The 71,419-nt window shown below is 42.0% G+C and overlaps 3 protein-coding genes across 8 annotated transcripts in view; 1 reads left to right on the top strand and 2 right to left on the bottom strand.

The window, feature by feature from the left end:
- The first annotated feature begins 10,743 nt into the window (after positions 1–10,743).
- Positions 10,744–31,347, top strand: clcnk (chloride voltage-gated channel K). Its single transcript, XM_085259941.1, is given in 20 exon segments — positions 10,744–10,768; positions 10,771–10,881; positions 12,752–12,883; positions 13,009–13,137; positions 14,672–14,811; positions 14,933–15,010; positions 16,801–16,876; positions 17,399–17,524; positions 19,530–19,614; positions 19,912–20,013; positions 20,228–20,312; positions 21,766–21,918; positions 22,504–22,573; positions 22,724–22,834; positions 23,122–23,338; positions 27,087–27,217; positions 27,618–27,688; positions 28,301–28,381; positions 29,968–30,054; positions 30,293–31,347. Coding segments are annotated over 20 exon segments (2,049 nt in total). The 3' UTR covers positions 30,332–31,347.
- Positions 31,348–33,466: 2,119 nt separating this feature from the next.
- Positions 33,467–52,186, bottom strand: fam131c (family with sequence similarity 131 member C). Of its 5 annotated transcripts, none has more exons than XM_085260689.1 (7): positions 51,866–52,186; positions 50,737–50,986; positions 49,178–49,239; positions 47,475–47,559; positions 36,456–36,701; positions 36,076–36,165; positions 33,467–34,059 (listed from the first exon to the last, which is right to left on the bottom strand). In XM_085260689.1, the coding sequence occupies exons 2-7, from the start codon at positions 50,765–50,767 to the stop codon at positions 33,785–33,787; spliced, it is 789 nt and encodes a 262-aa protein (XP_085116815.1). In that variant the 5' UTR covers positions 50,768–50,986; positions 51,866–52,186; the 3' UTR covers positions 33,467–33,784. The 5 variants fall into 5 exon arrangements, with proteins under 5 accessions (XP_085116815.1, XP_085116819.1, XP_085116816.1 ...); XM_085260693.1 differs by having other exon boundaries at positions 33,467–34,056; XM_085260690.1 differs by having other exon boundaries at positions 50,737–50,978.
- An 11,554-nt stretch (positions 52,187–63,740) lies between these two features.
- epha2b (eph receptor A2 b) overlaps positions 63,741–71,419 on the bottom strand; it is a 22,823-nt gene continuing 15,144 nt past the window's right edge. The window contains exons 8-17 of one of the 2 annotated variants that reach the window (XM_085261251.1): positions 71,251–71,347; positions 70,479–70,534; positions 70,234–70,359; positions 69,341–69,538; positions 69,179–69,240; positions 68,806–69,015; positions 68,550–68,699; positions 68,232–68,425; positions 67,205–67,360; positions 63,741–65,840 (exon numbers count right to left, since the gene is read on the bottom strand). In XM_085261251.1, coding sequence (XP_085117377.1) covers positions 65,732–65,840; positions 67,205–67,360; positions 68,232–68,425; positions 68,550–68,699; positions 68,806–69,015; positions 69,179–69,240; positions 69,341–69,538; positions 70,234–70,359; positions 70,479–70,534; positions 71,251–71,347 — 1,358 coding nt within the window. In that variant the 3' untranslated portion in view covers positions 63,741–65,731. The remainder of the gene's footprint in view (positions 65,841–67,204; positions 67,361–68,231; positions 68,426–68,549; positions 68,700–68,805; positions 69,016–69,178; positions 69,241–69,340; positions 69,539–70,233; positions 70,360–70,478; positions 70,535–71,250; positions 71,348–71,419) is intronic. The other variant, XM_085261253.1, reaches the window with a different exon arrangement.

The raw sequence follows: 71,419 nt of genomic DNA, 5'->3' as shown, positions 1-71,419 counted from the left end.
GTGTTGTTGTTGTTGTTGCTGTGCGGTTGCCGCGCTGAGCAGTTAGCTAGCGGCAGTGTTCTTCTGCAGATGTCAATAAACGGCTGTGCTCCCTGGCTAGCTCACGGGAAGCAAGACCAAACGACACCTCCGTCTCCTCGTTGTCTGAGCTCGCCACATTGGTGTCAGAAGTGGGATGATGGTGGCACCCCATGTTCTGACCCGAGTGACTTTTCCCCCGCCGGTCGTGACCGGCCAGTGCGCCAAAGGAAGGCACCTGGACATTTGCAAACTGAAAGCAAAAAACAAGCGCAAATTCAAACGCGATTTCAATATGTCACATATTGACAGTGGCTCACCGATGCCAATGACATAATTACCCAGCTACATTTCCGAAAGAATGCAAAAGCATTGACATATATTTTTCCTTCCTACAATAGCCCGACGGGCAGGGCAGAGATAGATTTTGGTAGTACGACTGGAAAAATCGCTAGCCCCGGGACGTCGGGCTAGCGATTTTGCAAGCCCTGTGTTACAGGCATGGCCCTTTAAGGATGAAGCCTGATGGGAAATGTATTCGGGATGTGTGTAGCGGGACTGCCTGGTGTGTGTGTGTGAAGAGAGAGAGCGGAGAAGGGGAAAAAGTAACGGTTAGCTACAGAAGAGACGAAAAGAAAATAAATAAAAGGAATATAATAACTCCCTCGACAGCCAGAGTTGTGTCGGCGATGCTCGATGTGAGTAAACTGTTTCAGCCCACTGTACGCGGTGTTCGTGCCTTAGAGAAGAAATAAAGTTCGGTGAAGCAGTTTCCTACCCCTCCTTCGATCTTTTTGCTAGCGGAGTTGACCTGTATAGTAAGCTGTTGCCGACTACGAGTCAGTTACGGGACCTTCAAGTAACTGCCAGAGGTTTCCTTACTACGGTTCGGGGCCGCGGCTCTGGCGCGGTAACACCTGTATCTGATTGAGGAATCACTCATCTTTGGAAAAGAGAGTTTATTACAGAGAAATGGCTCTTTCCAAAATAAAAGCTATACTATACGCTTCTTCTGGGCTATATTCTCAGCAGCATATTGTAGCGGATCAGGGCTGTTCGGGCTTCTGTTTATACAGTTATGTTTTGTTTATGTTGCCATAGTGACGGGTGACGCCCTCTCGCTGCGACGGTGTGTCCTTCCGGGGTCAGAGGGCGCCTTGTGTGTTGTTGTTGTTGTTGCTGTGCGGTTGCCGCGCTGAGCAGTTAGCTAGCGGCAGTGTTCTTCTGCAGATGTCAATAAACGGCTGTGCTCCCTGGCTAGCTCACGGGAAGCAAGACCAAACGACACCTCCGTCTCCTCCTTGTCTGAGCTCGCCACATTGGTGTCAGAAGTGGGATGATGGTGGCACCCCATGTTCTGACCCGAGTGACCCCGGCCGGTGCGCCAAAAGAAGGCACCTGGACATTTGCAGGACTTTGTGTGGGGTAATGGGGTCGTCGGGGACGACTGACCCCTTAGGTGGGGGCTATGTAGCGGGTCAGGGCTGTTCGGGGTTCTGTTTGTACAGTTATGTTTTGTTTATGTTGCCATAGTGACGGGTGACGCCTTCTCGCTGAGAAGGTGTGTCCTTCCGGGGTCAGAGGGCGCTCTGTGTGTTGTTGTTGCTGCGCTGAGCAGTTAGCTAGCGGCAGTGTTCTTCTGCAGATGTCAATAAACGGCTGTGCTCCCTGGCTAGCTCACGGGAAGCAAGACCAAACGATACCTCCGTCTCCTCGTTGTCTGAGCTCGCCACAATATTAAACATATCAGGTCCCCATAAGGAGAATCATGTGCTAACGGCTGTCTAAATGACTCGGGTAAAGGTTGTAGCATGCATGATTGTTGTTTTTGTCTGCTTCCATTTGTCTTTGCACTAGGATGATGTCGGCGTAAATGTGCAGTCATATTCATTGTGTTGCCACTAGTGCTGTCAGCGTTAATCTCGTTGAAATGACGTTAACGCCACAACACGGCAAATCTCCGTTAACGAGCTACCCCTGCGTGGGGCTAGACGGCCAACACGTTAAGAGCTAACTGCGCTAACACACTAGTTCCCACCCATGTAATTGAGCATTGCGTGGCACATCCAACATACTGTTTTACTTTAGTCCATGACTCGCTTACCTTCAGGGTCATACGTCACATGAAAACCAAAATAATTCCAAACGCCAGATCTGAATGAGGGTGCAGGAGGTTCAATTTGCCATGTTGCAAGGAGAGCTTAACTTCTGTCTTGCTAGCTTGCCCTGCGCTCTTCCTTCTGACGATGCTGTCTGTGTTGAACGCTCAGTGGATCTGCGCTGGACAGTGCAGCCTACGCAGATTCACTGAGCGCTCAACACAGACAGCATCATCAGAAGGAAAGTTGATAAAATAAATTACAAATTTTGTATTGTTCCATACATATGCGTACCGAACCGAAAGCACTGTATCGAACGGTTCAATATCGATACGAGTATCGTTGCACCCCTAATATACACATATATCTGGGTCTTTTGTTTTGTTTTGTTTCCTCTGTCACTGACACATGGACACATACAAACACACGTGTTCACACAGTGACTAGAGGAGAGAGACAATGGCGTGTCCAGCGGGGTGGCCTGGGGGGGCACAGGCCACCCCCCAAACCAGACTGGCCACCCCAGGTGCCACCCCAAAGGCAAAACAATAAAATTCAATCAAATATCAAATGTCCGATTATGTTTTCACGGTGACGCTCAGATATCCGAGTGTAAGTGAATGCAGCATCGCTTCTGCTCTATGCGCATCACGTTAGCAAAGGTAGGAGAGCCAAGCGCGAAAGATGGCACTGCAGGAAACAATTTTTCGGTGAAAGAAAATGAGGACAGAATAAATGTCCCGGTAAGTAATATCAAGTTTGTTGAGTTTAGTAAACTTCGGTGAAATTAGAATACCAAGGAAAAAAATAACACTTAAAGAATTATTGCAGCTGTGGAATATTTCAGACAGTATGCTACTGAGGGCAGCTAACATACGAGTTATGAGTTATAAGATATAATCTAAGTCGTAACATTGCTGTATGGAGCTGCAGATTTGGTTGCAGGTTAACATAGCTGGACTGGCCATCGGGCATACTGGGCATATCCCCAGTGACTTATTTTTTATTTTTTTTGTAATGGCATGAACAATGAGAGGTGGTGGATTGGCCAGATGCAGGTCGATGTGTAGAAATAACTCCGTTGTTTGGTGGTGGCTATGACGGGGCTTCCACAGAGGCAACAGGTGGACGAGGGAAGGGGAGGCAGGAGGAGAGACCCGAAGCAGCCGCCAGTCCGAGTGTCAGGTGAACTGAGCTTCAGGTAAGAAGTTATGACCTGCAGTCTATCTGGGTCAGATATAAACCAAGTTTAGGTGGAGTTTATTTTCATGTTGCTGACTTTTTACTGTCAGTTGCAATAACTCATACTGCGTTCTAGCCAGTTTGACGGAGTTTTTATACAGCTGGGTGCACCCACCCAGCTGTATAAAAACTCCGATGATGTTACTGATAGTGAACTTTATTTTATTCATAAGGTTAGTAGAGTTGCCAACGGCTCCTTAAAAAAATGGAATGGTCCCTCAATCAGAGAAAATATTACGTGTTTCGTATTGAGCTGAGAAGAGACGCAGTTTGTCCCGGACTTTAGCTAGAATGGAAAAAAGACACAAAGCTGGATTTATTCTGTCTTTATGCTGCACAGCTGCCTCTTCTTCTCTCATTCTCTCCCCCTCCCTCTCCTGTTGCTACTTCAATCATGAAACTGATCAATGATCAGCTGATCGGCTTTTCTCTCTTGTTTGTTTATCGCCCACTTTGTGCCAGAAAGAGGAAACCAGCGGATATTGCGCTAAACAACAGCAGCACGTTTAAGCTTGATCAGCTGTTGTTAGAATGTATTTAATATTAATTTCTAGTATCAGCTGATGTTTGCTGGAGCCACAGCTGTAAAGCTGCTGGTCATGATGTCTGTTTAGATATGTGGTGAGAGGGAAACATGAAGATGAAACCAGGAGATGTCCTTACTGAATCATCAGAGCTGAACAGGTGATGGAGAAACAGGTTTACCTTTTAGGTGACATGAATGAGTTGAAGTTATCAACTGTTTCTGAGAGATAAATAACACCAGGATCCTTTTTTATGTAGCTGACAGCTGGTAACTGTGCAGGGGCGGGTCTAGCAAAGTTTTGCCAGGGGGCCAGGTAGGGCATTAACCCTCCTGCCATCCTTTAAAAAACTCACACCCATCACCCTAGGGACCATTCTCAGCCACGCCATAAAAAGACCATATATCCATATCTTATTCCACTTTAAATTAGCCAACCTTGTAAAACTACTTCTCCCTGAAATATTCATGTAAAGTTTTAATTATATTTTCGTTGTTTTAACCCTTCAAATCCCAGTGTTATTACATGAGCGCCCTGTGTTATAAGCCCCAAAAACCAAAAAACGAAACTAAATATTTCCACAAAAAACCAGTTGAAGTAATATGTGATTGTCATTATAAGTAGGCCTTTAGATGGACCAAAGATTGGCACCAACATACATTTTGACCTGCCATTATTTTTTTGCATTTTTTTTTGCAATTTAAAAATTAAAACTTCAAGGCCCTGAGTCTTCATTGACATCCAAGAAAAGAAGAAAAAATAAAATCCTATGATGATAATTTGGGGTTGAAAAATAGCATTTATAATGGAAGTCAATGGGCAGAAAATGGTCCCCAGGGTGATGGGTGTGGGGATTTCTGCTGCTCAGCCATTTTAGGCTGATTTAAGGAATTCACACTGGAATATTAACATTGACAGGTAAAAACTATCCTGTGGCAAGTTTGGTTATATTCCACTGAACACAGTGGAAATGGCAGCCATTTAACACATAGCAGTGGCACAAAAAGGTCCCAAGAAGGCAGGAAGGTTAACAGGGAAAGGGGGGCACAAAGAAATACTTTTCTTTCTTATTCTCATTTAAAATACCTAGTTTTTATTAAATAATTATCTAAATCTTACAACCAAAGTTTTTATCTGACGTAAAATGTATAGAAATCATACATATACCAACAAGACTGTACATCACTGTCACAACAGCATTTGTTTTCATTCAAAGGCTTTATGGCTTTAATACCTGGTGGGCCGGTCTGTAGTCAAAATGCCCGATTTTCTGTCCCAGTCCAGCCCTGCAGGTTAATACTGGCAGTGTCACCATGCCAGCTGACTGTATTTTATCATCAGCCAGTGTTGTTCTTTATCAATATTACCAAAGTTTACCATAAGGCAGCATAGAAAGTATTTACTTGCTTTCAGGTTTTATTCAAATGTTAGTCTTTTCATTTGTTTCCCCACTTTTTTCCTGTTTCAAAATCAAACACCAGTTTGTGAGAAGATTATCTTCTTTTTTTAACAGGCAGATAAAGTTTTGCATTGGCATTGGCTAATTTGTCAATTGTTTGTTACAAATGTTCGTATTTTAATTTTCAAAAATGTTTTTGCCCAAAACATATGTGCACTATATGTCAGTAAAAATACTATGCAAATATTGATGTCCTTGAATGCTGAGTAAGCACTGACAAAGCACTGATTGTATCTCTTGTACTTTATCAACGCAGTATCTAAAAACTTTGCACCGTAGTGGTTAAAATCTCATTCTAATAAGAGTTAAAAGTGCATTTGGTTATTAGGTTTATAGGATTATTGAATTATGGTTAAGGGTTGGTAGAATTTTTTTTTTAAACATTATCTGCCAATTAAATCTGCCACCCTTCTCCAAATCTGTGCCCCTACCTGGCCCCCCCAACAAAAATTTTCTAGACACGCCACTGGAGAGAGAGAGTGGACAAGCTAATCACACTGCACTAAATTTACTGCAATGGTTCATTGTTATATACAGAAGGAAATCTCGGCACTTTTTGTTTGAACAGGAAGTTCTTCTTTTGCATTTTTCACTGAATGTTTATTCTGTGAATTTGTAGTTTAGAGGAAGAATATTCTTGCAGCAAAGTTTAATAGAGCTGTATGTTATAGAGGTGCAATTTCAGAATTAGTTTGTGCATGTCTTGTAAGTTCACTTGTTTTGTCAAGTGTTGAGATAAATACAGATTTAAAAAAGAACACATGGTCTTTTATTTACATTGACTCTGACTTGCCTGACTTTACTTGAGGCTTGACTTGTGACTTGAAGATAAAGACTTGAGACTTACTTGAGACTTACAAAACAATGACTCGGTCCCACCTCTAGGTGATTGTAGCGCAAGCTCAAAAAACGACAAGCGGGCTTGATAGGCAGCAGAAGTGAGAAGTAAGGAAGTAGAAATTTTTACTGTACTTAAATAGAATTTTCAGGTATCTCCACTTTACTTAGGAATTTATGTATCTGTCAACTTTTGATTTTAAACAAATACCAGTACTTTTTCCTCCTTACATTTTCAAAACATGTTTATTTTTGGTTTAACACATTCGAGTCAGTCCTGTCCCCCTATTAAACACCAGGGGATGTCGCATGAAAATAGATGAAAGAGGCAAATGGTGTGCCATAGCCAGGGGTTAAAGTGGGCCGGCATTTTTATTTATTCATTTTATTTTGCACAACATCGGAACAGTTGCAGGACGGTTGCACTCCGTCAGCATCTATTTAGCCCTACACAAGATGAGCGAGCATTAAGCGAGTCATATTTTTTAAGTTGTAAGTCGTTTCAAATGCAACATTTCTATTAGCTCAACAAATGTCCACAAACACACAGGCTTTCATGCATTTTGTCGCACAGTGTGTTGCTAGCTAACGGTCCAGCTGCTGTATTTCACAGGGAGAGAAAGAGAGCTAACTACACTCAGAGATGGAAAAAGATAAGAAAGACGGAAGAAAAGGAAGAAGAGTGGTTAGAATTACAGGTAAGAACTGCTCAGTGGTATGTGATAAACTGTAAATGTAAAGCTTACAGGTCAGTCCTCATGTTTTTAAATCAGATTTTGAGTCTGTACATTTGACATTATGCTTTTTCATGTTGTGAAATGTGCTGCAAAACAAACTGAGATAAAATAACTGGTTTACTGTGATGGATTTAAAGTGCGTGTGACTGGTACGCAGTGGCTGTGGTGCTCACGGTCAGAGTTCAGTTACATAAAGGGTAACAGAGTTAAGGTGATGGTGCTTAGATTCATTCACAGATTGAAACCTTCACACCAACTTTATCCTGTGTGGAAAAAAGACAGCATAAACAGAATACTGTCAGTGTAGAGGATGGACATAAAAGACAAGGCATGACCATAAAATACTCAAAGGATAAATTCAATTGGTTTATAATTTTATTACATAGTTGGAAAAAAAAGTTAAACAAGTAAATAAAGAAACAACGTAAAAGAAAAGTAAAAAAACCCAAAAACAAATCAGTAAATAAAGGAAAACGGTAATAAAAAGAAAAAAAAGGGCCCCAACAATCCCCTCTGAGCAAGCACTAGGCGACAGTGGGGAAGAAAAACTGCCTTTAAACGGGGAGAAACTTCCGGCAGAACCAGGCTCAGAAGGGGCAGTCAACTGCCGGGACTGGTTGGGGGGTTAGGGTGGAAAAAGAAAAAAGATGAAGGAGAGAGGGAAGAGGTGTTAGGAGAGAAAGGGAGAAGGGGGAGAGGAGTGGTGAAAATTAAGATGGAACAGAGGTGGAGGACGACGAGGCTACATGAATAAGCAGCAGCGCCTTTTCTTCTTTTTCAGGTACTTTTCCATGAGCTCTTTTTTCTCCAGGATGAGGGTTCTCAACTGATCGTTTGTTTCTTCAATTTCCTTCTCAAGTTTCTGGCATCTTTGCTCCATTTCTTTTAATGCTCATTTCTTCTTGTGATTTCTTGAAGCTTACACTGCAGGTCTTCATTTATTTGCTCTTGTTGCTGCTTTTGCGCAAGCATTTCAGCGTTTTCGCACTTCAAGTTGTCTAATTTCAACAACATCTCATTAATGACCTCTGAGTGTTTTTTCGCCATTTCATTGATCCTACACTGCATCTTTGAACGTAGTTTTCCCAATACTTCTCTTTCCAGTTCAGGTTTTCTGTCTTTCATTGTATTACAAAATTCATTCAGTTTTAGATTTCTTCTCTCAAAGTCCTGGAGAATACGTTTTTCTTCTTCCTGTTGCTCTTTCTCTTGAAGAAGCTCTTTATTTTTGCACTGTTTCATCCAGCCTGACTTTCAGCACTTTGTATTTTTCCTTTATGCCTTCAAGTTGGTCCTAAATTTGTGTGACCTCTTCCTTTTTCTGTCCGAGGATTTGTACAATTTCTTCCATAGCTTCATCAAGCGTTCCTCGGAGCACCTGATTCTTTTGCTCCATGTTTTCGAGATCCCTTTGCATCTCCTCAATAGTAGCATTCTTGTGTTGAAGCTGGGCAGACGTTTCTTTTAATTCAGCACTCTTTTTCTTGTTTTCCTTCATCAGGAACAAAATCTTCTCTCGTGCTTGACCAAACTTTCCTTCCCAGGCCTCATTAATAATTTTTGTGTAAGGCTGGCGTTGCTGTTGTTTTTCCAGCTCTTGATTTCGTGCTTCCAATTGTTTGCACTTCTCTTCCAGTTGAAGCTTCTCTTCTTCAATTTGTTTAATTTTTGCATGTAGGTCGGAGTTCTCCTGTAATGTCCTTCGGGCTGATAAGACACTATCCATGGTTGTTTTTCCTGGAGCGATTGGCCGGCCAGACCTCAAAGGAGAGGCAGCATAATCTTTTTTTCTTTGTGGGCATTTTCGTGGATACATGTTGGCGCCTGTGCACAGTGACTCTGAAAAGGTTTACAAATACTTCCAAATATATCTCTGGTCGAACGTTTGAAGGCTGCGAACAAACTGACTAAAAATTGCTGCTCCTGACCCCTACTTAAGGAAAAAACTTCAAAGGATCAAAGGCATGATGTCCACTCTTTATGAATCACATGGCATTTTGGAACGGGGATGGTTTTTTTTAAACTGTTTTTAAATTTTACTTGAGTGTTTCTTAGTTTTAGACCAGTTGTTTAGTCTGAGGCTTACAGCTGAATTAACAGTAAATTAGTACAGTCGAGTCATGCAGGATGATCACCACTTTTATATATTCAGTATGTGGGTCAGAGTGAGTGTGGATAGACAAAACACAATGATCAGGCATGACATTCTCACTAACTAGTGACACCGTGTCACCTGCGACACACACACACACAGCACGTATGATTTTGCCGGTTTCAGCTGCTGGTTGTTAATGTTGCAGACAGATCCCACTGTAACAGACTGCGGCTGTGCTTGAAGGTCATAACATGTTTTCATTCATTAACCTATCGTATTTCCATGAAAACATAGCTATGTAGGCAGAAGTCATTTGTCGAGATTGCTGTAAGCAAAACATTTTCAACCTCAGTTTATCACAGAGAAGCAGCTCTCCTCAGCCTCACAAAGAAAATAAATGGAGGTCATTTAATTTGTGACTTTACTCTCAAATAAAGCTTTGTCTATATTTGCAAGTGCATTCATTTTCAGCTTCAGGATTCAGAAACTGTAAGGAATAAATTGATTGGTTTATTTACTTATTTGACAGCGAGGAAAACTTCTCAAGTCAGCAGCAGTCATTGTTCACAAGAGTAAAGTAGCGTCTCTCGGTCTGGCTCTCTAGGAACCTCAGCGTGCTGTTCCCATGGAAACAAGTTTTATACTGAGTAATTGTGTGTGTGTGTGTGTGAGAGAGAGACAGAGAGAATGCATACTTTACTTCAGTTTTTTAAAACAAAACGGATGAAAGAATAAATTGGATGTATAACTGATAGCCATTAACTTAGGGCTGATTTAAAGTGTGTGTGTGTGGGTGCGCACACATGTGTATGTGTATTCCAGGACTGAACAATGATTACCTTGACCTTCAACAACCTGTTGAAGCTAAACCTGCATTTCCTGCAAAGTTTGGGACATTAAGAGAATTCACAATGACAGTTTTGTGCAAAATGTTTTTTTCTGGTTCTCGGGGCCTTTAAAGACAATCACTCTTCTAAGCAAGGTCATAGTTTTTTTTTAATTGCAATTCTTGCAGTTGTAAAGTTATTGCAGTAACAAAAGCTCAGATTAAAACTGATTTTCAACTGACCTACCTTCAAGTTTATATTTAAATGAATGCATTTCCATCTAATCTAATCTAATATAATATAATATAATATAATATAATATAATATAATATTCTGTTTTTGTTCTTAAAAGTCGGACCATTAAGTTATTTGAAAAAGAAAAAAAAAGAAAATCATTCATTTTACAATTTTAAGTCCTCTATGACCTTGGAAAATAGACACTGAATATCTAATATATATAACAAATCGCAATTTTTAGTTTAGCCAGTTAAATTTATCAGATTTTAATAGCTAAAGTTATCAGATAATTCATAAATTACACAGTGGAACATGTATTTTAAGCATATTTTGTTTTACCTAAAAGCTGAATATCATGCACGTCCAGACAAATGAAGGGCACATACCCATGTTCCCCCAAAGAGTTAATATTAGCTACCCTTTCAGCCGTGACTGCCCCATCACCTTAATAATAACACATTAACAGAGGTCAGTTGACAACCAGCTACCAGTTTGTACGTACTACACACAGACGTTTGTCTGTAACACATCATACTACTTCAATTGGGGCTTGAAGGTAAGTCTGCTTGTCTTACATGTAAGTATTTTATCTTCATTCAAGCAGCTTATTTGTAATTGCATTAGTCACACTGCAATGCAAACACTTCAAGGCAAAATGAAGAGCCCGGATGAGCCTCGAAGGAGTAAAGCGGATGGCGAGAACAACAACTGGGAGCAAGAAAATCAATCGGACACATCCCATAATAAGAGCCCGCTCCTTTCGGATCCATGGAAACCATGCAGACGGCACCGTGCTGTTGTCAAAGGTCAGAGTGACGTTGGAAAATCGTTATAATCTGATCAATACTGATGCAATCAATCTATCTGAGAGCAGCCATGTGCAATCTTAATCAAGTATGTAGTTTTACGCTGGAGCTCCAGTTTGGTTTGACCTCAATCTGAAAAGTCATACATTGATCAGAATCTTGAACTCAATAACAGAGTTTATTGATAAGATATTATCACATCTTTTAAATATGTATTTTCTGCTCTAAGGACAGGGTGCAACACTGAAACCTAATTACTGATTTGATATCTTATTAATATTCAGTTCTCATACCCAAGTATAATCGTTTGCTGTTATATTTCATACTATACATCTGGTGATTTAACTTTCATATTATATTTTTATACTTCTGTTATTTCAGTTATACTAAACTGTCATTTGATTTCATTGTTACTTGTGTATCCAACCACAGAGCTGCGCACAATCCTTGTTTTTTAGATTCATGCAAGGCTTGGGTCAGGTCACTTAACTTGAAACAACAACTACAGAACCACTCGTGCTAATACTGAAGTAAGTAAAAACATTCTTTACTACAGTAGAAGTACAAATACTAGTGCTAAAATATTCCTGTTACCTTTACACAAATATATGTGGTAGAAACATCCTCCAAAGAGCTACTTTATACTTTGAGTACATTTCAGATCCTGTACTTTTTCACTTTTATTTGAGTAAAGAGGTTAAATCAGTACTTCAGCTTTTTCTGGAGTGTTTTTTAGCACTAGTGTCTGTAGTTCTACTCAAGTACAGCATGTTTGAACATATTAGTGTTTGTTCTGATGGGTGCTTACTTCAATATTAGCTTATGCGATTCTGTAGGTGTTGTTTCAAGTTAAGTTATCTGACTCAAGCCTTGCACAAATGGAAAAAAATAAGGATTGTGCACAGCTCCATAGTTGAATACACAAGTGTGGGGGAAATCTGTCCCCTGTGTTCTGGAAGAGGCACCCTAGAACACGTCAGCAGCTGCCCGAAGGCCCGGGCAATGGTCGGTATCGTTGGCGTTCCTGCGATCCAGGGGCTTTGCAGGATGATCACTGCAAAGTCCTCTGCTGGCTGGGTGTGGCTGGGGCAGCCAAAAAGAATGCCATCCAGGCTGTGAGTGAAGCGGCAGAGAAAGCCACAAGGTGGCTGTGGATTAAGAGGGCTGATCCGTTGGTAGCTACTGGTATGCAAGTCAAGGCCTGATCACCATCGGGTGGCTCACCTGAGCGAGGGTCTGTGATGTTGTGAGACCCAAAACAACTGATTACCCCAGGATACACCACTGAGGGAATGGGTTAAATGCAGAGAGGAATTTCCCCACGTGGATCAATAAAGTATACCTTATTATTATTATTAACCTCTTAAGCCCCAAGCCTACCTGATCTCCTGCCTTTTGCCCCCGTATCAGGGGGCGTTGGAGCTTAAAGCGCTATACAAATACAGGCCATTTACCATTTAAGAGGTTAACTCCAAGTGGACAAACAAAAGTAGAACAGAATAAGATGAAGACAAAAAATATCCTTAGTTTTGGCCTATTTTTAATATGATCATTTATGTTCAATACGTTGGGGTGCTCATACGACTGTGACCCAAGTGTTTATATTTTCAGATTGTTTTGTACAATCTAATTCAAAGGCAACAACTAGAAGGCTGGAATCAAACAATGCAAACTAACCTAAAAGATTCAAACCTGCTCTGGAAACTGCTGAATCGAAACTGAACTGAATCCAATCTGATGAAAAATGTAAAACTTTAATGCTCCACAGCTTTCCAAGTAATTGTGAACTTTACCTTTTAACTTTACCACCTCTGTAACATCTCAGCACAACGCTGTTGCTCTGACATGCTAAACCTTTTTGTTTCCTTAGAGCTGCTGTTGAAGCTGAGGTGTTGTCTGGGAACAGTGTGTGGGATTGAATGGTATGGCTACGCTGCTCTGGGTATTTTGACTGCCATCCTCAGTTTCCTCATGGACCTCAGTGTAGCGAAGCTGCTGCGAGGTGGATACACACACACACACACACACACACACACACACACACACACACACACACACACACACACACACAAGCTAAGTAAGCAAAGCACACAAATAATCAGTGCTTCTCTCTCGTGTCTCTTGCAGCTCACCAGTGGCTTTATACGATGCTGGAAGGAAATGTTTTGCTGCAGTTTCTCTGCTGGACTCTTTACCCAGCATGTATTTGTGCCATTGCATCATCATTCTCCCACAACATCTGTCCTTTCTCCACAGGTCTGTTGAGCAACAAGCAGGAAACATGATTAGTTCAGGTGTTTTTTCACAGGCTGTGCTGCTTTTCTCTGTATTCTGAGAGCATGGCATTGCAACCGTCCAAGTCCACAGGTGAAGAAAGAGGGAATTAGTTTTTATTTTAGGTCTCAAATCTATCTTAGTTAGATTGTGGCTTGGGGGATAGTCACCACACACTACAAACAAAGCTCTAGCAGAAAACACCCCTTCCTTGAAACGTTCTTCAGTATGCAATTTAGTTCTGTGAGAACATTTTTAATCAACAAGCTTACCTAAAACAAAGGTGTCCATGTCAAAACTGAAAGAAAAAAGCAAAACTATTTGTGTCCAAAGATGATGTTTATAACTAAAAAGACTTGATTTTTCTTTACAACTCATATCATCAACGCCTCATAATGCCTCTAGATTCAGACTCGAATGTATTTATATTATTTATGCTATTTATTTATACTTTTAATTCAACTTTAACATAAACATACAAAACAATAACACTAATGATATAGAGGTCTCAAACACTTGTTACAGGGTTAAAAGTCAATAGAAAGTGATTATTATTGTGAACAACAGGAACTACTACAGCACGAAAAACTCTCCATATATTTACATGCAAACCTGATTATTGTTGTAAGACAGACTTGGAAAAATTGTGAGCCCATGCTTTAAAGCACCAGTTTTTTTTAGATGTGACAGCTAAGCAAACACTGAGTCTCTACCAAATGTGGATGTGTGTGAGCTGATGAGTATTGCAGTAGCAAGCTTTTGCCATTCATTCACTTACAAGTGATCATTACCGTGGAAGTTATGTAGTGTTTGGCTACAACACGGCATAAGATTAGAAAGGCTAATTATCCAAGGTGATTTTGTGCGGCCACACCGTAACATGAAAGGACATTCAACCTTTTTATCTTCATTATAGTCTTAGAAAAAAGTTAAATGAGCACAAATGAACGTGAATATTCATTTTTCATCACCCACTTTTTTTCTCTTGAAAACGTCTTTCTGTCTATCTAAAATAAATGGTATTGAAAAACAGTCAAATGAGATATGAAGAAGTCAACTATGATATTAGCAGTCTCAGAAATCTTGTATGAAGTATGAAGGATGTAGGATAAAGCATATCTAAGGGACTATGTGTTCTATCTGTCCACCGTTCGCAGTGCAGCTCTGTACTGTAGCCCAGCGGTCCCTCTGGTCTCTTACTTGCAAACAAAGCAAACAAGGAGACATCTCAGCTGAACCATAAAAAAGGAGAAATTGGTTTGATTTATGCAACCAAAATCCCCCTGTGCAGATATAGCCTTTACAATCAAATACTGAAACACAGTTCATCTTCAGCTTGCCTGTTTTGTGTTGATGGTCTTTTTAAGTCCCAAAGAAATCCTTGCCTTGACGTTCCCCTCTATTTAATCATTCAAAAATCATTCTTGCGTATTCACCTATAATAGTCTTTTTTGCCTTTGTGATTGCTTTTGTACCTCAAACTCAATCTTGTACTCCCAATTGTTTATCTTCTCAGGCTCAGGGATACCAGAGGTGAGAACCATGTTGGCGGGATTTGAAATGCTGCATTATTTGTCTCTCACTAATTTGTTTTCCAAGTTCTTGGGCCTCATCTGTACACTGGCTGCTGGCAGCACTGTTTTCCTGGGCAAAGTGGTAAGATGACTCAGCATGTCTTTTTGTTACTCAGAATGCGCAGCAGTAATGTAATCATTTTGCTAATGGTGTGTTTTCTGATTTGTTGTGACGGTTCTGTATATTTACCTCGAAACATCAGGGTCCATTTGTGCATCTTTCCACCATGGTGGGAGGTTACCTGAGCAATCTCTGCACTCTCATACAACGTGATAAGAAGGTAAAGCACAGAGAAGTAACTAAAAAGGATGCTGTACATTAAAACAGTCTGTGTATGTTAGAAATAAAGCACATTTTAATTCAACTTTTTTGATATTTAAGCCCAGAAACCTTTCAGTTAAAAAAAAAGAGAAAAGCTTTGATAAACCCCTTATATTGCACATCAGGTACCAAACACCAGGCAAACAAAGCCAGAGATGATTTAGTGGCACAGCTGAAGCTCAGGTGTTAGAGTAGGTAATCTACCAATCACAAGGTCATTGGATTAATCCCTGACCCCTCCAGTCCACCAATCCAAGTGTCTTTGCACAAAATACAGAACTTTTACTTGTCTCCAAAGCAGTACGTGAGCTTAGGCCTAAATAAATGTTTGATCGGGTGAATGACACAGTTGAGTGAGACAGAAAGTTGAGTGCTCAGCACAAGTGGAAAGGTGCTATATAAATCCATTTAGTGGCTAAAAGAGATTTAGAAGTTAGTAAAAAACAAAAGGAGTGTGAACACTGGATGTCATCATTTTGCTGTAAATAGGACCCCTAATCTGTTTGGACAAATAATTCTGACTCAGAATCTATTTGTCATCTTCATCTCTTTCTGCTTACCTCATTGCAACACATTTAATCCTTGGGTTAAGATCAAAGCCTAACTGCTGTAACAGATACCTGATAATGAAAGTGCTGAAATAAGTGCTAAGTGAAATAAAAGTAAGTGATGCATAAATATAATACTAGAACTTGTCTACAGTCTTCCTGGACAGTCTAGAAATATTAATCGCACAGCAGCCCATTATTTGTCAGATAATTCCATTAAAAATGCTCAAAAGGACGCAAATGTTTTTGAGAGGTCCAGATCAGTGCTGAGGTGAAGCCTTTCCAAAATGCTCTAGCTCAGCGGTCCCCAACCTTTTTTGTGCCACTGACCGGTTTATGCCCAACAATATTTTCACGGACCGGCCTTTAAGGTGTCGCGGATAAATACAACAAAATAAAACTAGTACCGGTACCGAAAAAAAGAAGATTTATTCATAACACACGTGAAAAGACCCAGGAAAACCGAGTTAACGATAAAAACGATAACAAAATAACGCTGAAAACCGCTAAAAACCCTGAAAACCATACATTTCACACCTGAGCCTCAACTCTCGCGGCCCGGTACCAAACGACTCACGGACCGGTACAGGTCCGAGGCCCGGGGGTTGGGGACCGCTGCTCTAGCTGTAAGTGGGCAGTGTCATCTTCCACCTCTCAGCCAAAGCTGCCATAAGCAAATCATGCAAACTTCAACCCTCATGCAGTTGTCCTAAATGAGAAAATTAGCGATAAAAACTAAAATTGCTTCTTGTTTCAGGTTGCAAGCATTTTTGATTTATACTTTAAATTTGTGCGTTTTAACATGATGGTCTATGGAGGACGACTCATTTTTGGAGCCAGCCACGAGTGGCCGTTTGAGGAACTGCAGCTTTTGACACGTCAGAAAAAATGAATCACATCGAAGGACTGGAATAATTCCAGTAAAGACAGAGTCATCTTTACAGGAAACACAATAAGAGAACATAGGCTCTACATGCTTGTTAAGGCCTGAGTGATGTCTAAATGTTAAGAGCTTTGTGTTTGATTCTTCCACTGTTTGGAGGCCATGTTATTTGAATCATAGCAAGGGACCTCAGATGGGCTCAGACGGGGTGTGAAATGCTTCTCTGGAAAACAATAAATGAAATCCTGCTACGTTCTTTAAAGCATAAAAGTCTGAAAAAAGAGACAGCACACACACTACAGCATGTGTTTCTTGTAGGAAAAAGCAGCTGGACAAATGTTGGTTGTATCTGCCGGGGTCGGGGTAGCCAGCTGCTTCGGAGCTCCCATTGGCGGTGAGAAAGCCAGGTTGAGCTTTTTTTTTTTTACTTTTTATGTATCTGCTCACAGCAAATCTGTTTTTCGCACAGTTACTCAGGTAATGCTCTTTTCTGCCTTTGATTTCCCTTTTGCATGCTTCACAAAGTTGCTGTTCCCTTTTATCCTCCCTCAGCCCTATTTGGTCCCCCATCGTGTTTGTATATGTTCCTCCCTCACCTCTTCCTCCTTTGATCACCTCTCCGCCTAATATTTTGATCTTCTTACCTCCATTTCTCTTTTGCATCCTTGCTGGAGGTTCATTGCCAAAGGTTTGTGCTTGAAGGATAAGCTCAAAATGTCACAATTTACATAAAACAGCAGGGGGTCTGTTAACACCTGAAATATACCCCTATTTCTGTTGGCATAGATGCAGACAACACTATTTATTACAGCCTTCCAAAGATTGTACTGTTTAAAGTAGAAAGGGCTACTGCCGTCGCATGCAAAATGTCATCTGCACCTTATTCCTTTGTGTCTTTGCTCCTCTTCCCCTGCAGGTGTGTTGTTCTCTGTGGAGGTGATGAGCTCTCACTTCGCCCTGAGGCATTACTGCCCATGCTTCTTCTCAGCAGCCTGTGGGGCGTTGACCTTCCGACTTTTAGCAGTGTGGGGTGGAGATGGAGGTGATGGATGCACTAAACACCACTCGCTCCTTTAATAGTCTAGAAGTAGAGGGTTTACTTTAGAGTCACAGAAAAAAAAGCCAAATAAAGCCTAGAAGAAGAAGAAGGAATTCCCTCCAAATATGGAAAATTATTGTGTTGCATTGGCCAAAAAAAGAAAGAAGAACACAGTTCACTCAATCAAAATCGAAATATTCTAAAATGAGAAGCTTAATATGAATGCGCGCCTTGTTTTTCTGTATCAGTGCTTGGGGCAGTGGAGCTGAAACAGATGTCAGAGAAAAATGTTCAGCAGTACGTCGAGTAAGTGGTTCAGAGGGTCCAAATCTATTAATTATCCACAGCCTTCCACCAGACAGCCAGACAGCGTGTTGATTCAAACTGGATCCAAACACCAAATTCCTGCAGGGAAGGGTTAGGGTAATAAACTTGCTTTCCAGCAGCTAACAGCTCAATAATCAGGCCACAGTAACAGCTCCTCACAGCAACAAGGCCAAGATAATATGATGATAATGACTGAAGAGCTGAGATTTTACTGAAGTCAGACTTACAAGGACACTGTGCTATTTCCTTTTTAAAAGCTGGACCACTTAACACCAACAACTGCGTAGGAAAATAATGACATTTTAAACATGTGTCCTAGATTATACTGGGCCACCTACACGCTACACCTACATGAGCGCTCAGCTGTAGAAACACAGGACATGAAGCTCCAACCGCACAGTTTTTATGCTGATGTTAATGTCAGAGAAGATCTGGAAGTCTGCAGTTACTGAGTCAGCAGAGCGTTGGACACTTCTTTTTTTTTTTACACTGTGTGCCTTTAGTACTTGGTGACGCTGGTTTCCACTGTGCAGTAGTATCATTGACAGCTGATCATGTCATGGTCCTGGGTTGCTGTCCCAGTTTTTCTAAGTTAAGGATCTCTTAGTTTTGGTTATTTTAATACTTACTGTTTACAGTTGCTTTATGTTTTCCCTCGGTTTTCCTGGTTTTGTTTATATTAAGTTATTGTTTCAGTTCATCCTGCCCGTCTCAATCTCTGTGTTTGGTGTTGCTCGTCTTGCCACTTCCTGTTTTATTTTCATAGATGTTTGTCCCCTGTGCCTTGCTAAAGGTTCTACTTCCCTTGTCATCCCTGATTTGTCCCCACTGCTTTTCCCACCCGTTTCCCTCTAGGCTCATGTCCTTTTATAGTTATTGTCTCAGTCACCCCTTGACCTTTGCCAGGTCGACCACAAAGTCTATCCACTCCCAGAGTTTTCTGTAAAATCACTCCTAGTGGCTCCTGGTTATTTGCATTGTCTGGCTTTACTTTCTGCTTTTTTAGCATGTTTTCCTTTTACATTGATCAGCATTCACTTCCACTTAAGCATCCAGCATCCACTTTGGAGGAGCGTTGGAATTCAGTGAGCTCTGCAGAACGACTTGTTCTCTTACCAGTGTTTGTAAAAGCAGACTGCGTGGATAGGTGCTTGATTTTTCTGAGCCTGTGGTAACTGGGCTGAAAACACCTGAATTCAAAGAAGAGACTGTGTGGCCTGTTGCTTTGTCTACATGACAGCAGCTCCTTTACTGCCTGCAGTGCACCAATAATCCACCAGTGGGCAGAAGATGTATGTCACTGCAGCTTTTTCAGTTGCCTATTGATCATGTTGACACATGGATCTCTCAGAAACCCATGTGCCAGACTGTCTGACATAAACAGACTCTCCATCTCTCTCATGGTATTTATCATGAAGATGTCTCATGTTGAAGTAAATCCTTAATAAATGAAATATTTTCTTTTTTTAAATTCTGATTTTATTTCTTTCTGTTGTCAGTAATGTTGACAGCTATATAATAACTCGCCGTGTCAAACATCAACTTTGGCAAAGTTATTGGAAGCATTTAAGCTGGCAGACTGTAAAATCCAATACATTTTGAGTTCAGTAATGTGAGGGATTATTAAATTTGAAAGGCTGTGGGGAAGATTGAAGTGATGCAATTTGTTTTATGTCCACAGAGACTCTCCAGGCCTTGTTCAGAACTAATTTCCCCGATGCTTTACCTTTCTACCCGCTGGAAATTCTGCTGTTTGCTTTCTTGGGGTAGGTTTATTTTGACAGTATCTGCATAATCAAACAGGTCCTCTTTTATTCTCTGTCTGACAGATAATCCCTGACTTCTGGCATTCGTATTCATATCAGTCACAATGAAAACCAGCTGTTTTTCCTGCTGTACCAATTAGCATTCCAATTTTTTTAGTCTCATCTCAACCATTTCCTCCTCCTCCTTCTCCTTCCCATGACTTCTCCAAGTGTAATGACTTCCGATAGTCTGTTGCTGCCTGGATTAAAATTAGCCTCTCATCTCTCACTGTGGTTTGTGTCACTGTCTGAAAACAGGCTGCTGTGTGGGGCTGTGAGCTGCTGCTACCTCTTCTGCCACAGGTGGATCCTGCGTTTCACTAAAACAAACCCAGTTTTCGCCAAGATGCTGACGACAGAGTGAGAGCTCTTTGCAACCTGAATTGTGCTGTAAAATCTGGTTGACAACTTATTTGCCTTTTTTTCCAGATAGAAGCAAATATTTGTCGAGTAACACACTTTAAACCCCTGAAAGCATGGACTAGAGTAGATAGGAAAACATTTCAGGTTATTTAGAAGTCAGACAGACAATTTTAAAAGCTAATGGAATGAACCAAATGCCTGTATTTTGCAGGAAGGCTCTGTACTCAGGCATGGTTGTCTTCTTCCTGGCATCACTGACGTTTCCCCATTTTGCTGGTCATTACATGGCTTCTAAGGTGGGCATCAGCAGCATTTAAAGACATAAACACTGCAGTGAGTCACGCTGTTGCTTTCGTCTGAATGTTCCTTCATTATAATGCACTTTATTCTGAGTCACTCCCGTGTATGCTGCGTTGCTCTCATCCTCCTATAAATTGTAACTATTAATCCACAATTATAGTCTGCAACAATTTCACCGCTCACTCCAACACTTGATCTGAGCCTGATCAGATTGTTTAACTCCATTACAAGCTCAAACACTTTGTTTGTGTTTGTCATTACTTTGCTCTTCCTTAGACATTATTACACTCACCACAGAGGCTTATTTCACTTTTATTTCTGTCAGGGTGTCAGCTCACAATATCTAATTCTATCTCAGTAACTCATAACTGAGATTTTTGGCGCAAAGCTTCTTGAATAATTTCCCAGTTCTAACATAAAGAAGAAACTTTCTTGTTTCCTAATTCCATTTAAAAAGCTCTGATTGACTCTGATTGCTGTTTTTTTTTTTCTTCAAATCATAATAATCCCATTAAGCTAGCAAAGACGCTAATTGATGCCGTTGTTGAATATCACCATCACATCAGAATGAATATCAGCATAGAAATGCTCTTAGCAGAGGTAGTGCATCTGAAAATGTCGGTCATGTGCATTGATGAGCCACTGCTTAATTATTCCATGAAAAACTACCAGTTTAGGCAGCAGCCCTGGTTCAGCTCGAACATGAGGCCCTTTGTTTTTCCCCACTCTCTGCCACCTTTGCTGCCTGCTGTCCACTGTGCTATCTAATAAAGGTCAAAAAAATAATGTTAAAAAATATTGGTACACACAGTTTTCATGCAGATTTGTGTGCAAATTTTGGTATCCATCCAATACCAAATACAGGGCCAGAATTCCCGATACGAACACTGATATCGATACTTTTAACTTAATGGCAGCTTATGTAGGGAAGAGCAGCGTGTAATGAGTTATGAGATGAATCATCGTGAATTTGCATTTTCTGATTTTAACAGCCACTAAATCTGTGGCTGTAATTAGAGAAGACAATAAAACTCGTACTTCAGCTTTTCGTGTATTTTGAAACTGAGGTTTTTAAGACCCAGAATGCAAATGTGCCTTTTTATAAAGTGCTTTGGGTCAGCTTTTGCTGTTTAAATGTGCTATAGTTTATAAGTAAAATCGATGTGACAGTCAACACGAAAAAGTTCAGATATTTTTCATAATGCCTGATTGAGTTATATTTTTTATTTCTTAGAAAATAATTTAACACAATTCCTACATGTTGAACTTAAAGGATAGAAACAAAGTATCGATCCGATACCAACACCGGCGTTGCTGTTGATATCTGGATCGATCCGCCCAGCTCCAGTGCAAACGCACTCTTTGTAAATGAGGACCAATGTTAGCATCAGTCTGTTTTTGTTTCATAATGTGAGGTAGTAATACTAATATCACTAATCTTTTAATCAGTACACCATGAAGGAGCTCCTCACTTCTTTCCTGGATAGCAGGCAGTGGACCTCACAATCCCACAACACCTCCGAGCAGCTGCAGCCTTTGTTGGAGTGGAGCTCATCAGGGACTTCTGTCTACTTCTCTTTAGTTTTCTTTCTGCTCATGAAGGTACAGGAATGCAAAGGTCAATGAAATCATCTTTTTATCTGTCTAGGAATCCTAAGAAGGCACCAAACTCGGCTGCGACTCCTCTTGTTCCTCTCTGCTGGGTCACAGCGACCCATAATTGGAATACAGTAATTGACATTTTCACAATAGAATAGGCAAACTAAAGGCTGTTTAACCTTTGAGGATGAAATGTCTTGTGATGCTTGATGCTCAGTCATACCAGCACTGCGGGTGGAAAGAATGGGTTTTTGACCTTTAACAGCTATTAAAGTAATAGCCCAGTTACTGGTTTTAATCAGTCCCATTATGTGTCCACACATCTCTTCTTCTCATTTGTGTTTGAAGCAGACAGAACACCTTGGAAACGCACAAAAAAGAAAATGAGTTTAAAAGAAAATTTCTACACTGAGAACAGCTTCTGATAGTCACTTTAGCAGGAACCAATGAGCAGTTCTCTCATTTCTACATTTAAATGTGAAACGCAAATGCACATAATGGAATCATTTGTGCATAAATGAGAGCAGTGCAAACACAGCCTGATGTGACTCCTCTGGATGCTCTGTGTCTTTGTGTGTTGTGTCTGAGATGTGGATGTTGGTCCTCGCCTGCACCCTGCCTCTGCCAGCTGGATACTTCATGCCAGTGTTCATCTATGGTGAGTGTTTCAACTTTCAATTTCAATATAACAAGTCCGTCTCACTGCATCCCCCATCTGCAGGAGTGAAATGCTGTCTTTTTCCTAACATGGCAAAGCTACTAAGTAAGAAACCCTTTCTTATTGGTCGTTTTGGTTTCTCTTTTCCAGGGGCAGCTATTGGGCGTTTGATTGGGGAAGGAGCCGCTTATTTGTCTTCCACTGGAGTGACTCCAGGCCAGCAGTGGGCTTCTGTAAACCCAGGAGGCTACGCACTTGCTGGTAGAAAAACCTGACCAGCTGTAGTTTGGTGCTAATATTTTACACTCGCATTGACTTTTGCCTGAATGTCTGAAAGGGACAATTTTGCCTGCATTAATCAGTTTACTTCAAATTTTGCTAAACATTTTCCTAGAGCTACAATTTGAACCCAGTTTTAGCTAATAAGTTAATTTCTATCATCATCATGCCTTTCAACTTTTTAAGTTTTTAAGTAAATTTGCTGAAATGTGGCATTAAATTTAACAAAGCAACAATTCAAAGTGCATCGTATGGTTGGTCTGCTTTAGGTGCAGCGGCCTTCTCTGGCGCTGTCACACACACTTTGTCCCCAGTTCTCGTGGCTATAGAGTTGACTGGTCAGTTCACGCATGCTGTACCCATCCTCCTGGCGACTCTGCTGGCCAACGCCCTGTCACGCTCTGGACAACGCCCATCTTTCTATGATGCCTTGTCCATCAGCAAGAGGCTCCCACACCTTCCCTCTCTGAAGAAGGCAAGTCCTCAGTAAGTAAACACAAAAGGCCGTCTGACAATCTGTAGTAAACCTGCAAACCTGTAAACTTTGGTGCTGATTGTGGGTTTTTTGCATCTAGCTGAGCAGTGTGTGTAATAACATTATATTAGTAAGAAAGTCATATCAATATATAAGGCATGAAAATGTACACTATTACTGAATTCTAGCCAGAAATGGGGAAATGTGTGAAAATGTGAAAAAAACTGAATACAAAGTTTATATTAATAAAATATAAAGTTTGTTTTAGTTAATTTTAGGTTTTCTCATTGCTGTTCAAAGCTTGTTTTTCAAACAGTGTTTCACAGTGAAATATTTCATCAGTTGATGTTTGGATCCTCCGACTCTGAAGTTATGCCGAGTATCAAAAGTTTCAACAAAACTTCAGTCCATGACTGAAACTATAAAACTATAAGGAAGCCAACCAAAGTGTAAATAATCATACAACTAACACTTTTATGTATGGCTGTATATAAACTGCTTAAAAAATTATGGGAAGACTTTTTAATCAGAGTACAGCATCAAGTTAGTTGAACGTCTGGGATGTTGATCGGGTCAGGTTGTTCATCAGTTTTAGCTGCTTTGGTGTTATTGAGTTCCAGGAGACAGGCAGTTACCCTAGGAGAGCTGACAGGACCGTAGAAGGTCCTTAAACCATTAGCAGGACTGATGTCTGCTCCTTTGACAGAACAGGATGATCACTGCCATAGAATACCAGAATTGGCAGGTCCACCACTGGCATCCTGTGCTTTTCACAGATGACAGCAGGTTCACCCTGAGCACACGTGAAAGGATCTGGAGAAATTATGCTGCCATCAACCTCATTCGGCATGACCGGATTGGCGGTAAATCAGCGATCGTCTGGGGAATCATGTTCATGGAGGGATGCTCAAACCTCTACAGTACAGGCAATCTGGACTGGCACAAGATCTGGGAGAAGATCCCCCAGGACACCAGACATTGTCTTATTAGGAGCACACGCCAACATTGTCGGGCTTGCATACAAGCATGTGGGGGTCATATAAACTACTGAGCACCATTTTTAGTTTCTGCAATGAAATTTGTGCAAAATGGGCCAGCCTGCTGCAACATTTTTGCACTTTGATTTTAGGTATGTCTTTGAATTCAGTCCCCTGTAGGTTGTATTTTAATTTCCTTACTTTCATTCCAAGCACATTATCCAGTCCATATCAGTGCATCCAGCACGACTTTTTGATGTGTTTTGAAAGAGTTCCTTTCATTTTTCACAGCAGTATAGTTGGGGAATGGCTGCAATCACAGCATTGTAAGATGGCGAAAGATGTACCCTTAGGCCCCCTCCTCGATTCAGAGATGGTCTTTCCCTTTTCATGAAAATGGCCTCCTTGACTCCGCGCTCAAACCAGCGTTCCTCCCTGTCCATACGTGTACATCCTCATCCTTGAAAGAGTGTCCACTGGCCTGTAGGTGTAAATAGACTGCAGAGTCCTGGCCTGACGAGGTAGCTCTTCTGTGTTGTGCCATCCGCTTCGCCAGAGGTTGTTTGGTTTCCCCGATGTATAAATCCTGGCGCTCCTCCTGGCACTTAAAGGCGTACACTATGTTACTCTGTTTGTGTCGGGGGACCCGATCCTTGGGGTGGACCAATTTTTGGCGCAGCGTGTTTTGGGGTTTAAAAGCCACAGAGACCCGGTGTTTAGAAAAAAATGCGTCTCAACTACTCCGATACTCCTGACACATATGGGATCACTACAGGTTTTCGCTTGGGCAGCGGTTGTCCTTCTCTCCTGGATCGGCTGGAGCTTTCTTTAGGTGCCTTCCCAGCTTTGACAAACGTCCAGCTGGGATAACCACATTTACTCAGGGCCTTCTTGATGTGCTGTTCTTCTGCCTCCCTGGCCGCTGTGTCAGTGGGGATGGTGTTCGCTCTGTGTTGTAGCGTCCTGATGACACCCAGTTTGTGCTCCAGTGGATGATGAGAGTCAAACCTTAGATACTGATCCATATGTGTAGGTTTACGGTAAATGTCAGCTTTTAGATGTTCCCCATTACTGATGGAAATCTCGCAGTCTAAGAAGGCTAACCTGCCACTTTTCATATCCTCCCTGGTGAATTTGATGTGTCGGTCCACCGAGTTAATGTAATCCGTGAAATGTAGTACATCCTAAGATTTAATTTTCACCCAGGTGTCATCCACATATCTGAACCAATGGCTTGGTGGTGTTCCAGGGTAGGATAGCAAAGCCCTCTTTTCCACTTCTTCCATGTACAAATTGGCCACGATGGGTGAAACTGGGGAGCACATGGCACACCCATGTTTCTGCCTGTAGAACTGACCCTTGTATGTGAAGTAGGTGGAATGAAGACACAGTTCCAAAAGCAAACACACTTGGTTGATGCTGAGAGTGGTCCTGTTGCTGAGGTTGGGGTCATCCTGTAATCTCTTACGGACTACCTCCAACGCTTCCGTGACTGGGATGGAAGTGAAGAGAGATGTAACGTCGTACGAGACCATGGTTTCATCTGTCTCAATAATGACATCTCTCACCTTCTCAACGAAATCCAGGGTGTTCTGGATGTTTATAAGATTTGGGGAAACCTGCAGTCAGCTGAGACTGAAGAAGTCACTTGGATGAGTGACGAAACGTTTCTCCCACAAAACGCTACGTCCAGATGAACAGAATCAATTTTTGGAGATTTACTTTCCTGGATGATTGAGAATGCATCAAAACGTTTTAACCAATCAACAATCAACAAACCTGTCTCGCCTACAACTGATTACCAGGCGATTCCCAGGAGCACAGGCGACCATCAGAATCAAAACACTCACAACAATGAATTTAATCTTTTAACCAAGTCAGCCACAAAAAACCCAACAGAAACTCATCATGACAACCCACACTGACAATATCTGGAAACTGGGCACAGAGGCTATGAATGTCAGTAATCATATATCTGCTTAGAACTGTAATTAGAATGAAAATCCAAATGAACTCAGATGTAACAGAGATTTATGTGTCTATACTTGGATCATCATCTGTTTGCCACCCACACAGGATATCAGCCCTTAACCCTCAGGCTCAAATTAAGTTTTTAGTTGCTAATGCACAACCAAGTCCTGCAGTGGTACTTCTGAGTAAAAAAAAACTCATAAAATATGTATGTGGCGTAATCAGGTTGTTAGTTTTTAAGTGTTGCAAATTGGCAACGCCTGCCTTGAGAGGGCTAATGCTTTCTCATGCTTAATGCTGTCACACTTTCAGATATATTTTATTTATAACCTATAGCACGTTTAAACAGCAGAAGTTGACCCAAAGTGCCAGAAACCCAGTTTCAAAATAAATAAAGGCTGAAAAGTGTATTTTGTCGTGTTAACTAATAATCAGATCGATACCGAAATCGACAGTATCACACAGGACTAACAGATATCATGACACCACTTTGGTAAGTTCAGACCACGCATGGATCAGCCTATGTCTGTCAGATGAAGTGTTGTTGGAATAACAAAAGGTCTTCTATATCACTGCCCTGACAGCAGCAGCTGTACTGTCTGACTTCCAACCAGCTCTTATACAACATGCTTCCTGAGTATGAGGGGTGGAAGTGATCCAAATTCATCAGTAAAAGCAGAGCATTGCAGTTCTCCTTTATGCGTTCCTGTTTATCATTTGGCAGCCGCTATTATGCAATTTCAGAATTGATCATTTAATTTAAGCACTGCTGCTTTTTCTCCAGGTGTGACACGATTCATCTCTCTTGCAGGCTTCCATCCACACCAGTCGGACAGGTTGCGGTGAAATCGGTGCTGCTTCAGAAAGCAGCTGGGCCAGTGGAGGCTGAGCAAGCTGTCAGAACCAGCACTGAAATGCAAATCCCTGTGGTAGACTCCTACGGTGAGCGGACAAATGTATTTGATCATAATTCACTCCAATAGTCTGCCTATATTATCTCTTCTTCATTTTATTGCTTTTAAATTTTACATACATGCTGGTCTAAAGCGCACGCACAGGTATGACATCACAAAGATCAACTGAAAGTAAAATAAAATGATGAAAAGTTGTAGCCATCTTAAAGGCTGCAGCAGTACAGCTTCATAAAAGTGCTTCCCCGAGAAGGTGACAATTATGAGAAAATAATCAATTGGGCAGCTGAGCCTTTCGGCAGCAGTTGCACGGATAAATTTTTGTGTTTGGAACAGATGACTCAAAGCCGCTAGAGAGCTGCGCGCACTTTAAACTGCAGCACCGACTGTGGCAAAGAAAATTGATTTTTCTCTCCTCTGTTTTATTGAAGAGTCACAGATTTTGCTGGGGTTTGTCCTGCGATCAGAGCTGCTGACGTTCCTGCGTCGCTGGAAGACTGAGGTGAAAAGGCTGAATGGAGACAGAGAGTTCACTGAGGTTTTTTTTTTTTTAAAAGCAGCCGTTTAAAAAGAAGAGCGTGTCCGTGCAATCCATTTGACATTGACTGAATGTGAAACAGCTGGAAAAAAAAGATGATTGAAGTAGGATGTGCTGGCAGGACTGCGAACTGATGGAAGAGCTCATTTCATGACAACTCACATCCACTTTAAAGGATTTTCTATTCACAGAAAAATACTTTATTTTATTTTATTTTTTTAGAGGATTACAATAAACTGTTAAAAGTAGGAAATCAGTTTTTCAAGAAAATGGAACCTACTGGTATTAATTCCAGGTCGTGCTTAGCTGTGAAACTCCAAAACAATGTCTGCCCAAAATGTTGACTGTATTGTAATTACAAACTTACATTAAAATTTCTAGTTTCTAGTGTTGTTATGCAAGTACAATATAAAACCAATCAAGGCATTTACTTGACTTGAGTTTATACCATGAATATTTTTCTTAACCAATTATAATTTGAATAAATAAACATTTGATTTTGTATATTTCAGTTGCATTTTACTCCAAATTACTGATTCATGTTTATGAGCAATCGAAAACCATGTGTGTGTGCAGAGTCCGGAGAAACATCTGGATGAAGGATGCTGCATTTACCAAACCTCCATCGTGATATCACCTCACAACACTGTTCAGGAGGTAGGGGCTCTTTGTTAAATGGAACTGGCAGCGTTACCAGTCATTGATTTAAAGCAACAGTTGGCCCAACAATTGCAAGAAATCCTGTTTATCACTTTCTGAGAACTGGAGGATGATGCACACTTTCCAAAGCACAAACCGGGAGGCAGTTAGCAGAGCATAGCGTAATCAGTTGGAAACAGCTAATAACTAATGAGCTGTTTTATTCACTGTTTTATTCCATTTATGCACAGACTGAAATTGAAAATAAAAGCAACTGGAGCTAGCTTAGTTTTGAAATATTTAGATATGAGTAAAACACTGATGCAGTCTGTCTCTGAAAATGGACCTATCTGGTCTCACATCTCCTGCTTCTCTTAAGTAATGAGCAAATTTTCTGAATGGATAAACTGAACTGTGTTAACTCTTTATCTCTGTCTATCTGAACCTCTCCACTAGCTCTTAGAGTGCCTCAACCATCTGCCACACTCTTCATCTCTCTCCACCTGTTCTCTCTGCTGTTGTTCTCCTAAAAAGAATGCAGTCAGAATGCCAGAAAATCTCACTTTTTTTTTCAGCCATCTGTTGAATCTAATTTTAATTTGCTCTCATTTGGCTTCAAATATAAATACAATAAACCTTTTTTTTTAATGCACAACACTTTTATTCAAGCAAGGAGCAAAACTCATGAGATCATGAATCTCTTTTGTGAGCTCAGGTTTGTCTCTGGCAGGTGAACTTGCAGCTTGCGCAGAGGGTTTATCTTGCTGGGTTGCAAAAGCATCCTCTTCCCTTCCTCACAAAACCTTAAGTTGTAGCAGAGGCTGTGGCACGTGTGCTTCACTGACTCATCGGCTGCTACAGCAACAGGAGACTACACTTCCTCCACCTTCTGGCATTGCCTGCTCCTTGTTGCTGTCACCATCTTTTTTCCTGCAAAATATTTTTATACCCACAGCAAACAAACCAATCAAACAACCAGCAACCAAGTGCCAACAGTTAAAAGCCCTGTTAACTGGTGCTCTCTCTCTCTCCCTCTCTCGCTGCACACTCAAACAAAAAGCTTTGTAGCCAATTAGAGTGAAGTAGATGTTTGAATTGCACACAGCGAACCCAAATCCTTGTGTTTCTGATCAACAATATGCAATTATTTTGGGGGACTTGCTAGACTTTTTTTTTTTTAAATAAGAAGGCAGCTGTTCTCAGAAATAATAACCCCCACTACACTGCTTAACAAATGATAGTGGACAGATACTATTGGATTACATTACCCTAGCACATAAAGAGCAAGATATTTCTCTCGTTAAATTGGAAGAGACAAAAAATGAAGCCAAATGAGAGCAAATTAAAATTAGATTCAACAGATGGCTGAAAAACACTCTAAACACTCAGTTACTTAAATATGTGAAGATAAAGACAGTCTCATCCACAGGGCATATAATTAAAAAAAAAAGTCTTCTTTGCAACGTATCTGACAAAACAGCGGGGAAGAAACAAAACAGCGACAACAACAAAAACCCTGCAGTTTCCAGGACATCAGATGAATATTTATGATCTCATCTGAGAAATTGCTTCCATTAACCCTTTTTTCCTCTGCGTGTTCTCAGGCCCACAGTATACTGAGTTTACTCGGATCCCAAACCTTGTTTGTTGCAGACGAAGGAAAGCTGGTCGGGCTTATCACGTGGCCAGAGGTAGGGAGTGTTTTTGTGTACTTTCACCCATGCACAGATGTTACCTTCAACATGCACGTTTTTGTCACATTCCCATGTTCCTCAAATGAGCTTTACTTTGTGCAAACGAGACCACGTCCTTGTATGGATTTGTTAAAATTATGCAGGGCGCTGGGAGAAAATAGCTACTTATGGATTCAAAGCAGTCTCATTTGTTCCTTACCTCCATCTCTTCCTCCTTCTCCCTTTTCTCCTCCAGATGAAGAGGATATTAGAGGACTTGGCCAAAGAAATCTGAGCGACATCACAGCGACATCATCACGTCAGCACATCCTATCAAAATGTATTTTAAATAAACATGTATCCGTCTCTGCCTGATTAGCTCAACGTGTTTAATAATGATGTAATTTCTCTAACAATATTTGCACACCAAACTATACTGTTATCACCTGCAAACTCCTGTGAAAAACATTTATCAGAGCCTATTATCTTTCATTTTTATTTTTGTAATTAGAAGGATCTCGTCCATTAAGCAGATAGCACACAGTCTCATTTACTGCTTTGCACTTTGTCTCACAGTAAAATTGTAAGCACAAAGAATATTAACCAGTGCTAATAAGAAGAAAAACAGTTTTAAAATGTATACAAGTAATAACAGTCAGTCTCTGTTCAGTATATATTAGGTCCTGTGGGGCGCAACTGAAAGTTATGTGACCATGCATCTTAAATAATAACCCCCCCCCCCCCCCTTTGGAGGGGGGGGGGGGGTCTTTTTGCAAGATGAGGCTTCCTTGAAAATACACCCAAATGTTTTTGTTTTTATTTTTTGCTTATGGCATTTTTTAAGGGATCAGTGTAGTGTATCTTTGGTAAAGAACTGGGCGGATCAATCCAATATATGATAAGATACTTTGTTTCTATCCTCCAAGTTCAGTGTGTAGCCCAATGAATTGTGTTAAACAAAACATGCACTATGAAAAATGTCTGAACCTTTGACAGTCACGTCTGTTTTATTTACAGCCCACAGCACATTTAAACAACAGAAGCTAATCCAAAGTGCTTTCCAGATGGGCACATTTACATTTCAGATCTCCAAAAAAAGTTTCAAAATACATAATTGCCCCTTGGGGATAAATAAAGTCTTGGCTCAAGAGTTGGCAGTTCGTCCTGTAATTGGAAGGTTGCCGGTTCGAGCCCCGGCTTGGACAGTCTCGGTCGTTGTGTCCTTGGGCAAGACACTTCACCCGTTGCCTACTGGTGGTTCCAGTGTCCGGCAGCCTCTGTCAGTGCGCCCCAGGCTGGCTGTGGCTACAATGTAGCTTGTCATCACGTGTGTGTGAATGGCTGGATGACTGAGCGTGTAAAGCGCTTTGGGGTCCTTAGGGACTAGTAAACCACTATACAAATACAGGCCTTTTACCATTTACCATTTTGGATTCTGATGAAAAGCTGAAAGCTGTGTTTTATTGTGTTAATTTGTTAAAATGTGTTCAGAATTTGCAAATCGATGCTTCAACTCATAAGCTGCATTTATAAGTTCAAAGTAGTGATATTGGTGTTGGTATTAGTAATCGATACCAACATTTCAGTATCACACAGCACTACTTTGGTACACTGACCTATGATTTCTCCTGTGACTTGTATCTATGAGAGATAATTTTGAAAGTTCAGAAGTTTCAGACTTGGGGTTGTAAAATCAAAAAGCTTGTCCTGATTTAAATTTGGTTCAAGGTCTTCCTGTAAGCCCCTGGGCTGTTTTCAGCATGGCTGCTATTTTTAAACCTTTCAGTAGAAGTCCTGTTCTGAACATCTGTACTTATGTGAGCCAGACCTCTATGCTCATGTGACCAAAAGACCTTTTCATTGCGCATGTGCCATATATTACGCTGCCACACCTCAAGGTTCAGATCGTTCCTGCTGAATTTTTTCCCTCAGCCTCTTTGGGCTGTTATATTACAACTCTGCACTGACAGCCTAACACGAAGCCCTTGGGCTTGTGAACAGTGACTTTTCCACTAAAACTGCAGAAAATTGCTCTGCTCTCTCATCACCATCTCCGTGTGAAATTCAGGTCAATTTGAAACATAACTTCACTTTTCCTCTGCACAAATTTGAGGTCTGAGGAGAAATTGTTGAGTGCACAGTGGAGGTGGTCATAACTAGACTTCAAGGGAGTGATCAACAAACAGGAAACTGGAAATCCACCAAATTCAAACAAGGTAAGGTGCCTAAATTTCACGAACCTATTCACACATTTTGACTGAATCTTATAAACTTGTTGCCCACTGAAGGCCCCCTGAATTTAAAATTATAGCTGCTATGTGTTGAATGTAACAGTTCGTGACTTGGACATCCTTCCTAGAGTTACCACAAGGAAAAGACACTGGCATTCTTCAGTTATGCTGACAGTGTAATAACTATGTAAGTAATTGTTGAGAACAAGGGCAGAAAATAACAAGCTCCAGCGGCAAACATGAATAAACTGGAGTCATCCTTTAAGAAATTCTTTGAAGCAATAAATTACTTTTTGGCTTTCAGGAGCCTCTGTGGCCGCAAGTGGTAATTGCAGGCCACTGGTGCATTAAATTCTGTTGTGATCTGAGTCTGAGTGGCTCCACTTCCAAAACCCCCTTGGAAGCCTTTCAGTTGCTCATGCATTCAATTCCAAATCATCAACCCAAGCCAACAATTTTGCTGTCCATTCATTTCAAGTTAGCACATGGGTAATCTGATTGCGATGAACGAAAGCAGCCACAGTCGCAAACATAAGCTCCCAGAGGAGTCGCTCTTCTTCTTTTGCAGGATGCTGCCATCTCGGACTTATTTTTTTTATCCTTGTCCTACTGTTAGACCGAGGCCCTCTTTTGAAAAACAGCCTCTGTTTACTTTTCTCTTGCTAACATACACTTGTGACCTTTCATTCAGCTGCGTCACATTTAACTTTAGATGCTGCTGCACTGCAGTAATAAATAAACTCCTTAAAGACTTTGTTGATGGATGCGATCACACTAGCCGTGCACAGCCACTGAGGTAACAGAATAGCCACAGCACGCCGCGCGGCAAAGCTTCACTTTGTGTAAGCTTGTGCTAAAAGAACATCATGACAGGAAACAGCAACACCACCTTTCTCCTCTCCCTTCTCTCCCTCTCAAACACACACCGGCTGCACAGTATATTCTGTGTTCTTCTCACTCGGTTTTTTCTACGCTCTCCTCGTCTCTCACCGCTCCCTGCATCTGCTCTCAGCTCGCAGACAGGAAAGTGTGAATTATGGCTAATCACGGCTGAAACTCGGATAATTGGATGTGTGCTTACGTCACCTCTCTATTCACACGAGAAATCCTTAATTTATAAGCGAAACCTTTTCCTTCAGTTCACCTGTTAGAAGAAAAGAGACCACGACACAAACAAGACAGCCTTGTTCATCACATATATTAAAACATACTTTATAACAAGGTATTTACAGCATATTTCATTTGACTGTTCAGCTCTATATAACTACTTCATGTACATGGAATAAAAAATGTTTTTTTTAATGTCACAGTTGAACTATGTACATTCACAAAACTATATGCCTTAGCTCTCAAGAAAATACTATCCGGAGTCTTCTGAACCTTTTCAGAAAAGCCATTTACAGAGTCGCCTCTTAAATGTCTGCCTTTACTTCTCCTCTCGCTCGATGCTGGTGGTTGAGACTCCTTACACCGAGGCTCATTTTAGAGATTGCCATCAAGACTTCTTTTTTTACAGCCTAGTTGTAAAAAACATCGTCCTCGGATAAGGAGCTGCTGTCTACGTGGCGGACAGCGGCTTCTGCAATCACAGTGCTTCTGTCCTGAATAGGATGATCTCTGTCCTGGGCGTTGGACATCAGGGAAGCGGAGCTGATTGGTGGTGGTGGAGGGGGGATCAGGTTGACTGCAGTGTTGTTGCCATACACCTGGGTGTGAATGCTGTACAGATGCTGAGGGACGCCAACGCTTCCACCATCAAGCAGGAACTGAGACAGGTAGTGGCTCTGTGCTGCTGTGGAGGGGTATCAGTATCAGTCAGATGGTAGCTTTGTAAAAACAAAAGGAAAAAAAGTATCTGGATTTCACAAACAAGTGAGTCATCACAGGTTGCTGTGATTGTTTAAGAAGGTCTTTACATGGAATGTGGAAATTGAACTGGATTATAACAAAAGACATAACTTTTATTGAAGCTGAAAAACAGAACAGGAACCAGACATGAAAAACCAGATGAATGAGAAACTAATCACAAAATCCTAAAGTGGGAAAACCAAATACACGAAAACCAGGAACACCAGGAACACATGAATACCTGAGACATGAGGAACTTGGAACACGGGGAGATATGGGAAAGTTAACAGACAAACTGACGGGGAACAAAGCAGAAGACACACACTATATACACAAAGGGTAACCAGAGAATACACAACAGAAGGAAGACACAGCTGAACCTAATCAGACATGACGAGTCAGGGAGGAAGCAAAACAAAATACACTCACACAGAACTATCACCATAAAACAGGAAACCAGAGACTCACACTGAGACGCAGATTGACGGAACATAAGGAAGAGAGGGAGCAAAAGATGTGACCGGGAAACAGATGAATGAACATGAAGACAGAACCAAACCTACACTGAATCATTACACTCTAAACGTGGGAGGCACGGGAACAAACCTAAGGAAAGGCTGAGGAAATTTGAGATGTCGGCCAAGAACTGCAGAGAAGATCACCAGGACCCCGCTGCCCTCTCTGCAGAGCATCTACCATCACAGAGTCCAGAGGAGAGCTGCCTCCATCCTTAGAGACCCCACACACCCCTCAACACGGACTGTTCGCACGGACTGTTTAGAAGTGTGAAATCCAGAACACCTCGACTCAACAACTCCTTCTTCCCCACTGCTGTCAGACTCCTGAACAGCTAAACTACCTCAACCGCAATTTGCACATCAGAACAATTTGCACACTAAGTTCATCGTTCACATTAAGCTCCTTTGTACATCCTTTTACATTAACAACTCCATACCTCACTTGTCTTCAATTACTTATTTTGTACTGATTTATCTTTCACTATTTTTTTAACCTTATTTATCTTAATACCTTGTCTTATTCTTATCCTTATTTATCTCGTTCCTTCGACCCTACCTAATTTGGCATTTGTGTATGGACAGCAAAGGAAGAATTTCATTGCACAGAGAAATGCTCTTTCTTCTGTACACATGACAATAAACACTTTGAATCTTGAATCTTTGAAACCTAAGACCTAGAAATCACCAAAATGTAACCAGAAACTAACTGGAACAAAGCATGACTCCATACTGTGACAATTAGGAGACGTTTCAGTTGGTGAAGTTTCCTTTAAGTTGGAATTTTAGGCAGTAAGTTTTTTTTTTATTTCCTTACAAAACAGCTAACAGAAAAAAGACAAAGAGTCATGCTAAACAGAAAGCACGTCCTCTTTTTGTTCTAAGGTTTTATGTGTAAGAACATCACAAAAAATAATCCAAACTACATAAATACAACCTCGGCTGAACAACAACACGTGAGATATCAACAAAACCAATACCATGCATAAACAGTTCCTCTGAGATCTCTACCACTACTAGACAAAATAAATCCTGACACACTGATGACGTTTGATGTCAAGTAAAGTAACTGTCAGTCAGTTGGATTCTTTCATGGCTCTTATTTAATAGAGGACAGATTAATCTCCATGCCAAAGCAGCAGTAACAAAATAAAGAAGACAACAGAGCAGCTTACATCACTATGCAGCTATAAATCAGGTATGTTGTGAAAGACAAATTCATTCTTTTATCTTTTATGTCTGTCTGCAAATAAAATCCATTGTCTATATTAAAGCAACGACTTGAAGGTAAAATTATGACTTTGGGATAATAATTAATCAAACCCAGACGGAGACCGTTATAAAAGAAATGAATGCATTTGGTTCATTTGTATTCAGACACAATGGATCGGCCACGTTCGCAGCATGAAAAACAAAAATGAAATGCCGATAAAGGAGACACCAACCTTGTAAGCTGGTGGACGGCTGCTCTGTGTTGTCGCTCATGGACCACACGTTCATGGCTGCCTCAGCCAGGGCAAACTGCTCCGCAACACCTGCGAGACACAAGCCAAACAAACACATTTCGTGCTGCGCTTCTCAGAAGTCGATCAGTTGTTTTTCTTAAAGCACCACAAGACAAAAAAAAAGAAAAGAGGGAAATTCAATAAGTGCCCGAGGTTTGAGTCACCGTCATCAGACGTTCTAAAGGTTATTGATTTTTGTAGATGCTCCCTCGGCACAAACCAATCACACAAAAACAATGTTGGGAGGGATCACAGCATCGTTTTATCTCCACAGAAAACATCTTGTTTTTCCTCCTATGAAACTCATCCGTCTGCCTCACCTGCAGCGAAGCGAGCTTCTTTGAACTCGTCCGTCATTTGAGAATAAAGCTGTTCGTCTTCCTGCAGCTCGGCCTCCATGCCCCCCCAGGCGCCGCCTCCTCTACCCCAGGCCCCGCTCCATCCACCTCCGCCTCCCCTGGCTTCACCGCATCCACCCCAACCCTTCCATTCAATCAGGTGCGCAACTCGCCCCTGGGCCATTGCCGTCGGCTTGGTGATGTGTTCCTTTATTGTGGCCACCAGACCTAAATAATGGAAGGAGGACAAGAAGGGATGAAGCTCAAGATTAGATTTTGGTTGTCCGGGGTGAAAAGATGGAGCATGCAGTAAGTGTGGTAACAAAGGAATAAGAGAAAGTAATTGAGGGGAAGGCAATGTAAAGATGAAATAGCTCCATGAAAATGATGTAGAGTAGGAAAGAGATGAAAACAGCGAGAAACGAAGCATGTGAAATCTAATAGAGGGCAAGAGAAAGGTGAACTATAATGAGATGGTTGTTGTTTGACATGAAATTCTACAGCTTTGCATAATTCAGGCTTGAGGGTGAGCATTTATTCTTGATTTGCATAACATGAACCATGAAAAGAAGAACTTCTACTGCTGCCTTCTTATGTAGCGAGCCACTGAAACTGTTAGGATGCCTGGGTCGTTGACCCAGGGGTTTTGAGTTTATTATATTATTTATACTTTCTAGTCTTTGGTTTCTTTGAGTTCTGTCTTATAGTTTATGTCTCTGTCTTCTCTAGCTGCTCTGTCTCCCCTGTCAGCTGTATCCCCTTGTCTAGTTCGCGTCTCTGTGTGTCCTTAGTGGCTATATCCCCATGTCCAGTCAGTGTCTGTGTCTGCCCTGGTCCCATGTCTCTGTTCCCTCTGTTGCAGTGCGTGCGAGTCTGTGTCTTTGTTCAGTCTGTGTTATGTGTTTCCTGTTTTACTTTGAAAGTCCATGTCTGATGTTAATGTGTCTGGTTTTGCTTCCCCTTGTCTCGTTAGGCCTGATTTGCCCCAGCTGTGTTTCCCTCCTGTTACCCATTCCTTGATTGCTCCCTCTGTGTATTTAAGCCCAGTGTTTCTCTGTGTCCGTGTTGCGATCTACTGTTTTCCTAGCTGTGTGTTCTGTCATTCCTCCAGTTTAAGTTTGTTTTGAGGTTTTTTTTTAGTTATGTTATATTTTTGAGTACCTAATTAAAGCCTTTTTGAGTTCACGACTGTCTCCGGAGTCTGCACCTTGGGTCCTATTCCTGTCTGCACACAGCCTCACCTAACAGAAGATCGCGACCAGTACATGGACCCAGCAGCACTCGCCCCGTCTGAAGAGCTCAGGGAGGATATAATTTATTCAGTGGATAAATTATGTGACCTGTGGCTGAATCATTCTGGGGAGGAATTTCAGCGTGCTGTAGCGAACCGGCTACAGCGACTGGTTTCTGGTCTCCCCTGGCTTTTGGACTCACTTCACCCACTCATACAGGAGTTTTTCCTTAATGAGCTTGATCTGCATCCCCCTGTTGCTACCGCTCACCTACCCAACTCGGAGAAAGATGTGCTGCCCAGCCCGCCGGACTTGGAGTTGCCCGGCCCATTGGAGCCATCACCGAGGAGGAAGCGGCGGCCGCACCACCGGCGTGTCACCCCACAGCTTGACCCCGGGATGTCAAAACAACCGGCTGTGGTGAGCAAAAGGGACACTTTTTCTTTTTCTTCGGGCCATGGGACTATTTATTCTGGGGCTATATTTTTTGCATCAGCTGCTCAGCCACGGGGTCACTTAGCTGCTCAGCCGTCTGTCTCCGCTGGAGGGTCCGAGGGGCCCGTTCAGCCGTCTGTCTCCGCTGGAGGGTCCGAGGGGCCCGTTCAGCCGTCTCTTCCTGCTGGAGGGTCCGAGGGGCCCGTTCAGCCTCCTGTCTCCGCTGGAGGGTCCGAGGAACCGCTTCAGCCGTCTCTTCCTGCTGGAGGATCCGAGGGGGGGCCCGTTCAGCCACCCGTCCCCGCTGGAGGGTCCGAGGGGGGGCCCGTTCAGCCACCCGTCCCCGCTGGAGGGTCCGAGGGGGGGCCCGTTCAGCCGTCTGTCTCCGCTGGAGGGTCCGAGGAACCGCTTCAGCCATCTGTCCCCGCTGGAGGGTCCGAGGGGGGGCCCGTTCAGCCGTCTGTCTCCGCTGGAGGGTCCGAGGAACCGCTTCAGCCATCTGTCTCCGCTGGAGGGTCCGAGGGGCCCGTTCAGCCGTCTCTTCCTGCTGGAGGGTCCGAGGGGCCCGTTCAGCCGTCTGTCTCCGCTGGAGGGTCCGAGGGGCCCGTTCAGCCGTCTCTTCCTGCTGGAGGGTCCGAGGGGCCCGTTCAGCCTCCTGTCTCCGCTGGAGGGTCCGAGGGGCCCGTTCAGCCTCCTGTCTCCGCTGGAGGGTCCGAGGAACCGCTTCAGCCGTCTCTTCCTGCTGGAGGATCCGAGGGGGGGCCCGTTCAGCCACCCGTCCCCGCTGGAGGGTCCGAGGGGGGGCCCGTTCAGCCACCCGTCCCCGCTGGAGGGTCCGAGGGGGGGCCCGTTCAGCCACCTGTTTCCCCTGGAGGGTCCGAGGGGGGGCCCGTTCAGCCACCTGTTTCCCCTGGAGGGTCCGAGGGGGGGCCCGTTCAGCCTCTTGCCTTGTCAGCTGGGGGTCCGGGAGGACCCAGCCAGCACGTCCCAGTGTCTGCTGATGGTTCTGGCGAGGCCGTTCAGCCACCACCGGCTCCACCGCCTGGTCCGGCCTCCGAGTCTGCAGTTCGGTCTGGTCCTGCATCTGCAGCTCCGCCTGGTCCGGCCCCCGAGTCTGCAGCTCCGCCTGGTCCGGCCCCCGAGTCTGCAGCTCCGCCTGGTCCGGCCTCAGCCTCTGCAGCTCCGCCTGGTCCGGCCTCAGCCTCTGCAGCTCCGCCTGGTCCGGCCTCCGAGTGTTCAGCTTCGTCCGCTCCTGAGGTCTCCATGCTGTCTGTTCCTGCACATCTTGTCCGGCCTGCACGTCCTGCTCGTCCTGCTCGTCCTGTCCGGCCTGCTCGTCCTGCTCGTCCTGTCCGGCCGATGACTGAACGTCATTGCCGTCATGGACGGCCCCCTGAACTACGTCGCCGTCGGTGCCTCCCGCCCGGCCGGCCTCCTGATCTGCTCCGTCGCCACCGTTGCCTCCCGCCCGGCCGGCCTCCTGACCTGTTTTCTGGGCTCTTGGACCATCAGCCTCCGGTCCGCCCCCCTGACCTGCCCGGGTTTGGACTGTTGTGCCGTTAGCCTCCGGGCCGGCCCCCTGAACTTTTTTGAGACTATTGCCTGGGCCTCTGCGCCTTTCGTGAGCTCTTTTGTTTGTTTGCTTTTGGACTATGCCTGGGCCTTGGTGCTGTTGTTTTGGACTTTGTTCCTGTGTTTTGTTCTGTTGCTTTCCAGGCTCCGTTGTTTGTTGTGTTTTTTTTTTTTTTTTTTTTTTTTTTTTTTTTTGTTTCTGGCTCCTTGTTTGGTTTGTTTCGAGCCCTCCATCCTGTTTCCCCCGCCGCCCACCCTGGTTGGGTTGGGTTTTTTTTTTTTTTTTTTTTGGGTTTTTTTTGTTTTGATGCTTTGGTTTGGGCTGTCTGGAAGCCAGCCCTTAAGGGGGGGGGGGGGTACTGTTAGGATGCCTGGGTCGTTGACCCAGGGGTTTTGAGTTTATTATATTATTTATACTTTCTAGTCTTTGGTTTCTTTGAGTTCTGTCTTATAGTTTATGTCTCTGTCTTCTCTAGCTGCTCTGTCTCCCCTGTCAGCTGTATCCCCTTGTCTAGTTCGCGTCTCTGTGTGTCCTTAGTGGCTATATCCCCATGTCCAGTCAGTGTCTGTGTCTGCCCTGGTCCCACGTCTCTGTTCCCTCTGTTGCAGTGCGTGCGAGTCTGTGTCTTTGTTCAGTCTGTGTTATGTGTTTCCTGTTTTACTTTGAAAGTCCATGTCTGATGTTAATGTGTCTGGTTTTGCTTCCCCTTGTCTCGTTAGGCCTGATTTGCCCCAGCTGTGTTTCCCTCCTGTTACCCATTCCTTGATTGCTCCCTCTGTGTATTTAAGCCCAGTGTTTCTCTGTGTCTGTGTCGTGATCTACCGTTTTCCTAGCTGTGTGTTCTGTCATTCCTCCAGTTTAAGTTTGTTTTGAGGTTTTTTAGTTATGTTATATTTTTGAGTACCTAATTAAAGCCTTTTTGAGTTCACGACTGTCTCCGGAGTCTGCACCTTGGGTCCTATTCCTGTCTGCACACAGCCTCACCTAACAGAAACGAAACTGGACAGAACAGAAATGAGAGCATTGCACGCCTCAGGCAGTTCTTGTTTATAACTCTCAGCACTTTAACAATATTGTATGAGTCTCACTTAGATAGAAAACCACTGAAACACAAACTGTGTGACATTTATCATTTTATTAGATCATTTCAGTCTGTTTGGACTCCTTTGTAGTTAGATAGACATCATAATTGTTAGCTTAACCAGAAGGATCCCACAAATCAGGTGCATTTCCCTCGGGTCTTTGAATATTGCCCTGAATGGAGTCTTGTCAAGCAATATCAAGTCTCCGTGTTCCCGTATCTCTATGCTAATGTGTTATTCATAAACTGCGGAATCACCGGGCAAAACCTCAAAGGATCCATCGTTTAATTTAATCAAAGGAGACAAAAGTTGAAAGGTCTTCGGAAAGGACGAGTTAAAGTCAAATTGACAAAGGACAAACAAAGGAAAGGTTGAAAAGGTAAAGGTCAAAAAAAGAGATGAATTTATGGAAAAAGCAGAAATAAAATGTTAAGACTACAGAAGCTTAGAGGAAAACCAAGGATTAGAAATCAAAAGGTGACTTTGAGGATTGAGAAATGGTGTAAATAAGATAAGGGATCCGAATGTGCTGGACATCTGGGTTCAAGCTGAGAAAAAAAAAACATTATCACTTTTTCTTCTTTCCCTTCTGAGCTCAACACCTACTTCTCAGCGTTTTGTTGTACACTGTGACACCCACTTCCGTCTCATGCTGCGTTCACACAGTGACGACTCTTTTTTGCGGCTCTTTTCTGGCTGACTGTTGATGTGGGAAAAGCTATATTTGCATCCATTTATGTTATGTGCACACAGCAATAAAATCCCATCTGTTTTCCAAACGGGGTATTTTGCACTAACTGTCAACACTGCGTTATGAAACGGACTAAATCATAATAGGCTGACATAGCTCAGCCTATTTGTTCCCAGAACGCAGTGGGCAGAAGTAAGCCAGGCATGATTTTCGCTGTTAATCTGTAGGTACAGTGCAGACAAACAGTGTTTAAGGGACCGCCAGGTCCATGGGAGGCTGATGCACAGTGTGCTGTTTGGAGCTACTGACTGTGCTGCTGCATGCCTCTATAGAGGCCTGTTATTATGTTTCTGAAAAAAAAAAAGACAAAAAAAAACTACGAAATGTCACATTTGCATTGTCTCTGTGTGAAGAGAAGTAAAACATTTTCATGAGTTTGCACAGTTAACTGAAAGGGCTTTTTCAAGATGTTATTTTTGTCATCCTCGCTTTTATTGTTTCAGATAATTCTCCTTATCACAGAAGTCTTTTTGAAAACTTCTGAAACATATGCTTGTCTGAGTCAGCCTCAATTATTGCTGGGCGTTGAAAGCAATGAGCCTATTAAGCAGTTGTGAGTGGAGCACAAAAGACAGTGATATTGTCCTTCTTTGCCTTTAGTTTAGCATCTCACCCTATACCCAGCTTGCCTGTTAGGATTACTGGAGCCATATGGATCCTGACAATAACAGCAGACACAAAAAATTCATTTATATTTCTTTAAACAGGAAATGATTTTTTCTCATTATTTTATGCCATTCTGTAAAGCTGTAAGAACAATAAGGTTATACTGTATGATTGACATTTATGCTAACGGAGTGAACTGGGATATATAAGAACTGAATCAGTTGATTTATAGTTTTTAAATGCAGACAGAGACCAGTCGTGGATGTACTGATGTACTGAAGGAGGGCATGCAGAGGCTTGGTTAAATGGTGATTAGCCTTTAGCTAGGCAGTCGGCAATTAAAGAGAAAAAAAATTCCCTCAAGACCTGGTAGAGACCAAAAACGTAGCTGAGGTGAAGGGCTAGCAGGCTCAGAGGTACAGAGGATGGATGGTGGATATGCTGGACAGAGGATATTGGATATGGAGCTTCCAGACAGGAGGAAAAGAGGAATACCACAGAGAAGATTCATGGATGTAGAGAAGGAGGATATTAATGTGAGAGAGGTGGATCCCAGGGATAGGCTGAGATGAACTGCTGTAGAAAGAAGGGAACAGCTAAAAGGAGAAGCTCATCGTAAATGAAACAAACAAACAAGCTGATATATGAGCTGGGTAGTTGAAACAGTTTGATAGCTAAGCACATAGCTAAGAGAGGATTAGCATGTCAAGTTTTACATTTGCTTGGTTGCTTCTACGTAAGATCAGCCAATCAGATCAATCAAATAAGAGTTCAAGGACTGAATTCAAAGGAGACCCTTAGAGACACATTTGATGTATTAGATTTATCTTCACAACTTCAGAGGAATTATGCCATTACTGGGTTTGAATATAGTGACTGTGTGAGCTATTTCAAAGTCAAAACAAACCCAGATTGTTAAGAGGTCTGTGGTACACGAACTAAAGGCTACGGTCCAGTGGCTCCATGTTGCAGTAGTTAACACATAGGTCTAATATGCAAAACATCCCTTGTTTGAGAACCCGCATGTCGACCCTTAGGGGGTCACAAGTTAATGTGTTCCTAGTGTCCTAAGTTCCAAGTCTGGATAAATGGCAGGGTTGTGTGAGGAAGGGCATCTGGTGTAATATGTGTCAAATCAAATATACCAATCCATCTGCTGTGGTGACCTCATGGGAAATAAGGGGGCAGCTGAAAGTACCTACCTAACAAAGGATAGGACCGGGATGCTTTTATGATTTAAAAAACCCCACATAGCTTTTAAGAGTCTGCTTTCAGCCATTTCCACGACTGGTTTGCTTGTCGCCAGCTATTTTCTCCACTAATGTCTCCCCTTTATCATTTACCGTAGCCGAATGGCTGCTCAAATCCGTTTGCTAACTATGCTTTTTGCTCTGTTTTTGATCCCACATTCAAAGTCATTTGATACACACATACACAAGCTTTAAATTGGTGTAGAGCTGGCATTCCTTTTAAAATATTGAATGGTTCATGCAAACCAACATTTTCAACCAATGCTTTTTTGCTTGAGTTTTTTTTTTTAACTCTATAAATTGTCCTTAAACACATATATTATTGCACAACAAGGGCAGCTTCAGTAGAGGTGATTGTGGAAACAAAGCAAGCAGTCATAAAAATGAAACTGACAGAAAATATGTAAGAGTCACTTTGCTGTTAAAAATGAGTCACTGCTAAAATAAGACAGGAAATGAGATGATAAATGAAACATTTAGCCATGTTCAGCATGTCAGAGGCAACAAGCATATCAATAATAATCTGAAATTCCTTGGGGACTGTAATAAATAATTCAATGTCTCATTTATTGCAATCAAGATAGTGGTACTACTTAAACAACCAATAAGTCTGGAGTAAGTGATTTTATCAAATAAAAACAAAAAACATATACTGCGTTGTGTGAAGCACGACTTCCTGGTGTGCTTTGTTTATGAGCAAACACAGACAGATGAATAAACTGTGGTTTTAAAATCTGGAGCTGTAGTGTGGGTTTTGCATTGTATTTAAGTATTCATTGTTACCATTAAATGAACCTGCTAACAGCTCTGTAAGGCTCTAAATACAGGCAAAGGGGTGCTCTGTGTATTTACCATGGTTATAGTCTTAAGGGATGTAAATTTGGCCACTGTGAATGGACAGACGTCCATGTTCACACTTATCTATCCTGACAAGCAGGGGCGCCTCCAGACTTTTTTCATACCATGGCCATATGGGGGCCACTAAAAATATTGGGGTGGCACACCAACAACAGAACTTCCAGTTTTATTTCATGTAGGAGTGTGACCTGTTGCCTGTCTCTATGTTGTCTCCATGTCTCTATGCACTGTTCATGGGTTAGCATTACCTTTTCTGCAGCCTTACTACATTATTACCAATATAGCACAGTCTTGCCAGGGTGGGCCACTGAGGAAGGAGCAGCAAATTAAGTGCAATATTTAGGGGAGCTCCTGAATGTTCCTTCAAAGCCACCATCAATTCTGTATATTAAGCTGTAACTTTGTATTAAATAAACTGCCGGGAACATTCAGCTCGCTTCAAGATGAACAATTACATTTTATGTAGCCACTGTAATAGAGATTTTAAAACACGAAGTTGAAGTGCTGTGTTAAAAATCTGCATTAACTGAACTTAAACTAGAGTCTTCATAAGTTTTTAATTTGTTAAACTTGTTAACTGAAATCAAGAAAACCTAGGGCATTAATTTTGATCTATAACTGTAGGCAAATGTGCTCTTTTTTTACTTTTTCTCATTTAGAAGAGTTGGTTTGATGGCATGCAAATTTGTCCCATTTATTTTCACTTGCACTGATCTGGTCTAAAATAGCCTTCAGAGCAGTTTGCCTTGTTTTCATTGCTGTAAGTAGAGACAGCATTACTAAATTTAATATTTATTAAAAAGAAATGGCATGTTCAAAATTTTTGTATGTTCTTCAAATTGCACACAGAAAGACTAAAATGTCTGCTAATGGGCTGCTTCTTTTGAGATGTGATTTAATGAGTTCACTTTGACTAAAGTGCTGGAGAAAGCTGTTATCAGCTTCAGACCGAAAAGCTAAAAGCTTCCTATTAGATTGAAGCTGAGTTACAGAAGTATTTTAGTCTGTGCATTTTTTAAAATTTTAAATGACCTTTTAGAGATTAGTACCCTTATCTACAATATGCATGATATTCTAACTGCTCAGTTTGAGCACTGTCAGAAATAAAAGTATTGCTCTGTAATTATTAAAAATCTTATTCAGCTGACAGAATTGTTCTAGTTAGGGTGGGGGATGCGCCATCCTCACCAGCTTCACTTTTAAGGTGGGGTCCCTCAGGGATCCATTTTTGGTCCACTTTCTGTTTTCATTGTTTATGCTCTGCTTGAGTTTAATCCAAAAACAAACAAACATGATATTTCATTTTACTCTTATGCAGATAATTCACAGAATTATCTGCTTAAAATGCAAAACCGTGGCTCTTCTGAAGACCCTACTAGACTGTCTGGTCTGTGTCAAAACATGGATTGCATTAACTTTTCTTACTTTAAATGAACAGAAGTGATTTTTTGGAGCACCTGACACCCACTGGACTCAGACCTTTAAAAATCTATTTAAAAAACAAACAAACAAAACCTCTGTGAAGAACCTGAGAATGACCGGCGGCAGCTCTTTTCCTTTTGATAAATAGATAAATGCTGTTGTTAAAGCTAGGCTCTTTTAGCTTCTGGGTACTTAAAAGGTGAGGCTATTTCTCTGCTCGACAGACTTTGAAAAAGGCTATTCATGCCTTCATTTCGTGACTTGACTGTTGTAACAGTCTTTATTCACCTGTCAGTGAGTTGTTGCTCAGTCTGCAGCTGGGCTAAAATGTTTGGGTCTTAACAGATCAACCATATTGATTTCCTTTTATCGGCCCCATTTTTCCCGCTGATTTTAAGTCATTGTCATGGATTGTGCCTCCTTACTTCTCTGATCTTTTTTTATTTTAACTTTGCACACTCCCACTAGATCTGCTGAGCAGATCCTTTTAGCTGTACAGACGTCCAGATAAAGGAGATCGGGCCTTTACAGTATCATTAATGAACTGTGACTGCACAAAGCTAGCAAGAATATGCTTCTAGTTTTATGGTTTTAATTAAATCTAAAGTAATGACAGGACAAGCAGATTGGTGTTTACAATTGACTTTACCCAGCCACAGCAGTCAAGCAAGAGCTTCTGCTAGGAGGTGGCAGCAGCATTTACTGTTATAGCCTGCAGAACTGCTGTATACCACGATGAAAGAATCAGCAGCATTATATAAACTGAAGTTTAGTTGTGATTATGACTACCTTTCAAATGACACTAAATTCACTGAGCACCTTCATACTCTGATAGTGCGAAGCCTATTTCATTTTAAAGACCAGCGTAAACATACGTGTAGAAAAACACTGCATGTTTAGTAACACGGGGTTTCTAAGAATAACAAAACATCATTTCCTTTTCAGTCCAATATTATTGCAGCTTTGCAATCTGATGAAGACTTTAGCTTCCCAGAGTTACTAACAGCGCTTTAGCACCATTGGCTCTTAATACAATCACGTCAGCCTGACGCATTCATCAAACAGCATCATACAAGGAGAATAAAAGCAGCAACGGCTGCTCAATATTATTCAAAATGCAATTACAGTGTTACAATAATATTTGCGTTAGCACAGTGTGATCTCATTTAAGCAGTTAGGATGTCAGCTCCACGTCCACAGAACTTACAGTGCCAATTTAAGTGATGACTGAAGACTGATTAAGATTGAGTAAATGTTAAAAAGCCTTTTGATTCTTTTTTTTTTATATCACGGAGCCTCTCAAAGCAGGTGCCAGCATCTCAGCCGTCTTCCTGAATGTCTGTATTTGTCTATTGCATTCATGAGGTTTTTCATGGCCTCCGTAATTATTCTGTCACTGTAAAAAAGAAGCGTTCACTCGGAAAAGTTCAGCAAGGCATAACACATTAACCGAGATAATGAACCCCCCACTGAGCGGGGGAAGCAGTCAAGATGAGGCAGACAGACACAGGATGGGGAAAGGAGGAAGAAGACGAGGAGCAGGAAGCCAGAGTTAAAGGTGGAGAAGGAAAAAATACACATGGATGAAGGAAATATGTGTGCTGCTTGGCATTACTGTGTGTGAGGGAGTAAGGAAAGACGGAAATGACATTTTAATCTCCCGTAGTTACAAGCACAGTGACTCGTGATGAAGCACGCAGGAATTAAACACAGCATGAACTAAACACGTGTGTGTGTGTGTGTGTGTGTGTGTGTGTGTGTGTGTGTGTGTGTGTGTGTGTGTGTGTCTCACCCAGTAAAGAGGATGTGGCCAGCTCTGCAATGTCATAGCGACTGGTTTTATCTGATACGCTGCCATTGGAGGGATTCTGGTCATCCTGCACAGTATAATAGCATAAAAAAAGGGATTTATATTCATTACTTCTCAGGACTGAGCTTCCTTTTAGGTTGCCATCAATACATTTATGACATCTGACCTAATTCAGGGGCAGGGAACTGCAAAAAAACAGTAGATGCAAACATATGCATGCAACAGAACATTTGCATACACCCTCTTCTAGCAACCGCATCCAGTCACGTTGAGCCTCAACCCACACTATTCCCACTTTTTTTCTTCCTGGCAAAATGGTGATAATGACAATAACAGTCCCTCAGTAATCACACTCAGCCTGAATAAGTTGCAGACAAAAGGTATTATAAGCGTGTCTGCTGTTTACACCCAAGAAGCTGCAATCAATACAGACTTGGGAGGTACTTTTCAAACAGTGTTCTCTCGGTTTTAGTATTTTTGAACTGAGAGTAAGCTGATGGTGTAAACTGTTCACATTAGAGCATAGATAAAGGTTCCACTCCAGACTGCTGGAAACCAGTTCAAATCCACTTGTACAGATATTACGGTTTTTCATGTATAACAATAAATGGCATTCACATTTTGTGCATCACAGAAAGGCGATTTACTGATTTCCTATCGTTTGTCAGCATTCGAAAAAAATATTTCAGTTTTCTACAATATGATTTTTTTTCCTTTGGTACAGACAGGCTGCATGTTTTTGGGATGTGTTCAATTTCAGTTTTGTACAATCTACGCGAGTTGATAGCTTAATGTTACTGCTGGAGGTCCAATCTATTTTTCCCCATTACATCCAAATGTAGATGCTCTTTTGTTTTACAAAAGCAAGTGAAATCTTCGTCTCTTCAAATCAGGGTCCCCAGTTTTCACCTTGATAGACAATAGCAGTCATTTATCCTCAGAAAATAACCTGCCTGGAGCAGCACGCATTTTGTTTTACCATTGTAGAAGAAATTAGAAATCGAGGAATTACCATGACTGAATATTTGACCAGTTTGACTGGGTAGGCTTTCAACAACACTTTTAACACGTGAAATAAAGGTTTAGGGTAAGTTACTGTAGTTGCAGTGTTTAGTGTATGAGCTGTAACTCGTGGTTTTTGAGAAATACACCACTGTTGTTCCCTTTGTAGAGGCAAATCAAAACCTCACAAAACCAACATGTTTGCTTGTAAATTGATTTATTTCAGATTTCCATAACAGTAATTAAAAAGTTAATATAGATTCCTTTAAACTCAATTTCACTTGAAGGTTTTAATACATGTGTTGTTTTATACATTTTTTACAAAATGCTAACTGTGACATCGCTAACGCGAAGATTATTCCTTAAAACATACATAAAAATATTAAAGGGTTACAAAAATGGAGAGACAGCAGGACAAAAATGTTTTATAATAATTGAGAATTTGTGAATGTTGTAACATTTGTGTTACGGGTATAGAAAGAGCTGCCAGCATATTAGATGTCATCATAAATTGAGCTGGTCCAGCTAATGATGATATCATAGGGACATAATTAGTTAAACTATGATCTGTGTTGTTGGTTTTAAAAAGGTTTTAGCTAGTAATGACAGCCATTAAAGCTACCATTAAAAATCTAAAAGGGCGTATTGACAAGTTGATGGTGGGGTGGGGGGCTTCCACTTACCTTGGCAGGGGATGACTGACCCTCCTCGGGGTGGTGCAGTGTTGATACAGGAATGCTGATCTCTGTAGGGAGTGACAGACAAACCCTGGTGTTACACTTGGAGCGTACATGTCTAAGCTTCCTTTGTGTGTGTCGATGTGCTTCCAGGGGTCAAGTGAGCCTCATATATAAATGATGAGATGGAGACGACTGAATCCTGTTAGAGTCATTTAACCAAAGCCTCTCTGCATATTTAGCTCGGCCCCAGCTCACACTGTTTGCTTTCTAATTGATGGTGATGAGGTTCGTATGAATGACAGGAGGAAATGAAGTGCAGGCCCGTGCGATGGCGAATTAACATTATTAGAAATGTCAGACGCACACACACGCTCACACATTAGGGGTTTTCCCACGGGAGGTGCCTTCAATACAATTGGGTATTGCTATGGAAACGCTACAGCAAGAGGTGACTAGTGATGCCCTTCCATTTACTTGCCAGCACACTTTTACACATGCACACACACACTGGTGCACAGGGCTGTATCTGCTCTCTGGCCTCATCGGATCCTATCAGCAGGTCAAGAAACCCCATTGCGATTCCTGATCCAATACACTGTCCTTGTGGGGTTAAATCCCACACTGATTCACTCCCATACACACATACCTGTGCACGTACACACAACACACACCTCCACTGCTCTCTTATCTGTTTGTCTGGATCCTCACAGCTGCCTTCTCTCTTTCCTCCCAGCTTGAAAGCGCTGCTCACTCTGTCACCTTTGTCTCACAAAATATTTTCAAACAGCACTCGGCGCTCCAGCTGAAAATAATATATAAGACTGCAGTATGATGTTAATATTTTGTCATGTAAAATATAAAGGGAAAATATTAAGTAGACTGCTGTTCTGAGGTATCACAGACACCTCACATCTGTCTTCGATGCTAGTGAACCTTTATTTTTGACAGCATAAATTACTACCTATGTTCTCCCTGGAAGAGGCCCTGCATTCAGCTGAGGTATTGTTATTTCATCTAGGCAGCGTTGGAACACTAACTTATTTCCCCCAGAAGCAGAGACAGTGAGCAAACACAGTAGGAGAGAAAATAAATTGCAACCCAAGTCACATCTTCAAGTCACGACAACTTGGAATCGGCTTCTGACGAAGCTCTGACATCCTACAGCTACAATTGTCCTTCACTGATCCACACAAGCCTCGTCATCAGCCTCTTCTCCCAGAGTCTTTATTCTAAAGCAGCCTCAACAGATTCGCTCGAGGATAGATAAGACATCAGCTTAAAATAAGTTTCTGGATTCGTATGATGGAGTGCATTGTAAACATGCCTCAAAATGTGATTCAGGTGGTCTTTCTGCTGTTAGAACTTCAGGAATATCTGCCAAAATCAGAAATCAAACATTTTCCATGATTTTCCATGTCCTCACGTGCATAGTTATTCCTGAAAGGCATAATGCAACTTTCTGAAACAGCCTGTGAATGCTGTCACATTATCTTCAAGGCTGATTAAACCCTCAGACATACACACAGATGAGGAAGAGCAAGCAGGTGGAGTCGGGCACTGACCTTTGTGACCTTTGCAGAGGCAGGCACCCATGGTCTCGGGACGGCAGGGGCGGTTATCTGTTCACCATGGTGGATTGAGGATGAGGAGCGAGCTACAGAGAAGAGGGAAGGGAGCGAGGAAGGCAGCAGTGGAAGCAGAAGTATCAGTAAGCAGAGGAGCAGAGGGAAGTGAGAAACTGTGGTGGTGGTGTGTGTGTGTGAGTTGGGGGGTAAGTAAGAGTGAATGCCTGGTGAGCTGTAGGCTGAGGCACTGCTCCATACAGGAGAAGGGAGGTGAGAGAGAGAGAGAGAGAGAGCAACAGACACGAAGTGTGGGGAGGGGGGACACAAAGAAAAAGAGACAGAGAGAGAGGAAAAGGGGGGAGAAAGCATGAATGTCTGTTTGGTGACGATTTGAATCCCCTCCCCACTCTTTCTTCTATTCCCCTCCCAGTCTTCATGCTACTGTATATATTTGACTTCACACTGTGACAAGAGGGCTTATTGATGGAGGTATGTAAGTATGTTGTGGGACAAATAATAGATAGATAGATAGATAGATAGATAGATAGATAGATAGATAGATAGATAGATAGATAGATAGATAGATAGATAGATAGATAGATAGATAGATAGATACTATGTTTCATGCAGAAAGTGCAAAATGTTTAAGTGCAGATTCTGGTGGATCTCACTCATTTTTACGCAGTCATTTCCATTTCTATCTTTTGACCACGAAGGGCAGACAATCTCTTATTACATTATGTGCATATGACATCGTATTTAAGACAACAGCACTAAAGAAGCAACCAGCCCGACTTTTCCGAATGCAAAACGGGGAGGAAAACACGTACAGGGTGGTCTTAAAAACGAAAAGAAGGAAAACGACTGAAGAAAAACAAACAAAGCAACACAAAAACAAGAAGACACCAAACACACATCAGAAGCACTCACACAAGTTCAGAGGAGAGAACCCTGACAGATGACAAAGAAATAGTTGGACCTTATACGAGGGACGAGGGGGAAAGCGCATCAGTTCACAGAAGGACAGCAGACCAACAGCGCACACTGCACATAAATTATATATCTATATATATCTTTATATATAGATATATAATTTATATGTTTTCCTTTGCAAATTCTGTCTCACCTGATTAATTTCTCCGGGGATATGAAACTTTTATGGATGATATTGAAGCCAAATCTTCCTTTAAACGCATTTTTGTGGCGTTATTGAGATGCCTTTGAGACGATCTTCTCTCTGAACTTGCCAGCCTGAGCTGAATGTTCAGATTTTCTTGCCCTTGCTTAAACACAGCATTTAAACACAGTGGCTCATTTCACCTGGAACAATTTTTTTTCTTTCTTTCTCGACTCTTCTTGTCCTTGTGTGTTTCGCAAGTTGGTCTCAGAGCCCGGTGCCTGCTGGCACAGTAGTAACCGGGGCTTTGCTGACATCACCCGCGGCAACGTGGGGAAAATCCTGTTGCCGTGGCAACCACGTTGCTCCGTACTTTTGAAGCGTTTTGCTGTAATTGGACGGGGAAAGGATGCAAAGAAACATTATCTGAGGAACATGGGAGGACTGCGCTGATAAAGTTAGAGAAACAGCAGACGCTGACCTCAAACATTCAAGAAAATCGTGCTGCGTTTACGTTCCCTTTAAAAGAAACAGTGCTCTTTGTATTTTCCCCAAGGGCAGATTTCCACTAAGCCGAAACTCCACAGGGTATTCCTTCATATACATTCCCAGAGACCCTACCTCTCAACCATACAATAAATAACTAACTGAAAATATAAGTGAGCCTTGAAATTGCACATTGGAGAAAGAAGATGGGGTGAAACTCGATGTTTGGAAGAGAGAAGTTCTTTCTGGCTAATTTGACACAGAGATAAGTATGAGCTGATGAGTAGCTTTACAGAATAATATAATCAATGAGTTGCTTTCATTAAATGAAACCCTGATAAAAACTGTTGACCTTCACTGACGTTTTTCCAGAAAATTGTGCTTCAGGAGAACTTAATGAACCCTAACATCTCATCTAGAAATGACAAATGTTCCTCCAAAAATCTAAGGACCTCTGAGACCTTCTGCTAACAACCAGTGAACACAGTGAAGAAAATTCCTCCTTAAACATAGTGAAGAAACCACACACCTTCAAGAAAAAGAGACCCCTCACTGATCCATTCAGCTCCCCCTAAAAGAAACCTTAAGAAAATGAAAAACTCACTACTTCAAATTTAGCCTATTCCAGCTGCAGGAACCCTTCCAGAGCCCCTCAAACCTCTTTCAGGGCCACAGGACCAGTCTCAAGGAGGGCTGTAATATGTTCACTGACCCTTTTAATACACTTTGGGGGCTCTGAAATCCCTCCAGAAACCCTTTGAGAAGCTCAAGGAATCTTATTATTCCTTTAAATAATTCTGAACCTGCTCTGGAACATTCTTAATAATCTCTGCTGTAGTCCCAGACTCCCCCATGTCCTTCCATCCCATCATGAAACGCTTGGTGAAAGGAATGGGGTCAAGGTTAGGAGCAGCCTGACACCTTGTGGCAAAAAGGCAAAAGTGCATGAGAAACTTGGAAGGCTGTGTTTCATGACCTTTCATGACATTTGTGTTTCAGTTGTTTGTAAATGTATTGTTAAACCAAACAAGGTGAGTGGTTAAAGCAGCCAGAGCTTGGATGTTAGACAGGAAGAGCTTAGGGAAGTGTTTCATGAATAATTCAGACCAGCAGGTGGAAGTGTTCACTAAAGCCCCAAGGGTCAGATCCCACTTCTCACCTTGCATGTTGAAGAAAAGTCAGTTCCTTTGCTGTTACATATTCACATCAGCTCTTTACCACGCCTCAACACGTCTCAGTGCCGGCTGCTGTGCAAACCTTTTTTTGTCACCGTGTGCAGTTGTTAGACAGCGCCAATAAAACCGGCCTCTTTATGGTCCTTTGGTGTGACTGAATCTCTGTCCATCAAACGAAACCAATCTCGAGTAGGCTTTGAGGGGAATGTGGGTTTTTGCTTAGTAGTCGAGGAGAGAGCAGAAAGAGAAGGAGGAATGTCCAACATCCACATACGCGTATGCGATTCTCCTCAGTGGGAAGCCACAATCATTCAGCAACAGTCATTTCTGTCATCCCTCGCGGCAGAGAGAAAGTTGGATGCCTTTCAGTACTGGATGATTCAGATGATGCACAGTGTACTCAACATGAAAGTTGTTTTTTTACTTCATGCAGCCAAGTTTTGATTGAATACAAGTGTGATTACTTTGTTGCTCTTATTGCAAAGCAAGTAGTCATTCGGCTTCTGGGGAAATTCAACCTCTGTTTGCTGCAGTCTGTGTCAATGTGGGAATTTCCAAGGATTAAAAAAGGGAATGAATTAAAAAGCCTTTCTTGGACGATTACTTTTTAATCCTTTAAAAAGCTGTCCACCCGCCATGCTTTTTCTGTTTTTTAGATCCACTTTTGAATATTACAGCAGTCCTTCAGTGAGAGTCAGTGGGAGCCCAGAGAAAATTCAGCATTTCAAGAAGAACGAGAAGCAAACATGTGACCTCAATGAGGTTTAAATGTGCAGCCAACAATAACATCAGGCCTGACAATCTTTGACAAAGACTTCTTTGGCGAGCACAATAGACATAAATAAAATGGAGAAACATTAAAGCAAGTGAAAGATGAAAATCTGTACTAAAGTTAATGTTAGCTTAAAGCAAAATATACCCATTATTATTATAGTTATGTCTTACTTTGTGCAAATTATGATGTTAAAATTCAGTCTGGTATCTAAAAAAAAGTTTTTTAAAAACACAAATCATGTCATTTAATATAGGATAAGCTCACACGTCAAAATTTGAATATAAAGGATCATGAGACCTGCAGACCATAACCTGACAGGACAGAGAGCAAACCGGTTTCATTCAGTCTTAGTCGATTATACACTGTCTTCACAACACATACAACTCAACACTTCTTCTTTTACTGCTCCCTTAAGGTGTGACCACAGCAGATCATCTGTCTCCATCTCACCCTATCCACAGCATCTTCTTCTGTCAAACCAATATCTTACTTCACTATAAACATGAATCTTCTCTGTGGTCTTTCTCATCTCCTCCTGCCTGGTTGCTCTATATATTAGGCATCCTTTGTTCTTTATATCCTCTTCTTCTCGTCTGTCCTCACACCAACTCTGGAGCATGACAGCCCTCACCTCCATTACTTTGAGTAATATAACTGGATCTTTTTCACTGTGTATTATTTGACTAAGATTTTGGCTTGCTGTGTGACACAGACCATCCAAGAACTTTGGCTTCAGTTTTGATGAGTGAAATTCTATTGCTTTGTTAGTCTGGTACCAAGCTTTTTAGCATTGCACCAATATGATATATGGATGCAGCTTGCTAACCAAGCTAGCTAGTATTAGCTGAGAAGTAAGCCCGCTACCCTTTCGTAGTAATGTAGAATTTGACTTCAAAACACGAACAGTGAAGCTTTAAAATGCAGAATCTAAGACTGGACTTGGGTAATAGCTAGTTAGCCTTTTCACACTGCTGCACTTATTTAACACATCCTTTTTTATGAGGCATCTCATGTTACATCGTGCCATGTTGCTCCCGAGTTCTCCATATTGGATGTGCTACACTGGTTGCTAGGGAAACATCTGTATTACTCAAGTGATTGGCAGTGATTCCTGAAAGTTTCCAGATCTCACTGCGTACAACTGGTTACAAAGAAGATGATGTGCCAAAAGCCTGCCAGATTGCCACAGTTGCCAGTTTTTCATGTTTGTCATGTTTGCCAGATGGTTGTGGACCGGGTCTAGGCTTGCGTGACCTGAGCCTTATTCACTTGATCCTACATTGTTACCAGGATTGTTACATGCCCAAAATGGTGGAAAAGTATATATAAAACCTCAACAGACTGCTAAACTACTCAGAGTGTATCTTACCTCTTGTCCTATAACAGCAAGCCCCCTCCTCAACCCTGAATTGGTCAAGTGGTTAAGACAATGCATGGTTGGACAAATTACCCTCTTCTTGAAATTTAGAAGCATCTTGTGTATTTTTCTAATAGTGGAAAATGTCAAGGTAGCTACTTTCCCCATGCTTTCTGCACAGATAATAACTGCTTGTCTCTACAACTGAGCCGGTAACGTCTCTCTTTCTTTAAGTTTCATTTTTCAGGCCTGCAAATAAAGTTCACACCATCAGTATAGCTTAGCCCAGCCTTATTCAGACCTGAAGGATTTTTTTTTTCTTTGCTTATTTTGGATTCATTACAAGATCTGCCTTTTACTCTTCTATCTCATTCATAAGGACAGACAAAACTTAAAGCGCTCCCAGTTTTTTTGCTTTTTCTTTTCTTTTCTCTTCAGAGGTTGGAAAAAAAAACATGTGCCAAGCATAACATGAATGCTGGGAAATACCTCTCTGATACAAGGGAGGACAATCTGTCATCCAACATGGTGACTTAGAGCGAGCGTGAGGGACTTTCTGTGGCTTGCCTGCACATGTAGCCAGTAACTAAAAGTCTCACTCCCATCTTTCTGAATAACTAAGAAATCACAGTTTAATTTATTGTGTGTTACGGCCTTGTTCTGCCAGAACTCCCACTGTGCAGGGCATTGAAACCATAATATTAGCTCTACAATCACATGATAGACTGAGCATACTGAAAACCACTGTCTGCAGATTGACCACTCTTCCCTCCCTTTCCTGCCACTTCTGATCTCTTTTTGTGTTTTGCCACAGAATCACCAAAATAACCCTCTTGGCTCCGTGAAAACGCACCGACCTAAACGGCTGCTACGCCCTCCAAAAAAGATGGGAAAATTCAGACGGCTTTTGCTGGCTAATGGCTCTGGTTACTTGGCCTGCAGCGAAGTTAGCGAGGTCTCTCAAGGCTACATCAACAGGAAATTTCATTAATCCAGAGCTGGGATGAAGTAGTTCACCCCCTTCTTTATTTAAGGCTTTGCCAGACTTTCAGCGGACCACCTCGGCTGTCCTGTAGAGAAGAACAGGAGTGGGAGGCCTCAGGGCTGACTAAACCTTCCCCTCCATGTGCTCCCTAATTGGTTTAATGACTGTAATTATCTGCTGGGGTGCATGTTGTGCCGGGGACGATTAATGGCCTCCAAAACATATGCAGACAGGCGGAAATTAAGAGAGGGGGGCACTGAGACAAAGAATAGCTGTGCAGAAGAAAAGAGCCGTAAAGCTGCAGAGGGAGACACGTCCTGCTGGTTAAGAGAAACAGAACAATGACACAGCACTTTGAGCTTTTTTCCTTTTCTCTGTGGGACTTTATTGGTTGAAATCTTCTACTAAGTTAAAAAAAATCTTAATGAGATGTAATCTGAGACACATATGGACATATAAAACATATGCCACCCATACAGTTAAAAGGTAAAAGTTAACCTTAATGATGTGTTAGAAAACATCTGTATATGAACAACCACGTATATATTAAAAAAAGAGTTAGGTTGCAGTACCACAAATGCCCTGTAGGTGCTCTCTTTAAGAGATTTTCCTCATAAGCGAGTTAAAAGAATTGGTATACAACATTTCTCTTGTTTACTATCACTGGGGAGACTGACTGAGTAAATGCACATTTCTGGAGTTACAAATAGCAACACATGATAAAACTGAAAAGGACCTATTTTCTCTAATGGTTGAAACAGGAACTGACTGACTCTAATGGTGGATGCAACACCTAGAGGGAGATTTAAAAAGCTTCATTATGACATAGAGGATGCAGGTGATTTCCTGAGGTGCTGGAAGAGGCCTGTAGCTGAAGTTGTGTAGGTGCGAGACAGTGAGCAGACACACAAGAAGTGAATATCAAAAGAAACTTAAAACCCAAAGAGAGGAGCCTGGGAGGAAATGAGTTCCACTACACTACAGCAGATAATGTGACACCGTGTGGGTGGAAGAGCCAGTTTTGATATACAGCAGGCTGGTAATTAGTTGATGCCAGCCATGTGTGCCGGTAAAGGACCTGGGAGGTACTGGTGAGTATAGTCACGCCGCCAGAAGTCCAGACAACCAAAGGTACGCAGAGCAAGAGAAAGACAAGAGACAGAAAGCAAAGAAACCAACAGGTCAACGCTGGAGGCATGAGGGGGGTTGTGATGTTTTTCAGTTAATCAATAAACTGTTTGATGTGAAATATTTGTGCAATATCTTCAAAATTATAATCAGGTTGTTCCAAAAACTCCCTGAAAAGCCTTCAGTTGATCCAAAACGCTGCAGTGAGAGACTACAAAGAGAGAGCATCCTGGCTTCTCTTCACTGGCTTCCTGTTAAATTCAGAATTCAATTTAAAATCCTTCTCCTCACACATAAGGTCTCGAATAATCAGGCCTTCCCCGAGCCTGATTCTGCTGGAGATATCTTCCTGTTAAAGGGGAATTTTTCCCTCCGACCATCGCCAAGCGCTTGCTCACAGGGGGTCGTCTGATTGTTGGGGTTTTATAAAGCGCCTTGGGGCAGCTGTTGTTGTGATTTGATGCTATGTAAATAAAATTATATTGAATTAAACTAAAAAAAAAAAAGATTCCCGTCAAAATTACTTGCACATTTGTTCAGCCGTTAAAAAAATTCTTGTTTTAGTTTGTATGTTATGAAAAAGCAGTAAATCTTCCCATGTTAGAATAATGAGGAAACGCTCAGCTAACGATTAGTCGACTGTGAGAATATTTAGATAGATTCACTGTTGATGTCTGGGGCTGATCTTGGGAATTATTGTTCCATTAAGAAACTTATAGCACAGCTGACCACTGTTTATAGCACACAGCAAGTATGTGACCTGTAGAAATGGAGTGTTTGTTTCCAGCTGTTTAATATTATTTTCATACCTAAATTCTTGTATGTAATGGCTACATGTTTATGCTGCATCCCATTATCTGTGTCTGGCTGTATTTGGACCTTCCCGTATTTGTTTTTAGCTCTGTGTATGCTAAGAACCACGGACCGCCCGAGTCAAATTCCCTGTGTCAACATACTTGGCCGGCAGTTCACTTGGCTGTTTTAGGCGCATGTCTCCTTACGCGACAGGTGTCTCAGCCTATCAGAGCGGTCGCCACTCAACCCATTCGACTGGTCTGCCCATGTTTACTTCTCTTTAATCAAATCTGGATTTTTCTGGCTCCAGAATCATAAAGCACTACCAGCGAAGCGTAAACTCTAATCTAGTCTATGAAAAGAACCATTCAGGATCCTGTAGATCACATTTCAGACATGTTTTTGTAAAATGTATTACCTTGTAAGTAAAAATTAGACTCAGCCATAAGACAATATATTCCACATGCACAACTGCACGTATTTGGTCTCTGTTGATTTTGCTGGCATTGTACTGTGCAGTGATTCAGTCAAATCACAAATGACTTTTCTCCTTTAATGCACGCCGAGAGCCTTTAACCATAAACTGGACTGCCTTAATCCATTCTCACAGTTGACATCTGTTTTGAATGGAAGCACATGTTTAAATCTGTCACATGTGTAGTTAGACAGTGACAAAAACTCATCTTAAAATTTGAAACCATGTCTGCACCTATACAAAGAAAGTTTTTCCTGTATTAATGGGACGTTGTCGCCTTATTTACTGTCTAGCTTTTGGTTTTATTTACTGTGTTAATTACAAAACCTTCTTGTATACTGCAGCAGCCAGAAAAGCAGCATCATGATGTGTACCAGAGGTGGGCCAAAGAGCTCTCTTTAAGAGAGTATTGATACCAGCGTTGGTATTGGTATCAGATCGATACTCGTTCAGTAGGATCGATACTTGGATTCTGTCCTCTAAGTTCAGTATATGGCAAACTGAATTGTGTTAAATAAGTTTTTCTCTTTTTTTTAAAGTGAAAAAATATATATCTAACATGCACTATGAACACGTTTCATTTTAACTATAGCTTTCAGCAGAAGTTGACCCAAAGTGCTTTAGGGAATATATAAAAAGCTGAAAAGTGGGTTTTGTTGTACTAACTAGCTATGGAAAGTAAAACATTTAGATTTTATGATTTAGTTTATAGATTTAATGGTCATTAAAATGTGTTCCAAGATTGCAAACTGATGATGATTTCTGTCATAAGTCATAACACACTGCTCTCCTCTGCTTAAGCTCTCTTCATAGGCTGAAAGTATCGGTGTCGCCAATATTAGCCCGGCATTTACAAATTTGCAGTATTGCAGAGCACTAATGTGTTCATGGCCCTTCTTTTTGTGTGTGTGTGTGTGTGTGTGTGTGTGCACGCTCACTCTAAGTGAATGACATCAGCACAGTGATTATCGCAAATGTGCAGTGACTTTAGGGTCGTCGTTTCAAAATATACAAGGAGCCTGTGGAAAGACGAGGCCAGCGGCAGCAGCATGTGTTACTGTTCTCCACTCGCCCCCTCATGTCCCCTGCGCTAACATCAAACAGATCCCAGCAGTGCGGTTTGGGAAACGCTTGATGCCGGTAATAATTATTTGCTCCTCAGCTACTATCCTATTAAACAAGTTCATTAAATCGTTTAATTCCAGCAGCTTAGTTTGTTTTCACGTGGATTAAACCTGGAGAGGAGCTTTGGCAGTGTTCAAAGAGCAATGTTGGATCAGGACATGTAAGATGTTCTAGTTGAGAATGCGGTGAAAATGGGAAAATTGAGGGGCTCGGAGGAGAGTTAGCTTAGCAGAATAATCTGCAAAAGCCTGGAGTGCTGCTGAGAGGAACAGCAGCGGAAAGACGCAGGAAGACCAATATAGACAGAAATTGGAGCGTGTGTTTTCTGGTCAGGAACCCGATGCTAAAATTAGCAGGGATGTAAATTCCTGAGCGTTGCCGGTTTTCAGATCCACGTGTGACACTGAGAGTTGCCAGAAAAACAACACAAACAAACAACAGCAACAAAAAGTAAAGGAAGGGCGGCGGTATAGGAAGAGGTCATACATGAAAAAGTGCCTGGGTAATGTTTTCCGCCTTCCTTACTTCTTTTTATTTCTTTTTAAATTGACCTTCGCCCCGAGAACAAAGACATCTAACAAGCCACAAGAAGGAGGGAAAAACTCTGAAAGCGAAAGCCACGGCCCCCACGCACAACAGTCCTCAGGGGGAGGCTCGGGCCCTGGACGCCAAGCCTTCAACATAATCACCACACATGCTATTGTGGCCTGCAGTAAAGCTCTGGTATGGCTCAAATCTGCAGCTAACCCTTTCCACCCCCACTCTCACCACCAGGCCTCTCTGTCCCACCTCCTGCTCTTTGTCTGTCTCTCCATGCATCCCTGTCATTTACAGTCCTAATGACAAGACGCAAACTTCCACACATTCAACCCTCGGCGAGCGAGGATAATCGAATTACAGCCGACGACAGGGACGTAAACCGAACTCAACTTGGTGGATTTGCATAAATCCAAACAGTACAATCAGCAGTTAAACTGTGTGGCTCTGCTCTTCTTTTTCCATAGCGGCTGGAAGGGAGAGAGACAGAGAGAGAGAGGGGAAAAAAATCCACCTCGCTGTGAAACACTAAAGCCATGGACGGAAAATAGTGGAATACTTTCTCAGTTTACAGTCGCCACATAAAGCCAAGACTATTTCTAGGCGTCCTATTGGTTTAACAGAGGCAAGAACACGCAGCCAGCTGGAAGTCAAGGACAAAGACTCGTGAGGGACTTAGCGGCAGATCCAAGTTCCCATGCTCCGGCCCTGTAGGGTCTTTTTCTTGCTACTTCACTGACCTGCAGATTAATTCAATATCTAAATATTGACATTCCTCCTTGTAGTGTGTGGCTCTTATCTGAAGAGTGCATTTAAGTCCCCCCCCCCCCTCTTTACATCAGTAAATCAAAGCTGATAAATTTTCAAAATGTGGGCGGCAAGGTTAGAGTGAGTCAGATAAGGCGCAGTGGATCAGTCAAGGTGAAGTGAAAAGTATGGGGCATGTCTAGACTTGCTGGATTCTTGGGCTTGTGCACGGTTACATTTTATTGGTAATTTCTGTCCTCAGCAGGTGTGTGAATGTAAAAGAAACTGATACAACATTCTCCTGTTTCAACACCAATATTTCTATTTCCCATGAAGGTCACATAGAAAGGAGCTCCAAATATAAAACGGCCTTGATGTCTTTTTCAGTGATCCAGTGATTTTATTTATAAGTTTGCTGGGCCGGTCGTCATTCACGGTTCAAATGTGGACTGACGCACAGCAGACTCTGAGGCCTGAGACGGTCCCGTGTAAAAAATAAATAAGGAAAAAGAAAAAAGGAGAAATTATAACCCTATCGTTTACATGAACGGACCAGCAAAAGAAAAAAAAAAACTGAACCTGGCTCAGTGCACTGCGCTGATCAGTTACATTTATGCAAACCCACATTCCTGCTGGAAGAAATGCCTTATTCATTCTGATGACTAAAAGAAAAGCTCAGATGTTAACATACATGACTTTATTTTATAAAATCCTGTCCCACAGCCTTAGAAATAGCTGATCTGTAGTTAGTGCGTTCTTATTTTCAGGGCAGAGGTGAAAATTACAGTATTAGAAATCATGCTGGGACTTTTTTTGCATAGTTTTTTGGTTAGTTTAGATAATGGTGCAGACACTAGAGCAAGAGAGGCAGTATCACAGGTGTGGAAGAACCAAGCAGCAACCTGTGGTGCATTGAACAATGAAAACAATGCAGAACCGCAGCTCCTAAACTGGACACTTCGGCTGGTTAGATAAAAACAAAAGAACAGCAAATGTCCTTTGTCATGGCTTAAACTTCTTATTACTCCCCCATTTATATTGTATTAAGGCTTAAAATTAAGACAATTAAAAGCGTGGCTGCTTTCAGTGACAGGTAGGTGCTGTTTCTGTGTTCTGTTGTATTACAAGACACTCTTAATAGTCACCCTTTCAGCTTCTCTGGTAAGCACATTTTGTTTTAAGCCTGTTTTTCGCCAGCCCGACAGTCTTTGTTACGCTGTCGGGACGGGACAAGAACCAGGAGGAGTCGGACAGACGCAGAGATTGCAACCCTGCCAGCCGCTAAATCAGATTGTCTGAATCAGTTTATTTGGAAGATGATAGTAATCTGTCATCACATGAATTTGCAAGAATGTGGAAACTACAATCTGACCTTTCAACAGGTGTTTTTATGGGTTTTTTGTTCTTTTTTTTAAGATTAGTTTTGCTAAACTTGGAACGTCTTGTTTTTTTCCCCCTTTATCAGTCACCGAGTTCAGTGTAGTGACGTAAAAATGATAATTTAATGACCACATTATGGGAAAAGGCCAACATGTAATCAACTGAAACGACCTTCCACTACAACTAACAGAGGGAAATTGTGCACTTTTGTCTCGTATCTCATGCTTAAAAAATGATTGATAGACTTTCTGTGGTGCTAAAACTGATTCTGGTTTTTATGCATGACTATACTATAAGGATGTAAGATTTGCCTTCCTTGTTCTCATATACACACACCAGGATTCAGTAGCTTGTAGAACCACATTGAGCAGCGATATCTTGATGTGATCATTTTATATATGACTTTAGCCTCTTTGTGGGCATTTTTCTCAGCACAGCTCTCATAACCTCCTTTCCTACTGCAGCAATTTAGACAATTGCAAAACCTGGACTTTTGTTTTTTTCCTGTCAGTCTGTTCTGATCGTCGTCCTGACCCAGTTCAATCCAAGCTTTAGCCATCACAGATGGCCTCATATCAGACTCTAGAGTACTTTGATACACAGCGGAATTCATGGTTGACTCAATGACTGCAAGTTGGTCATGTCCTGTGGCTTCAAAACAAGCCGAGATCAGGACTCCTCCATGCCGTGTTCGCTGATGATCAGCTCATCGACTTGTTACACCTGGCATTTACCTACCCTCATAATTCGTATGGAAGCAGTAAGGGTGTTCTTAGTTTTTCACAGGACTGCAGAGAGTCCAGTGAAAACTTTCCTTTTCTCATTACTGTAAAATTTCACAGCACTACACATCAGATCATTTCCCAAGAAGTAATTAAATGCCATTAAAATAAGTTTTTAATAAATGCAGGAATCAGAGTTAAATGTGAGATTTTTTTTTAATGTTGATTAGATCATATAACTCCTGTAAAACATTTTCAGGAGCAGCCTTGTAATCTGTTTCCAAAGAGTTCGTTGAGGACTTTTTTTATAGTTTCCAACTCTAGAATTAAAAACACCCAATAGCATCAGCATACCCAGGTGGGTGTAAAAACATGGCGTCTTTTAAAAGACACATTCTTCTGCTTGTTTTAATGTCCATCATGCAACGGGCTTTGCCAAACTCGAGACTTTATTGCTCCGCAAATGCAACAAAGGCAGTAAAAAGAAACCAGGAATGAAAAAAAAGGGACATTACAGCTTTTTTTTTTCCCTTTTTTTTTTTTTTTTTAATTACTGACAATAAGAGAGCAAGCTCCAATTATAAACCCAGCTCAATGTTTATCAGGATAAATAAATACAAGTTCAAAATAAATACACTATTAAATACAGTATAAAACAACAGGCACAAAGGGAGGAAATTGCTCTTTGATGAAGGAAGAAAGCAAAAGAAGTAGGAGATGCTGCTTTGGAAAGTGATGAACTTAGAAAAATAATCTGTTTGGTAGTTGGTAAATAGCGAAATCATGAAAACTATACAAAATGTAACTGCAATCAATAAAACACAGTAATAAAAAAAAATCCCTTTTCCAAAGATGGGTGTCTAACTGCTACAACAGAATCATAGATACACTTTGAAAATACATTAAAAATTCAAGTAAAGGAAGGTGTACATCAGTAACACAACGCATTGCAGTCATCAATTAAAGCACTGGGGCACACTGTCCACTATCCACTACATTATAGAGCCGCTTCTTTTATATAGACGGAAGCAAACTCTCGCTAAACTCCTAGAAAGAGGCACTTTAACAAAAAGATAAAGTCTTTAAATGTCGGAAATCAAGCAACTGTCTATTCATAGAGCTTCATCCAGTCGACGTGTTACCCAAACCAACAAGAATATGAACGAATGTCTGTAAAGCTTTTACAAAACTAAAGGAGACATTGAAATTGCAAACCAAACTATTATTTAGTGTGAAATTGTCTCAACCACAACCACTCATTATTTAATCCTCACCATTTTTTTCCCCAGGGTATGTTTTTTTTCTTTTTCCCCCTCTTCGTTTGCCGGCACACTACAAACAAACGTGCTGCATTCCAATAGAAACTTTTGAGTGGAATTGCAAACTACTGCAATTCTTGATTCTTCGATCCAAGTGCTTCATTGTAGGTTTTCGTTCCTATAAACTAAGAGAGGGGGGGATTCTGTACACATAGAGTACCTCACATATGTCCTCTCTTTTTCTTCTCATATAAACATCACTTATAAGATTATAGCTTAATTTCTGCACACAGCCAGGAGGCGGCCAGTAAAAACACAAGGTCCATCTGTGTTTATGCACCCAGGCAACACCATCTCTTTAACTCTGGGCCAGCTCAAGCTCATTTCAGCCACTGCGGCGCTCCGTCCTCACCGGCCGGCCTAACAGGAAATGGAGCAAGGTGCCAATTAAAGGAAGATTTTGTGACATCACTGCCGACCACAGTCACAACAAAAAGGCTGATCACACCTTGACTGTTCCTTCGCTTGTTTGTTTGGTACTGGATACAACAAGCTCAGGGTACGATTTGTGTAAAGCATTCCAAGGAGTAGACCGTTTTATGAACCGTAGATGGAAAAAAAGAAAAGAAAGAGAAAATAAAGATAAAATTGCATCTGTACAGAAATTATGGATAGTAAAAAAAATAGATATTCAAATATACACAGTCTACTTGATATATTTGTCGGTGTGTATTTGCTCCATTCCCTGTAGATAAGAAATCAGAAAAAATGTACAGTAAGCTTGTCTTATTCAGTCAGCCTGAAAGGATGGCACAGTCCTCTTGATTCTGATGATCACAAGCCATCCCCGCAGTAGTGCTCCAGCTCCGTTTAGAGTTCAAAGGGCTGCCGGCTGCAGTGCCTGATTTGAATTCCCTTCATTATAAGGATCACACTGCAAACACGCTCAGTGTGCTGGTCTGGTCCTTTAAGCCCAAGATGCTGTAGGCAATTCTTTTCAAATGTCCAGGCAGCCTCACTCCAATGTTCTTAATATCCCTGCAAAGGACACACACACAACGAGGAGGATATATAAGAGAAGCGCCACATGGATTTACAGTCTGGCCACATTCCAACACTTTTCACGCACATCCTTCCTGCCTCTCGAGCCTTGAAGTAATCACTGACTCATTCGATGTGATGAAATGCCAGCCCGGAGCTGAACCGATTCATGCCTACGTGGGATGCTTTCCAAGTGTGCAGTCTGCCAAGGCTTTGATTGATCTTTCATAAGAAAAATAAAAAGGACATCACAGGGGGCTCGACGAGCGCACGACGCGAACCTGCAAAAGCCCTGCAAAGCAGCAGCCTAAAGTCAAAGCCTTAATTACAGCCTTAATTACTTAACAAGGATTCTCTCTGCTGACGATGAATCAGTTGTCTGGCAAGCAGAGAGCGCGTTGTAAATAACTGCTGGTTTTCCAAGAGTGCTACCAGATGCCCCGAGATGGAAACATGGGGCCATGAAATCACACCATACTGTATGACAAATACTTCAAAAGGGTTTGTCTCTGCTTCACAGTCTGCCCATCTTCCCAAGATCAAGACCTACATATATACGTTGTGGCAGAATGGGGTGTGGAGGGGTTTATTTTTGGTTGGTCATGTGGTTAGAAAATGCTCTGGCCCTCGTTATAGAGCTAAAGCAACCTTATACTATATGCTTCACTAAGCCTTTCTTCCCGAAACGTTGAGTTCATCTCATTAAATTACCCCTTTTGTAATCGGGGGAGTCAGGGAAGATCTAATTGCCTCAACCATCTTGTGATGAGTTCAGGGAGTACTTTCTGAGCGCACCTCTTCAATCTCTCCAGAAATCACATCCATTTCAATTCAGTAATCTCCTCTAGTTGCTGCTCCTCTACAGCCTATTCCCTCCTCCCCCCCCCTCTTTCCCCTACTTTAATGTTGAAGAAGCCACAAAAGGCCTTCGATCTAAACGGGCAAAACTGGCGGTTTGTTAGGGGCTCGAGTAAAAGTGCCGTCCAGGGCAGCGGGTGTGATTGGGTGCAGGGAGGGAGGAGAGAAAGGATGGAGGAGGGCAAGAAAAATAAGAACTGCAGTAACCACAAGCCACCACCGTCAGCCAACCACAAATGAGCCCCACTTCTTCTCCTTCCCTCGATTAAATTTTCCATCTCAAACATTTCTTAAGTTGTAACCGAGGCTGGCGATTATATTGAGTGCAAACTATTTTGCTGGCTGTTAAAACTTAACATCTTTGGGAAAACAGATACATGAACTGCCCGAGAGAAGTCCGTCAGGGGCTGGGAGGAAAAACAAGTGTGCAACTTTTGGATCTACAATCTTAAAACCTGTGAGCAAATAAGATAACTGCTACTTTAATATCATGTCACACTTACTCAGTTTTCATCTGCAGGACTTGTTCCATGGTGACAATCCCGGCGCAGGTGAAGTTCTCGCTGTACTGGCTCATCTTGATGGACTCCAGCCATTCAGACACCGACCTGAAGGGAGAGCCATCTGAGCCGCTGGTGCTTGGCAAGCGGATGGATACGCTGGTAAAGTAAAATGGATCCAAATGATAATAATCAGCAGGCTTTCCCCACAACAAAGGCTGATGACTGAACTGCAATTACTGTGCAGGAAACCAGTGATAAAAACCAGTCGGAGGAGTTGGGGCGAAAGATAGCGTGGCATCCTTTGTCCTTTCTCACCGTTTCTGGCTCTAATGCGTTTTCACAAAGGTGAAAGTATGTATTCTCACACACAAAAAACATCAAAAACAAAAGAACGAAAAACAACAAAAAAAATCTTTAGCACGCATAATTCTTCCATTAGCCCAGCAGCAAAGGTGTCAGTGTGTCCTGATGTTTTTAAGTATAACATCTTAACACTGCCACTGCCCCAGTTGACCCTAAACATCCTGCAATTTTGTAAAATTAAACTTAATGGTTGAGCTGCTGCCTAAAGCTCTCCTTTGAAGCTAGGAAAGGTTGAGTCTGAAGTCAGACGGCCAACTCTGAGCTGAGCGTCGAGTCAAATTAGTCACGTTTTAAAACTCCTGTGACAAAAGTCCAGTCAGACGTCAGTCAAACTGTTTAAAAAAAAAAAAGCCTTGATTTATTAAATAAACTGAGTCATTTCCCTGACAGACTTGTTAATAATGATGTGCATAGTCTTCAGTGCACATCGCATGGCTCCGTCCTAACATCTAGCAGAAGGGAAGCTGAAAGAGCTCAAAGGACGTTTACATAAATGAGACAGGAGGAGGGAAAAAAAGTAATTTATATTATTATTGTATTGCCAAATGTTTTGGTTAAAGGGCTCTTTCCAAGAACTGGTTGCTGATAGTGGCAGCCACTGTAGAGTCAGCACTAGAAAAATATGCACTATAAGCCTTCTGCCTAGTGTTTAAATAAATCTTACCGTGGGTCAAAGTCTGCAATGGTCTTCAGGGACTCTGGGCTGCGCAGCAGCTTGTCCAGCAGGCTCACTATGTCTCCGAAACGTGGCCTCTTGGCGCGATCCTGGAGCCAGCACTGCAGCATCAACTGATAAACGGCTGAGGGACAGTCCATAGGTGCCGGGAGCCTGAAAGCTTCATTGATGGCCTTCATCACCTGGAAACAGTTGATCTCATTAGCCCTTTTTTTGTTTGTTTTTTCTCTTTAAAATGACAGGGTTCTTCAAACTTTGTGGTCTTTTTTTTTTTAATTCTATGAAGTTTGCTTGTCTGGCACATACCTCGTGGTTGCTCATGTCCCAGTAAGGTCTTTCTCCAAAAGCCATAACTTCCCACATGACTATGCCAAAACTCCACACGTCACTAGCCGAGGTGAACTTCCTGTATGCTATTGCCTCTGGAGCTGTCCAGCGAATCGGAATTTTACCTCCCTATGTGAGAAAAAAATGTTAAAAAACGGTAAGAAACAGATCTTTAAAACGTGGTAAGATGATTCTGGCTGGAGAAAAGCTCTCAGGAAGGCCCACATCTACTCACACTTGTGGTGTACGTCCCCTCAGGATCGTCCTCCAGCACCCGGGACAGGCCGAAGTCAGACACTTTGCACTCCATGTTGTTGTTGACGAGGATGTTGCGGGCAGCCAGGTCTCGGTGGACGTAGCTCATGTCAGAGAGGTACTTCATGCCTGCAGCGATGCCACGCAGCATGCCCACCAGCTGGAAGGAAGAAATCTCACCATCATGGTCCTGGTGTAAGAAACAAAACAGTTATTATAATAACTTAAAAAACAAAAAAGAAAAAGGATCAAACTCTGAACTTCAGAGCTCGTTCTTGTGTTTTTAACAGCTTCTTTGTGGCTATACTCACAGAGATAGTTGCATTAGTAAAAACTGTATGTTGTGGACTTACCCTAAGGTACCTATCCAGAGCTCCATTCTCCATGTATTCAGTTACAATCATGGCGTGTTTAACTGCACAAAGAAGCCACCAAGAATAATAAATTACACATCTTTCCATTGCACCAAAACAACTGAAACATATAAAACTTAGAAAAGAAGCGGCCAAACTCACAGAAACCCTTACATTTGGTAACCACTCCCTCTAGGCGAATGATGTTCTGGTGGGAGAACTGGCCCATGATGGAGGCCTCGCTCAGAAAGTCCTGCCTCTGTTTCTCGGTGTAGCCAGGCTTCAGTGTCTTGATAGCCACTGCCACCTCTTTCCTCCCCGGCGCTTTCAGAATACCGCGGTACACCTCACCAAACTCCCCTGCAACAAAAAAAGAAAAAACACCATCACTCAGACACTTGAGTTGAAAACTAGATGCCCAATATTGGAACATGCATCTGATACATCTCAAGAGTTTACCCACAGGGGTTTGGCTGTGCTACAGATTGAAAATGAGGAAGTCTGCGCGGCTGTTTTGCCCGGGGCTCTCTCATAGAGGTGTGTTCTCAGAGCCTGATTCTCTGTTGTTGTTTTATTAGCCTGTAGTTCAGGGTGGTGGTGGGGGGTGGGCATGGGAATCAGCTGTCACGAGAGGAGAACGGGTGGGGGGCACGCGGTCGTGGGAAGCGGGTGTTGGAAAAGACCGTTTGCTTACAGGGTAAAAGTTTGTCGCAGTTGAGTAAACGTATCATCATGTGGGGCAGAAAATGGAAAGAAAAAAAAAAAAAAGCCGACAGCGCTCAGGAAGGTGCTCTGATATCGTTCCAAAACACCGTTCTTGCAACAGTTCCTTTTTTGTGTAAGTGTGCTGTCAACTTGAGCCACGACAAAAAAGGTGCCACAGCCAAGACAATAAAATGTCTCAACTTGTTGTGCGAGCCTGACGGATGTTAATCTCACTGAAGTAACCACCGTCAGTCACCCTGCTAAACAGCGAATTTGGGGGATTGGAAAAATCTTTCAACGTCTCAGAGCTAAGACCCACAACAGACTGTCTCAGCAGGGCTGTCACTCACCAGCTCCGATGACTTTCTGTTTGGTTATGTGGCTGGGGTGGATTTCGGTGGCAAACTTGAGGACGGCCACGTTGGGGTCCTCGTATGTGTGTGGATCCACGTAGGTTTTCAGAGGCTTCAATTGTTCTGTCAACCAAAGGAAGAGACAACAACAACAACAAACACTGTTATTGTAGGTCGACAAATAAATCAAGTCAATTCATTGAAATGAGACAGAAAGGTGGGAGAATTTTATTTAATTTTACCTGGGGTGGAGAAGTACGTGTCCTCTGGTCCTTGCCTGGTGTGAGAGTTCCTTTTTCTAAAAACAAAACAAAAAAAAAAGGAATAAATAAATTTTTAAAAATCCATCTGCAAATTAATGCCCTACTTTATCTCTTTATTATTTCCTTCCTTTAACATCAAGAGCACATGGCAACCTTTGTAGCAATTTTTCTTTTGCTCTAAGGCTTTCACTGCTGCAATGCATCCATTCAGAAAGAAGTGGCCCTTTGATAGCGGCTGTCGATAGGCTGTGTTTGCAAAGCTGATTTAAAGACTGAAAGACAGACGAGCAGGAGGGGAGGGAGGGAGGTAGACAGGCGGGCTACAGTACAATCTGCTACAGCAGAGACCCAGGTCACCTTTGACAAAGTACCCGTGGCCTGGTGCAGAAAGAACCAAGCCCCTCTTATCACCAACAATGTACCACTCTGGGCAAATTTCCTTTCAAGGGCCCCCCCACTACCCCCCCAACACTCACTAGAATATCACCATTGAGCAATGACAAGGCACATTCAACGCAAATTCCTCGCCAGTGAATGCTGGGACACAAATCCAGATAAATAGAAAGAGAAAGCTGGCTAAAGGAAGGGAAAAAGTGAGAGGTGAGGAGAGATGAATGCGGGGGCCATTTGGAGGCCCCTCAAAAAGGAAAAGCAGAAGAATGAGGGAGGAAGCTGGTGGAGGAGGACTTATTCTGACCGGTTAGCAGACAGAGAGTGGAGGGAAGGGAAGCAGAGCGGGACGTTTACTGACCGTCTGTGGAAGAAAAGGAACGCGAACACTACGATCAGCATCATCGCCACCCCAATTGCCGCCACTAATAAGACAGTGTAGTTCTGAGACGGGCTTCCTGGAAGAGAAAACAAGGTTAGACGCACACATCTGCATGAAACTAGTGAAACTTGTAGAGGGATTCTGCTAA

The sequence above is a fragment of the Mchenga conophoros genome, linkage group LG20 (assembly GCF_057382185.1).
Source record: "Mchenga conophoros isolate Kocher_MC1m ecotype Shallow Benthic linkage group LG20, M_conophoros_male_GT1.1, whole genome shotgun sequence".
NCBI lineage: Eukaryota > Metazoa > Chordata > Actinopteri > Cichliformes > Cichlidae > Mchenga > Mchenga conophoros.
Note: the sequence above shows the minus strand (reverse complement) of the source record. Positions and strands in the feature narration are given on the sequence as shown.

Coding starts and splice junctions, on each gene's coding strand:
- fam131c (XM_085260689.1), bottom strand. CDS start 50,767: ATGGGTGCCTGCCTCTGCAAAGGTCACAAAG. Junction 36,702..47,474: donor GGCCACATCCTCTTTACTGG/GTGAGACACACA, acceptor TCCATTATTTAG/GTCTGGTGGCCACAATAAAG. Junction 34,060..36,075: donor GCCGTCCACCAGCTTACAAG/GTTGGTGTCTCC, acceptor ACCCCTCCACAG/CAGCACAGAGCCACTACCTG.